The sequence below is a fragment of the Bubalus kerabau genome, chromosome X (assembly GCF_029407905.1).
Source record: "Bubalus kerabau isolate K-KA32 ecotype Philippines breed swamp buffalo chromosome X, PCC_UOA_SB_1v2, whole genome shotgun sequence".
Classification (NCBI taxonomy): domain Eukaryota; kingdom Metazoa; phylum Chordata; class Mammalia; order Artiodactyla; family Bovidae; genus Bubalus; species Bubalus kerabau.
Window position 1 is genome coordinate 163,874,559 of NC_073647.1, and position 72,089 is coordinate 163,946,647.

Genomic DNA, 72,089 nt, shown 5'->3' on the forward strand with positions numbered 1-72,089 from the left:
AGGCTCCTCTGTCTGTGGGATTCTCCAGGCAAGGATCCTGGAGTGGGTTGCCATGCCCTCTTCCTCCAGGGGATCTTCCCAACCCAGGGATCAAACCCAGGTCTCATATCTCCTGCTGCCTGCGTTGGCAGGCGGGTTCTTCAGCACTACCAGTGAAGTTGCTCAGTCGTGTCCGACTCTTTGCGGCCCCACGGACTGCAGCACGCCAGGCTTCCCTGTCCTTCACCCTCTCCCGGAGTGTGCTCAAATACCATCTGACCAGCTCAACCTCTGTCGTCCCCTTGTCCTTCTGCCTTCGATCTTTCCCAGCATCAGGGTCTTTTCCAAGCAGTCGACTCTATGCATCAGGTGGCCAAAGTGTTGTGGCTTCAGCTTCATCAGCAGTCCTTCCAAGGAATGTTCAGGGTAGATTTCCTTTAGAATTGACTGGTTTGATTTCCTTGCAGTCCAAGGGACTCTTGTGTATTCTGTACAGATTGCAATAAGTTGAGAAACACATCGCAGACACAGGCCAGAATAGGAAGCGGTAGAAAGTAACAGAATTTGTATATCCATCTTACCAAATTCATCTGGACATCACCTCAGAGGAAACAGTAATGAAAGATGGCATGTTTTGGGTCTTAACCTCCAGCATCAAAATCCCACCATTTATAAAATCTATACACTGCACGCCTAGGAATGAGGTGTTTTCTCCAAGAAATGACTCTCTTCATTACCATAATCCATATATACATTTGTCCTGATTCTTACAAATACTTTTGAATAGGAAAAACAACTTCTGTTTATACCTGAGGACATTTTTTTTTTAAATAATGGTTTTAGCAGATATGGATTGCCTAGAATAGCTTATTTATTCACAGTATCGGGAAAGGATTTCAGTGGAAATTGCAAAATAGGATTTTGTTCTAAACACAGTATTTGGTGCTTGTGGTATGAAAGCTTCTGTCACTGAAGGTATTTTATGAAAGTTTCAGGGGTAAATTGAACAGCAATCCATTTTGCTATCCTTTTAACTGAGAGTCCCTTGGACTGCAAGGAGATCCAACCAATCAATCCTAAAGGAGATCAGTCCTGGGTGTTCATTGGAAGGACTGATGCTGAAGCTGAAACTCCAAGACTTTGGCCACCTGATGCAAAGAGCTAACTCATTGGAAAAGACCCTGATGCTGGGAAAGATTGAAGACGGGAGGAAAAGGGGAGGACAGAGGATGAGATGGTTGGATGGCATCACCAATTTGATGGACATGAGTTTGAGCAAGCTCCAGGAGATGGTGATGGACAGGGAGGCCTGGCGTGCTGCAGTCCACGGGGTCACAGAGAGTCGGACATGACTGAGCAACTGAACTGAACTGAACAGCTCTTCATTTTACTGTTTAATGTTTTTACAGTCACTCTGTGAGGCAAATAAGCCAATGACAGGCATGCAAAATGTGAAACTTGCTTGAGACTAATGTAAGTCATCTACCTACAAAGGAATTTCATTCCAAGAGCAGTTCCTAAGTCCACGTTGTTCGTAAGTGCAACAGAGTTGCCTGGGTACCCAAAGTAATAGGAGACGGAGGGCAATCTGTGATGTCACTCATTCCTGACTTTGAGGAAGTGCACCTTTGAATCTTTGAAAGTTCGCAACTTGAAGGTTCATCTGTAGGGGACTTACTGTATTTCAGAATTGAGTCTTGGGCTTGGCATTAGAACATAGCTGTCCATCTTCTTCTGGAGAAGACTCTTGAGAGTGCCTTGGACTGCGAGGAGATCCAACCTGTCCGTCCTAAACAAAATCAGTCCTGAATGTTCATAGGAAGGACTGATGCTGAAGCTGAAGCTCCAATACTTTGGCCACCTGATGCGAAGAACTGACTCATTGGAAAAGACCCTGATGCTGGGAAAGATTGAAGGCAGGAGGAGAAGGGGGCAACTGAGGATGAGATGGTTGGATGGCATCACCGACTCAATGGACATGACTTTGAACAAACTCAGGGAGACAGTGAAGGACAGGGAAGCCTGGCGTGGTGCAGTCCACAGGGTCACGAAGAGTCAGATACGACTTGGCCACTGAACAATAGGAACAACACCTCCCGGATCAGATCACAAGCTCTGTGTGTATTTGAAGGTGATGTAGGAGAAATAACATCTGTGAAAGCTTTGAATTGAAGGCAGTAAACAGCAACTTATTTTCCCACAGTAAAAAGAAAAAAAATACTTTGCAAAAGATGAAAGTTAAAAACTATATGGCAAATCTCTCTTTTTTTTTTTTTTAGCTGACACTGATTATCATTGTAGCTTTATATTAAAACCAAAGGAAGCTCTGTTTCCATTCACATGCCCTGAAGGCCAAGTCCCTACGTGTCCCTGACAAGCGGAGCTTAACGCGGGATATTTCTGTAGCTTTTCCGTCATTGGCACAGAGGCCTGCTGACAGGATACGATGCAGGACTAATTGGTGCCCTATATAGCAGGGCAAAGCTCGTTTCCTGTCCACACGGGACGTGTGAAAACTGGAACCTCTGAGACTCCGTGTCAGTGAGCGATTTGAGCAGAACACCCGTGGTTCCGTCTTCTCACCTGCTGCAAAGCAGGCTTTAACGTTCCGTGAAACACAGAATCGGGTCCTGTGCAGAGACCTGGATGGACCTAGCGTCTGTCACACAGAGTGAAGTCAGCCAGATGGAGAAAAACAAGTACCGTATATTAATGCATGTATGTGCAAGCCGAAAAAAACCAGGTACCGACGATCTTCTTTGCAAAGCAGAAATAGAGACACGGAGAAGAAAGGTATGAGGGGGCGGGATGAATTGGGAGATTGAGACCAACATATCTACACTACTGATACTCTGTATAAAATAGAAAACTAACCAAAACCTACTGCACAGCCCAGGGAACTCTATACTCACTGCTCTGTGGTGACCTAAATGGGAAGGAAATCCAGAAAAGAGGGGATATGTACACGTAGCAGATTCGCTCTGCTGTACAGCGGAAACTGACAGAATGCTCCAAAGCAACCATGCGTGCATGTGTGCTAAGTCGCTAAGTCATGACCCACTCTTGGCGACGCACTCTGTAGCCCGCCAGGCTCCTCTGTCCATGGGGATGCTCCAGGCAAGAATACTGGAGTGGGTTGCCATGCCCTCCTCCAGGGGATCTTCCCCCGACCCAGGGATCGAACCCACCAGACCCGTTAGACGTGTCTCTTACATCTCCTGCCTTGGCAGATGGGTTCTTTACCACTACCATCACCTGCAAAGCCCAAGCAGTTATACTCCAATGAAAATTAAAAAAAAAAATTAATTTCCATGGACAAAACGGCTCCTTTTTCTAACCTGACAGCACCTGGCTTCAACAGTTCCGCGTCACATCCACCCGCAGAGAACACCAAAACATAGCATTGCAGAAACCCATCTAAACTGTGTATGTAAAAAAAAAAAATTATCTCAGTTTTAAGGTAGCAATCTGACCAGGGCCTTTTAAAGAGTATGTAGCGAAAATAATATTCCTATTTTGTGAAATGTCATCAAACCATTACGAGCGTTTATTACGTTCTGAAAGCTCCATTATACGCTTGGCCATGGGCTTCCCTGGTGGCTCAGTGGTAAAGAATCCACCTGCCAATGCAGGAGACGCGGGTTTGGTCCCTGGGTGAGGAAGATCCCTTGGAGGAGGCCAGGGCAACCGGCTCCAGTATTCTTGCCAGGAGAATTCCATGGACAGGGGAGCCTGGCAGGCTACAGTCCATGGGGTTGCAAAGGTTTGGTCACAACTGAGCCTGCACACACCCACACACATTGATAGCTACTCCAGGAAGAACTTTTGTTATTATCCCCATTGGAGGAAGATTTGGCCTTGTCATGGCAATTTGAATCAACAGCTGTACCATCCATCGGTCCATCATGTGGAGTCCACCATGGATTCCATCTGATGGGTTTGCTTGTTTAGAACAAGAAAGACCAAGGTCCATACTTGAATGTGGATGAGTGAACGCCCAGCTCCCGTGAGTCTCACGGGGTTCATTGTCTCAGTGCCGTGGGTGATAGCTCTCTGGACACACGTGTCAGATTTGGGGAATGACCCAGGAATTGGTTTCTACCAGGCTGATTCTGGGCTTCCCTTGTGGGCTCAGTTGGTAAAGAATCCTCCTGCAATGCGGGAGACCTGGGTTCCATCCCTGGGTTGGGAAGATCCCCCTGGAGACGGGAATGGCTACTCACTCCAGTATCCTGGCCTGGAGAATCTCGTGGACTGTACAGTCCATGGCTCATCTCTGCCAACACAAACACACTTTCTGGTCTAGCTGAGACTCAGCTACTTCATACTAATAAGAAAAATTTAGCGAGATGAAGCATTTAATAGCACTTCATTAAGATTATACCATCTGAAGCCACTTGGCTTCCGAACACTTAGCTGTTGTCATGACCTCGGGTCTATTTACTGATGAAGAAGAATTAAACCAGGCTGCTTTTTTTTTTTCTTCCCCCTCTTCCTGGATTAAAAAGACTGTAAAAGAAACTTTTTATCTAAGAGTTAGACTTGTCAAAAGGCATGTGCATTCGTTTACCACAAACGGAATCCAAACTCTGAATTTTCATCTTCCCCATCCTAACTGTTTTTTTTCTTTCTAGCTCTTGGCTTGGTCACCTGTTTTTCTTTTTGGTTCCGAAGGCATGTCCAAAAACCACTCCCAGAAAATAATTTAACGAGTTTTCTCTTCCTAAAGTGTTTTCATAATCTATCATGTCAGTGTCCCTTCTTCTTAATTTTATATATTTCCACAAAGGAAAAAATATATATATATGATTTTACTGGCGCACGAAGTGACACTGAGAGTCATGATCGTAATAAAGTACACCTACCCCAAATGCCAGAGGAATGAAGAAAACAGATTCTTGTGTCTCCGGTAACCTTAGAAATGAGTTCAGTTATTTTTTATGGCTTCTCTGGGCCAGCCGAGCACGCAAATGGTATTCAGGTTGGGTCGTTAGGATGCTAATGTTTTGTGAAGTTTGTAAAAACTCATGCCTGCTACCCCTCAGTCGTCTTGGATGTGTGTGCGTGACAAGTGGTTTCAGTCGTGTCTTAACTCTTTGCGACCCTACGGGCGGTAGCTCGCCAGGCTCTTCTGTCCATAGGATTCTCCGGGCAAGAATACTGGAGTGGGTTGTCATGCCTGCCACCCCTGTGTAGTCTTTGATTTCATGAACCCCAAATCATCTTTCCCTTGACGTCCCTCAGCTCTTCCTTTTCTGGGGTCACACCTAGGATGCTTTTGAACTGTGGTGTTGGAGAAGACTCTTGAGAGTCCCTTGGACTGCAAGGAGATCCAACCGGTCCATCCTAAAGGAAATCAGTCCTGAGTGTTCATTGGAAGGACAGATGCTGAAGCTGAAGCTCCAATCCTTTGGTCACCTGATGCAAAGAACTGACTCATTGGAAAAGACCTCTATGCTGGGAAAGATTGAAGGCAGGAGAAGAAGGGGACGACAGAGGATGAGATGGTTGGATGGCATCACTGACTCGATGGGCATGAGTTTGAGCAAGCTCCAGGAGCTGCTGATGGACAAAGCCTGGCGTGCTGCAGTTCTTTGGGTCGCAAGGAGTCAGACATGACTCAGTAACCAAAGAACAACAACAAATGGCAAATCAGAAGAGTCTTGGCCAAAGTGCCCTGGTAGAGTCACTGATCCTAAATTAAAGCCTAAACTAAATCTCAAGGGACTGTTTAAAGTTGGCAAGCCACTTAAGCACTCTATCTTTATCATCATATTGAAAATGGAATTAGTTAGCAATGGTATGCACTTGCTGAGCTTCCCTGATAGCTCAGCTGGTAAAGAATCTGCCTGCAATGCAGGAGACCCTGGTTTGATTCCTGGGTCGGGAAGATCCCCTGCAGGAGGGATAGGCTACCCACTCCAGTATTCTTGGGCTTCCCTGGTGGCTCAGCTGGTAAAGAATCTGCCTGCAATGCGGGAGACCTGGGTTGGATCCCTGGGTTGGGAAGATCCCCTGGAGAAGGGAAAGGCTACCCATTCCAGTATTCTGGCCTGGAGGTTGCAAAGAGTCGGGCACAACTGAGCGACTTCAGTTTCATGCACTCAAAACATAGTTACACTTTCTTTTAAGACTGGACTCTTGAATTAGTGGCAATATTTGGGTTAAATTAAGGTTTAAAAAATAAAAGAATTGTCTTCCAAAATGTGGATTGGGTGAGAGGCAAATACACGTGGTTCTGTGTATACTTCCCTCCCAATAATTAGTTCAAAGGCCAGAGAATTCATTTTTTCCAGATTTCTTAATCCTGTTAGACAGGAACTCCAAGAAACAGAGCAAGTCCATATGCACTTTCATTCTTAGGGGATATTATCCTTTTGAAAACCATTACCCGAATGTGGAGGAAGCAGAATTAATCTCTCCCGGAAAAAACAGGGGTATCTGCCATGAGGCGTTTCTCATCAGTCGCCTGTCTTTTACGGCTGTTCTTCATTTTCTTAGAATTTACTGAGCACTGAAGTGACTTTTGCTTCAAGATCATAAAATGCAAGACAAAATCGAGACGTGTCTTCACCAGTTTACAGGTGTTTGCACATAAGCTCGTGAAGAAAGTGTTTTTTGGTGAGTGTTAAGAGTTGAACACGACTTAGCGACTGAACAACAGTGAGTTCGTTGACCACCTCAAATTGAGATATTCTGCAGGGCTGAATGGCCCTGAAGGCTAAATCCAGGAGTAACTCTAAAGATAAAAATAAAATTGCTAACTAGAGACGTTCTATTTATCCCGGCGGATATTTCTACCGATGTGTTTGTGTGTGTGTGTGTATCTGGTATCTGAGTTTGGGAAATTAATGGGGCGACTTTGGGGTGGTCAAATAGTTAAGAATCCATGCTTCTAGGTAGGGGACACAGGTTTGATCCATGGTTGGAGAACTAAAAGCCCCATGCATGTGTGTGTGTGTGTGTGTGCGCACGCGCTCAGTCATGTCTGAATATTTTGTGACCCCATGGACTATAGCCCATCAGGCGCCTCTGTCCATGGGATTCTCCAGGCAGAAATACTGAAGTGGGTTGCCATGCCCTTCTCCAGCGGACCTTCCCGACCCTGGGAGTCAAAGCTGCATCTCCTGCATTGGCAGACGGATTCTTTTTTTTACCACTGAGCCACCAGGGAAGTCAAGATCCCCTTGGTGCAGCCAAAAAACATTTTTTTTAAATAAATGCATCAAGGACCATAATGTTTATAGAGAAGAAGGTTTCTGTGGGCTGAATTCTGTCCCCTGCAAAATCCTTACATTGAAGCTCTGACCCTCGGGACCTGAGAACGAAACTGTATTAGGAGATGAGAGTCTTCGAAGCGGGGATGAAGGTAAAATGAGGTCACCGGGGTGGGCCCTGATCCCATAGGACTGGGGTCCTTATAAGAAGAGTACCTAGAGTCTCTGCTCCATAGCAAGACAAACCACAGCAAGGATAAGCCTGCCCACCCCAACTAGAGCATAGCCCCTGCGCACCGGGACTAGAGAAAAGCCCGCAGCAACGAAGAGTCAACACAAGGAGAAAAAAAAAAAAATCTTGCATGGGAAGAGACTGGAAATTATCTGTTTAAGGAACAAAAATTTCCCCAGAAAAATAATTGCAATTTGTTGCCAAGGTAAATACAGTTCTTAAAACCTCGAGACGGATAACATCGGCAGGCACTCCTTTTTGCCCTGAATGCATTCATTCATTGATTTGCATTGATTGAACTCTCATATTAATTAATGTATGGGCACCACCTGCCAAATTTGTTCTTTACTCCCAAAGAGACTGTCGAGAAAAATTCACGATCACAACAAATGACTGGGAAACGAACAAAGCTTGTCCCACCTTGAAAGGATGCCCTGTGTTAGCAGATGATTGATTTTAATGATTGGTTGTGCCAGTTAAAAAGAAAATCCCTCTGTGACAAAGATGAAACCACCGGGCTCTCTCCCATCTTGCAGAGGATTAGAATAGATATTTTGCAGGAGTAGGCTTGCAAGGTTCATGTTACTGTTGCACCAAAAACAGAAATGAATGCACAGGGCTTTTTGTACACACCAGCCAAACACGCCTGCAAGCATTAAACAAGTTTAGTTATTTTATTTTATTTTTTTTTTAGCTATTCCCAGGTGTCTCAGTGGTAAAGAATCCTCCTGCCAATGCAGGAGACCCAGGTTTGATTCCCAGGGTCGGGAAGGTCCGCTGGAGAAGGGCATGGCAACCCACTCCAGTATTCTTGCCTGGAGAATCCCATGGACAGAGGAGCCTGGCGGGCTACAGTCCACGGGGTCACAACGAGTCAGACGTGACTGAGGGACTGAGCAGGCGCACACACACACACACACACGTGCAATATTTCACTGTATATATGTACCACAACTTCTTTATCCATTCATCTGTTAGATCCAAACCAAACACAAAAACACACATTTAATGTTGATGGAATTCCATATGCAAACAGGCGTATACATTCCACCGCCTTTTTTCATCTGCTACGTCTTCCCAGAGTCACCAACATACCCCCATGGAAGCAATTGAGGCAATGGAACAATAGGAACCCATCATTTCAGGATGTAACCAAGAAAGCTATGGTGGATCAAAGTTGTTTTCCTTTTCAAAGAATCTGAAAAGGAATAAAGGACCATACAAATGAACTTATTTATGAAATAGAAACGGATGCACAGACATGGAGAACCAATTTCTGGTTACCAAAGGCAAAGGATCAGAAAAGGTCTTAGTCGCTCGGTCATATCTGACTTTTTTGCCACCCCCTGGACTGTAGCCCACCAGGCTCCTCTGTCCTTGGGATTCTCCAGGCAGGAATACTGGAGTGGGTTGCCATGCCCTCCTCCAGGGGATCTTCCCAACCCAGGGATCAAACCCAGAATTTGCATTGTGGGTAAGTTCTGTACCATCTGAGCCACCAGGGAAACCCAAAAAGGAAGGGAGAGAGGGATAAATTAGAAGTTTAATTAGAAGATACACATTACTGTATATAAGATAGATAAAAACATGATCCTACTATATAGCACAGGGAACTATATTCGGTATCTTATAATAACCAGTATGAAAAAGAACATGTGTATATGTGTGTGTGTGTGTGTTACTTGCTCAGTCATGTCCAACTGTTTGCAACTCCCGTGTACTGTAGCCCGCCAGGCTCCTCTCTCCATGAGATTCATCAGGTCTCCAGGCAAGAACACTGGACTGGGTAACCATTCCGTTCTCCAGGGGATCTTCCCAGACTCAGGGATCGAACCCATGTCTCCCGCATTGCAGACAGATGCATACATCCTTAACTGAATCCCTTTGCTGTATGCCCGAAACTCACACAATACTTTAAATCAACTATTCTTCAATTTAAAAATCTAAAGAAAAGAATTATTCCGTTCGAGCTGAGAAAGAATGTTCACCGTTCATTAACTACCTCACCCCAAGTCAGGCATCTTGAACCTGACTCCTGGCAGTTCAAGAAGACGGATCCCAACACGCTCGTCAGCCCCCAGGCATAAACAGAATCAGGCAGTTATTAGCATTCATAGCGCTTGAGACAAGCACAGCATTGATCCTTTACGCTCCGGATGCCAGTGTTCAGATGCGAAACAAGAAGGCATTAAAGACAGTGTGTTTCCGTGGGGGGAATAAGGAAGCCCTTCAGATGCAGTCACAAACTGTGGAGTTGGACCTTCCCAAGTACATTCTCTGCTCTTGAGAATCATCGCCAGGGGCCACAAGAGAAGCTCCCGAGGGACGCAGTTTCCTGTTTAACTTTCTCATCCAAGACAGGCAGTTCCTGGTAGCGAACTCTTTCAACAGCTCCGAGGCGCAGTCCTTGTATCCATGAGATTCTTGTTTTTGTTATGTGCCTGCTGGATGCCAGATCCAAAGCATCGTGGTTGGGCGGGTTACCAAGTGAGCCCGACCAGATTCATTAGAACATCAGATGAGTCAACTGTGGTAGGTGCTGTGAGGCAAATAAACAGGTTGCTGGGGGACAGAGAGAGAGTGGGTTGGTCCGGCCGGTTGGAGATGGATGTCCCACAGAAGACGCAGTACGTGCAAAGATCTCCAGCAGATGGAGGTGAAAGGGGAAGGAGAGACACAGTGACTGGCATGGGAAAAGGGGAGACAGGTTAAAAAGTGAGACCGGGGATGGAGAGAAGGACCACAATTTAGGATCTTATGCATCAAGCCAGCGCTATCGTCCATTGTAAGAGCCGCGGCAAGCTCTGAAAAATCTGGGGAGAGAGAGCTTCCTCATGTAGAAGAGAATTTTGGCCAAGTGACTACCTCCAAAAATCAAGTGCAGACAGTGACTGCAAGCCATGAAATTAAAAAAAAAAAAATGCTTGCTGCTTGGCAGGAAAGCTATGATCAACCTAGACAGCATATTAAAAATCAGACACATCACTTTGTCGAGAAAGGTCCATCTAGTCAAAGCAATGGTTTCTCCAGTGGTCATGTATGGATGTGAGAGTTGGACCATAAAGAAAACTGAGCAAAGAAGAACAGATGCTTTCAAACTGTGGGGTTGGAGAAGACCCTTGAGAGTTGTTTGGACAGCAAGGAGATCTTCAGGGTTGATTTCCTTGAGGGTGGACTGGTTTGATCTCCTTGCAATCCAAGGGAGTCTCAAGAGTCTTTTCTCCAACGTCACAGTTTAAAAGCAGCAGTTGCAATCCAAGGGACTCTCAAGAGTCTTCTCCAACAGCACAGCTCAGAAGCATCAATTTGTTGGCACTTGGCCTTCTTTATGGGGAAGGTCCTTGCTGCCCCCCAGAATCTGTTCATGGAAAGCAGTTGTTACCCAGAGGAACCTGCCGATGTCAGCAACTCTCGGCTCAGCACCTGAGTTGCAAACGTGGTTTCCACCCCGAGCCTGCTGACCACGCTCTGGAGAACCTCTCGGCCAGATGCTCAGGCCGTCCATCTGCTCCTGTGGCCGGCGTGTGGACAGCAGCCAGCCCTCCTGGGGAGGAAAAGAGGCAGACGACCTGGTCCAGGGAGGGGAGGACAAGGAGTCAGCATCCACCCCCACCCCCCCACCCCCCACCACCAGGGAAATCCCAGGAAGGAGCCGAGAGAGATTCGTCTTTCCTAAAAGAACTCAACAAGGATTCGAGCTGTGCATCGTGGTCTCCTGGAGGCCACAGGAAATGTTGCGGCCGAGAATCTGGTGACTGCCAGCGGGACTGACTTTGCTGGAGCGGAAACTCGCCTCCCACGCGGTGGACAAAAGCATGCAAGGGAAGAGATCAGAAGCCCCAGGGACGGTGGGCTGAGGACACGCGAGAATTCCGGTAGCAGGAGCAGGAACGCTGTGGTCAGTGTCTCCTGGGGTCCTCCCTGCCTTCCTGGGGCGACCCCCTCGAATCTCTTCTGCTGTGTAGCATCCTCACTCCTCATCTGCCCGTTCACTACCTCCTGTCTCCCTCCTCAGTCTCTCCTCCCATCCTTTTTTTTTTTTTTTGCTCATCCTCCTCCAGTCTCCAATCTCAGAAAAGAACTCTGCGTCCAGCCAACCGACAGCTTCCTGTGTTTCATCACTTTGTCTCTTTGGGGCTCATTTGCTTTAAATATAAGACTGTAAGGACTTCCTGGTGGCTCAGCGGTAAAGAATCTACATTCAGGAGATGTCATAACAGAGTACAAGATCAACTGAGGTCAAGCCGTCAGTGGGTTTCCTTTTTTTGTCAGATACACCCCCCACCAATAGAGCGTGAAGAATACGATAGAAACAGCCCATAAAGAAGGCTGAACACCGAAGAATTGAAGTTTTACAATTTGTGCTGCTGGAGAAGACTCTTGAGCGTCCCTTGGGCTGCATGGAGATCCAGCCTAAAGGAAATCAACCCTGAATATTCATTGGAGGGACTGATGTTGAAGCTGAAACTCCAATACTCTGGCCACCTGATGCGAAGAGCTGACTTGTTAGGACACAATGTGATGCTGGAAAAGATTGCAGGCGGGAGGAGAAGGGGACGACAGAGGATGGGATGGTTGGATGGCATCACTGACTCGATGGGAATGAGTTTGAGCAAGCTCTGGGAAATAGTGAAAGACAGAGAAGCCTGGCGTGCTGCGTTCCACGGGGTCACAGAGAGTCAGACACACCTGAGTGACTGAACGAGAGCACAGAGAGCAGGCAGAGAGGACCAACCCCACCCGAAAGAAATTCCCTCCAAGATCAAGCAGACAAATGAAACTCCCCTGCCAGGGAAGTATGTTCCTGGCTTTCAAAGAAGCCGTCCTAAGCTGTTGTCCTGCGTCTTCTGGAGGTGAGCTAGGGCAGGCGGGTTCTTGAGCCTGACGTTTGCAGCTGGACTCCCTACAAAGATCCCGTGCTGGGTTCTAATCAGAGCGCTATCTCCACGTCTAGACTGTGTGTTTGGCCGCGCTCACCCAGATAGCGTGGGCTGGCCCCGTCAACCCTGGGTCTTTGACCACAAAGCCAGCGACAGACAGCTCTGTGGTACAAGAGAGATGACATCCCTTCCATCACGTCCCCTTACTTTCTTTGTTTACATGGAAGTATAATTGCTTTACAATGTCGTGTGGTTCTCTGCTGCACAATCAAGTGAATCAGCTGCGTGTAGACATGGATCTCTTCCCTCTTTACGCCTCCCTCCCATCCAGATTCACCTCTTGCTCCACAACCCCACCCCCACCACCCCCACCGGCCTCAAACACACACACTGGCTACATTTCACTGAGAAACCTCCCACACATGATTTACCTAAAGCGCCGCTTGCTTGAGGTCATTTTTGGCAAAAGCCCTGGATACTAATAAATCATTATTTTCTGCTTTTCCTATTGCTGGTCCTTTTTTTTTTTTTCCTGGCATGTGTTATTCTGTTAATTCTCCAGGGATGTTTCCACATCTCCACGGCGGCCCCTCCTGTGTGTTCACACGTATCTTAAGTCATCCCAACGTCTCCTCGGTAGGCAGCATGTCTGGAATGCTAAGGGCTCGGACGATGATCCAAGTGGGACCTGAAGCCTGAACTCAGGGTTTGGCTTCCGCCACTTGTCTACACAAAAAAGCCTTTCAGAGCTCAGCAGCATCATTATAAGTGGGCTCCTTTTTCTTCTGTTTTCACATCAGGATCTTGGAGTTCTTTCAACCCATTAATAAATGTGGATTTTTGTGTGTGTGTGTGAAACAAACTTTTTGCTAGAAATCTTTTTTTTTTTTTTGCTTTGCTTTTTTTCTATTTCAGCTCCTTCCAGGGAGAAGACTGTAACTCAAGGTGGGTGGGGGCCAAAATGATGATCCAAGTAAGAATAGTTTATGATGGGGCGGGGGAGATACAGATAATTATTGCATTTTTGTTCCACCATAAAACTGGTGGCTCAGATGGTTAAGAGTCTGCCTGCAAAGCGGGAGACCTGGGTTCCATCCCTGGGTGGGGAAGATCCCCTGGATGAGGGCATGGCCACCCACGCCAGTATTCTTGCCTGGAGAATCCCCATGGACAGAGGAGCCTGGCGGGCTGCAGTCCATGGGGTCAAAAAGGGTCGGACACCACCGAGCAACCAACACAGCAGGAGTGGGACCATAGCAGAAACCCCTTCCTAATCACGCCCTCCAGTTTGAAACTGGAAGTGTCCTTTGCTGGTGCTTTCTCCAAAGGGCCAAAGGATATTTCTCCCCTTTTAAACAGATTTGTAAAGTCCCTTTTATTTTTGTAGAAGGACGTGTGGGATGTCAGTTCCCTGACCGGGGATCAAACCGGTGACCCTGCATTGGAAGTGCAAGAGTCTGAACTACCGGACCGCCAGGAAACTTAACAAAGGACGTTTCTCCATGTGTAGTGTCTCAACAAGAGAACCTGTGCAAACCTGTTTCTTCACATTCTGCTGCAGCGCTCGTGGCCGTGAAAAGGAAGTCACTTCTTTCTAGAAGGACAGAGTTTTCGGACGGCCCCTGCCTTTTTCAGCCCTGCGCCGTTTAGCTGCAGAGAGAGAAGGTGGCTTCGGTTCTGTATGGCCTGCTCTTCCGGCCTTGCTCTTCTCCGGTTGCAGTGTGTGGACTTCTCGTTGCGGTGGCTTCTCTTGCTGTGGAGGCCTGTGGGCTCTTAGGGCGTGAGGGGTTTAGTAGCTGCAGCTTCCAGGCTTTGTTGCCACATGGCCCGGGGGAATCTTCCGGGACCAGGCATTGAACCCATGTCTCCTGCATTGGCAGGCAGATTCTTTACTACTGAGCCACAAAGGAAGTTGCAATCTCAGTTTTACAACCCTGACTACATGGTCACGTGGCCTGGGGAGCCGAAGAACAATTCCACGGCTAGGTTCTCAATCCAGGGGATTTCGTTTCAGTGGATCTGCGGCTCAAAAACTGCGGTCCATGGATCCAGAGCATCATTATCACCTGGGAGGCGCTGGAAATGCACAATTTGGGGCCAACCACTTCAGATATGTGAAGTAAGAATCTCTGTTGTGTCTGACGCTCTGCGACCCCATGGACTGTAGCCCGCCAGGCTCCTCTGTCCACGGGATTCTCCAGGCTAGAATACTGGAGTGGGTTGCCATTTCCTTCTCCAGGGGATCTTCCCGACCCAGGGATCGAACCTGTGTCTCCTGCATTGGTGGGCGGATTCTTTAGCACCAGAGCCATCTTTGTTCGGTCGCTAAGTCGTGTCCGACTCTTTGCGACCCCATGGACTGCAGCACGCCAGGCTTCCCTGTCCATCACCAACTTCCGGAGTTTGCTCAAACCCATGTCCATTGAGTCATTGATGCCATCCAACCATCTCATCCTCTGTCGGCCCCTTCTCCTCCCACCTTCAGTCTTTCCCAGCATCAGGGTCTTTTCCAATGAGTCTGTTCTTCGCATCAGGTAGCCAGAGTATTGGAGCTTCAGCTTCAGCATCAGTCCTTCCAATGAATATTCCCAAATAAGAATCTGTACTGTACCAAAGCCCCCGGGTGACTCAAAAGAACGTTGAGACTTTAGAAACACTGACCTAGTAAGATTTCTCCAATCCATATGTTGTGGGGTCTTCTTGCAAAGCATGACACGTAATACCGTATCTCCTGAAATTAGAAAGACTGTTTTTATTTTAAGAAGCTCTTACCAGGCGGTCCGTCCATGAGAACATTCTCCCCGCCCCCAGCACCTTCTTCACTAGACTTGAGAGACACAGCATCTGCATTTTTATTTTTAGATCTCTTTAATAGACGCTTGCCCCCAACCCTTTAATTTAACACAGCATCCATGATGAGCCAGAAACGAACCTGAAGCCTCTTTTCAAAGTAAACAGTGTTGAGAAAGAATCTTTTGACGCTTCATCATTTTTTTCCCCCCTAAACCGAAGCTAACCACCCCCTCAAACCATCCACTCCCATTCCAGGGCAACATGGAACTCTTAAAAACAAATTCTACATAAAAAATTCGCCACCACAGATTCCCAGATGATCGGTAACGGGGCAAGTAGGCACAGCTCACAAAGAAGAAAGAAAAAAAAAAGTGGGGGAAAAAAAAAAAAGGAACCATTCTTTCCGCGATGGCTTTATTTTTTTAATTTGGAAATTGGCATCCTTTTTGAATTCGTCTTCCAAGATGTACAGTGGCTTAAGCGGTGGCCCCTTGCCATCTGCTTTACTCAATTTAAAACTCTTCTCATCATATTATTTTTTTGACCACCACTTTCTCTGCTCTTTTCATCTACCTGCTCCATGACAGTGAAATTGCGCATTTGTTCTGAACAGCTGCAGTTTTCAAGGTCTTTGCCAGAATCATCAAAGCGGAGGCATTTGCTTCTCTTTATTAAGTTTAAATCTTTTTTTTTTTTTTCCTTTACACACTGACACGCTGTAGATTGTGGATGATTCCATTCATGTCTGGTACTTGTAATGAATCTTCACCATTTGCATTTTCAGTAAAGATGTGTTATGTTTTGCATTGATCGCGTAGTCTTATATGCGGCTGCTGCTAAGTCGCTTCAGTCGTGTCCGACTCTATGAGGGTGACTCAAATGGTAAAGAATCCGCCTGCAATGCAGGAGACCTGGGTTCGATCCCTGGGTGGGGAAGATCCCCTGGAGGAGAGCATGGCAACCCACTCCAGTATTCTTGCCTGGAGACTCCCTTGGACAGAGGAGCCTGGCGGGCTACAGTCCATAGGGTTTCAAAAGAGAATATAAGTTAGTGCCTAACACTCACTAACACTTTTCATACAGTAAAATTATGGCAGATTTGTGTGTGTGTGTGTGTTGTGGTCCCTCTATAAAAACAATTCAAATGAAAATGTCTCACATCGTCCGTTTCCTCCCCCTCTTTTGCATGTAGTCAAATTAAAGATTCAAAGTATGTCTGGAACATCAAAAGTGACCTCTGACTCCAGAGCTAAAACAAAGACGTTTCCAGCCTTTTGAAAGGATGTCGCTCCTGTTTTCCAAATGTTAGTCCTCTGATAGTTTGCAAATGCAAAAGGCATCCTTTAAAAACACCCAGAAGGCAGGGGCCTGAAAGTCATCAAAGGACATAGGATGCATAGGGTAGCGTCACATATGGGCAGGAATGTTTTAAAATACTTTTGGTCCGCATTTCTGCTTTCAAAGAAGAGCCTCTGTTTCCTGTGGGTTTAATGCTTTGTCTGTTAGCCTCCTGACCGGGAGATGGGAGAAGAAAGGAGAAACAAGGGCCAGCGAGCAGGTTTCATTTGAGCGGACGACTCCTAACGCGGTGGGATTTGACCCAGACGGAGAAAGTCTTCCACCAAAAGACAGCAATATAATAATAATAATGCTGTGTATCATTGCAATGTCTATATAAATGATATAATATACTAGTATATATTATTACCATATGTAATATATAATTACTATATAGTATTACCATATACTATATGTATACATATAATATATAACAATACTATGTATTACCATATGTAATAATATGTAATATAATACTATTATATATTATTGCAATGTATATATACAATATAGTAATAATACATTATAATATATATACACTAATACTGTATGTTATTTCAATGTATATATGATAATCTAATACTATATATTATTACAATGTACATATTATATATAACTTATTACAATGTATATATGATAATATATAACAATACTATATATTACAATATATATTATATAATGTAGTACTCTTATAATGCATATATAATAATTACAATGTATATATAGCAATATATACTATGTATTATTACAATGTGTATGCAACATATATAACAATAATATGTATATTATTACAATGTATATAAGATAATATGTAGCATAATACTATATGTTATTACTATCTATATATAATATACTAACATATATAATACAATAATGATGCTATGTATTATTACAATGTGTATACAATATATAATATAATAATATATATTATTACAAGTGTATATAGTACAGTATATATTACAATAATACCTATTACTATATATTATTGCAATATAATAACTACTCAAAATTATTATATAGAAAGTATTATATTGATTAATTATAATATATAATGTAATATATTATCAACAATAATTTTTTGTTTTACATTGTTGTCTTTCCTGGAAGAATTTCTCCATTTGCCTCAAATAACAGTTAGTTAAGTCGCTCAGTCGTGTCCGACTCTTTTCGACCCCGTGGACTGTAGCCCACCAGGCTGCTCTCTCCGTGGGATTCTCCAGGCAAGAATACTGGAGTGGATTGCCATTTCCTTCTCCAGGGGATTTTCCTGACCCAGGGATCGAACCCAGGTCTCCCACATTGCAGGCACACGCTTTAACCTCTGAGCCACCAGGGAGGCCAAATAACTGTTCTAGAGTAATTATTCTACAAAGAGAATAACCACTATTACTATTCTATTGATGTAATAATTATTATTATTCTGTTGACACCAAAGAGTCTGATATTCGGTCTCCTGTCCACCCATGCGTGCATGCTAAGTTGCTTCAGTCCTGTCTGACTCTGTGTGACCCCGTGCACTGTAGCCCGCCAGGCTCCTCCGTCCATGGGATTCTCCAGGCAAGAGTCCTGGAGTGGGGTGCCATGCCCTCCTCCGGGGGATCTTCCTGACCCAGGGATGGAACCTGGGTCTCCTGCATTGCAGGTAACTGAGCTACAAGGGAAGCCTCCTCGCTGGTTACCATAAACTTATTTTCTATGCCTGTGAGTCCGATTCTGTTTTATAAATAAGTTTGTTTGTGGCATATTTTAGATACCACATGTAAGTGGTATCACATGTATGATATTTGTTCTTTTCTGACTTCCTTCACTTACTATGACAGTCTCTAGGTCCACCCATGGCATTATTTCATTCTTTTTATGACCGAGTAATATTCCAGTGTATACAAATAGCACGTCTTCTTCATCCATTCATCTGTTGATGGACATTTGTGTTGTTCCCATGTCTTGGCTGTTGTAAATATTGCTGCTATGAGCATTGGGATGCGTGTAATTATGGTTTTCTCTGGATATATGCCCAGGAGTGAGATGGCTGTATCACATGGTATCTCCATTTTTAGCTTTTTAAGGAACACCCACACTGTTCTCCACAGTGCCTGTAGCAATATACATTCCCACTCCGGTTTTAATTATTCTTGCATTTTATCTTCAACTAGTCAGATCGTCTAAGGGTATTTTCTTCCTACATGTGTTCTCCAGTCTTAACACTAGGAAAGGGTATTGAGGACTTTTATAGAAGTGGTTTAAAGAGGGCACAATCAGCTCATGGACATTGTTCTGATTGATTAAGTGTTAGGCGCTCAGGCGTGTCTGACCCTCTGCAACCCTGTGGACTGTAGCCCGCCAGGCTCCTCTGTCCGTGGGATTCTCCAGGCAAGGATACTGGAGTGGGTCGCCATGCCCTCCTCCAGGGGATATTCCCCACCCAGGGAAGGAACCTGGGTCTCTTGTGTCTCCTGCATTGGCAGGCAGACTCTTGCCCTCCTAAGCCATCAGGGAAGCCTTGTTTTGAAAGAATGTAGAAAAGCAACGGCTGGTACAAGGGTTTTAACCAGGACACGCACAGACGTGTATTTATTCCTACAGTAAATAAAACATAGGTACCACAGGGATTTTTTTTTTTTTTTTTAACATTTAAAAGACACCCAGGGAGAGGAACACTCATTGAAAAAGAGTGATGCTGGGAAAGATTGAAGGCAAGAGGAGAAGGGGACAACAGAGGATGAGATGGTTGGATGGCATCACCGACTCAATGGACATGAGTCTGAGCAAGCTCCGGGAGTTGGTGATGGACAGGGAGGCCTGGCGAGCTGCAGGCCATGGGGTCGCAAAGAGGCAGACACGACTGAGCAACTGAATGCCAACAGGGAGGTGAAGTACTCCTGCACGTCTTACATGTCCCCTGGGGGCGGACATACCTATGACCCACGAAGGTTACAGAGACATGGATTTATAGGGCTGAATGTAATGAATTTTGGCCTACCTCGCAAAGATTCAACCTTGTATCATGGAAGGTGGGCAAGTTACGTAGTCTGGCTGGGAGCTTGGCAGGAATGGTATGGAATTAATTTAGCCCTTGCTGAGGTGATAAAATCAGATGGGAACTATATAAGCAGGTAGGAACCTGCCCACTGTTGAATTTTATTTCCTTTTGAAGCACGGTTAACCTGTTCTTCCAAAGGTTCCTGCACACCAGCCGTCCTGAGTTCAGCCCGTGGGCTATCTATTCATGCTGGGAAAGATCGAAGGCAGGAGGAGAAGGGGACGACAGAGGATGAGATGGTTGGATGGCATCACCGACTCGATGGACTTGAGCTTGAGCAAGTTCTGGGGGTTGGTGATGGACAGGCAGGCCTGGTGTGCTGCAGTCCATGGGGTCGCAAAGAGTTGGATGTAAGGGACCAAGTGAAGAACAACCTTTTAGGTCTCCTAACCACTAAAATTACAGAAGGATCCAGGTCATCTGACTTCCTCTGGGTCTGTACCATCCCCCAACCCCATCAAGGTTGAACTTGCTATTGCAACACTATTATTTTTCCAATTAGCCCAGGCCACACACACACACACCTCCCCCCCAAGTATACACACAGGGTATTGTTTCTGGGGGCTTCCCAGGTGGTGCTAGTGGTAAAGAATCCGCCTGCCAATGCAAGACACTCGGGTTCAATTGCTGGCTGGGTGGGGAAGATCCCCTGCAGAAGGGAATGGCAACCCACTCCAGTAGTCTTGCCTGGAGAATCCCATGGACAGAGGAGCCTGGTGGGCTGCAATCCATGGGGTCACAAAGAGTCGGACACCACGGAAGTGACTGAGCAGGCATGGACTGTTTGCAGATGCAGAAAGTGTACATTGTATCTGTATTCCTTCACAAAATACACTGTATAGCGATATATATATATATAATTCTGCAGGTGTCTCATAGGTGTGTTGGCCCCAGGGTTGAAATTTACATACGATCATGTCCCACTTTTTTTTTTTTTTTTTACTTCCTTCACCGTCAGGAAATGTTTAGTCTCTCTCGGAAAGACGGTTACATAAGATCGCAGCCTGAGGTGTGTCACTTGAGGATACAGGATGTTGAGCTGAGTAAACGGAGTCAGCTCGCCTGAGATGCTCTTGAAGGATGCGTAAGGGAGAAGGTGGGTGGTTTGTTTAAAATACGAATCTCAGGACTTTGCCTGGCAGTCCACTGTCTTCTCTGTTTTCTGAGTGACTTGAACGACTCTTTGTAAACTCATGCATAAGTGAGCCTGCTCATCCCAGTTCACCAGCTTCCCCCGATGGCTCAACGGCTGATAAATCCGCCTGTGGTGATGGAGACAGAGGAGATGCAACTTCAATCCCTGGGTTGGGGGGATCCCCCGGAGGAGGGCATGGCCACCCACTCCAGTCTTCTTGCCTGGAGAATCCCCAAGGACAGAGGAGCCTGGCGGGCTACAGTCCATGGGGTGGCAAAGAGTCGGACACGGACTGAGCACTTACTTATGGCAAAATCGTTTCCATTTTGTCCAGAAATCCCATTTTGCATAACCCCCGCGATGATGGGTCACTCTTGAGTTCATGTCCTTGCGTGGCCACCCTCCGGGTTGACCAGGAATTTCTCCAGCCTGTTTGGCAGAAATAATTCAGCTGAGCTGGGGAGACCTGGGAGCCTCCCTCTGATGGGTCCTTCTTCTTTCTATTTTGAAATACGCAGTTGAGAAAAATCTGGAAACATTTGAGTGAACGCCATGGAATGGGAGACTTCCACTGACTGTGCTATGAAGGAAGAAACACAAAAATAACCCCTCATTCTCAGAGCCAGTAGCTTGGATTCTCATTTAAGGCTTCCCCCTTAGAAGACAGACAGGGGGGCAAGTTTCACATGCAACATTCCTCCAAGTCTCTGCTCAAATAAAGATGCTGCTTCCCCATCAGATACAAGTCCACCCCTGGGATTCCCCGGCTTGGGCAAGTACATTCCCCGGCTTGGGCAGACTTCTTTTTTTCTTCACCCCCTTTTGTCTCCACTCACCCTAGAATATTGAGGGTCAGTTGTCCTTCTGTTGATGGAGGGTAAGTAGTGGTCATGGAGGCAGGATTCACTCTTACAACCCCTGTTAAGCAATGGGACTGAAAATCGCTCAGTCCTGTCCGAGTCTTTGCAACTCAATGATCTTTACCGTTGATTCCATGTCTTGTCTATGGTTACCAGGGCTGCAATGAACATTGGGGTCCATATCTTTTTGAATTATGTTTCTTTTTTTTCCCCCCTGGGTGGATGCCCAGGAGTGGGATTGTTAAGTCGTATGTTCATCAACAGAGGGATGGATAAAGAGGTGGTGATGTGTGCTAAGTCGCTTCAGTCCTGTCTGACTCTTGGTGACCCCCTAGACTGTAGCCCACCAGGCTCCTCTGTCCATCGGGATTCTTCAGGCAAGAATACTGGAGTGGGTTACCATGCCCTTCTCTGGGGGAATCTTCCTGCTGCAGGGATTGAACCCAGGACTAAGTCTCCTTGCTGCTAAGTCACTTCAGTCGTGTCCGACTCTGTGCGATCCCATAGACATCAGCCCACCAGGCTCCCCCATCCCTGGGATTCTCCAGGCAAGAACACTGGAGTGGGTTGCCATTTCCTTCTCCAATGCATGAGAGTGAAAAGTGAAAGTGAAGTCGCTCAGTCGTGTCCGACCCTCAGCGACCCCATGGAATGCAGCCTACCAGGCTCCTCCGTCCATGGGATTTTCCAGGCAGGAGTACTGGAGTGGGGTGCCATTGCCTTCTCCAAAGTCTCCTTAAGAATCCAAAAAGAACCTGGAGTCTTTAAAGAAGCTGATAGACAGGTTCTTTAGAACTATTGCCACCCGGGAAGCCCAAAAGCCAGTAATGTGTGTGTGTTAGTTCAGTCGTGTCCAACTCTTTGCGACTCTTTGGGACCCCATGGACTGCCAGCACGCCAGGCCTCCCTGTCCATCACCAACTCCCGGAGTTTACTCAAACTCATGTCCATTGAGCCGGTGATGCCATCCAACCATCTCATCCTCTGTCGTCCCCTTCTCCTCCTGCCTTCAATCTTTCCCAGCATCAGGGTCTTTTCTAGTACATCGGCTCTTTGCATCAGGCAGCCAAAGGATTGGAGTTTCAGCATCGGTCCTTCCGATGAATATTCAGGGCTGATCTCCTTTAGGATGGACTGGCTGGATCTCCTTGCCGTCCCAGGGACTCTCGAGAGCCTTCTCCAACTCCACAGTTGGAAGGCATCAGTTCTTTGGGTGCTCAGCCTGTTTTTCTCTCTTCCCAGTGACTGCCCTTAGCCTGCCTTAACTCTGCCCAGGTGGTCTCACTGCTAACAGCCCTCACCTGGAAACCAACATAGGTCCTTCTCTGCCCTCTTCCCCTTCTGCGTTACAGACAGCACGGTCCTCTCCAGCCTCGATTTCCCCAGCCCTCCCCTCCAGCCCTCCATCTCACTTGCCCCAGCCAGTACTTCGGGGCTCCCCAAAACGCTCATCCGGGCCCAGCCCCTTCAGGCTCTCCAAACCGGGACAAGAAAAAAAAGAAAGCATTCCACCTTTTTTTTTTTTTTGGCAGGAGGATTCAGGCTGGAGGAGGGATGGTGGCTGCCAGGAGCCACAGGAGAAGCGGGAGGGCGTGGCCGGGGGCTCTGGTTGCAGTCTCGCCTACGGCTCCTCCGGAGATGCCGGCGGGCGCCCCCGGCTGCCTGCAGCCTGCACTCGGGGTCCGGAGGCGCCGCCAGAGAAAACTCCAGCCCGCCTGGGGGAGCGCAAGCCGTATTCCTTCTCTCTTCCCCCCCTGAAAAGAAAGACACAGTCCTCCTCCAAGTCTTGCTGGGAAGGGCGCTCCGGGCGCAGACCTCGGGGCTGTGCGCTCCCGGGTATCTCTCCGCCCCTCGGGTACCCCCCGGAGTTCCTCTCGGGGGTGAGGGGGCCCGGATACTTCCCCACCCCCCGACCCCCGCACCAGCCCCTCCAGCTTCCTCCAGCCGGCCGTGTGTGCGCGGGGCCCCAGCGGTTCGCCCCACCGGCGTGGACGAGCCGTGCCCACCCGGGCCGCGGCGCCATGCGGAGCCGAGAGGAGGGCTGAGCGCGCGGCGGCGGCGCGGCCAGGGTCCTCCGCGCCCCGTCTCCCCGGGGTGGGGCAGGGTGGGGCTGGGCCGAGGCGTGCTCTCGGGGAAGGCTCTCGGCGACGGGAATAAAAGGGCGCCGCGCTGGGAAGCCGAGCCGCCTCGCCTCGCCCCCCGGGCAGCAGGACATGGCCCCGGCCGACCCCCGGCGGTGACTCGCGCGCCCCGGCCCGGTGAATGCTCTGGGCGCACCGCTCCAGTGGGTGGCGGCTTCCGACGAACAGGTGAGGACTGAGGGCTGCCTGGGCGCCCCCGGCGGTTGCTGGGGAGGTGGGGGCGGGGGGGGGGCCGGCTCTGTCTGCAAGAGATGGAGAGAGTTGGAAAGGGGACCGGTTTTGCATTGGGGGGAGCAGGGGGCGAGGGCAAAGAAGACTTCTGGAAATGTTTCCTGGCGCTCTTTTAAGGGTACAGCTACCATCCAGAAAGGGCTTTCCTGGTGGCTCAGCTGGTAAAAGAATCTGCCCGCCATGCGGGAGATCTGGGTTCGATCCCTGGGTGGGGAAGATCCCCCTGGAGAAGGAAATGGCAACCCACTCCAGTATCCTGGCCTGGAGAATTCCATGGAATTCCGTGGGGTCGCCAAGAGTCGGACACGAATGAGCGACTAAGCACAGCACAGCACCATCCAGCACAGAAGCTGACGGAAATCATCCCGGAAGATGCACAGACTAGGTCTAAGGTCCCCTTTCCAAAGTGGCCTCTCTCTCTCCTCCATCCCTGGTTTCCTGGGGACCCCCCGACAAGACCCTCAAGTGTAACCGGCTGCGCTCCTGCGTTGGTGGTCAGGGGCAAGTCACAGTTGCGGGGCCGTGTCCCCAGTTTCTCCAGATACCTAAGACTCTGCACCCCTAACCCCCGCCCACCTCCTCCTTTTGCCCTGCAAAGTGGGGAGACGCAAAGCAACTCCCTTCCTCTGCCGGGGGACGGGGGTTTGGGTGGGTGGGGGTGGTCTCTGATCCGCGCGCAAGCTGAGGAAGTCATAGTTTGGGGGAGAGACGCCCTTTGGTGTCCGAGTCTCCGGCGTCGGAGACCCTCGGGGTAACCCGAGCCGCGCTCCGGGAAAGCTCGTTCGTGAAGTCACGGCGCAGCCTGCCCGGGCGCGCCCGGAGCGCGCGCTGGAAGCCGGCCAGGAGCGCAAGGCCGCGCGTCCGGCCCCTCCAGACTCTACCCCGCCGGGTGGACGACCGCCGACTGCCTCGCGCCCCGAGTCCAGCTTCCCGGGGTTCGCCGGGCGTGCCCGGAGATCGTGCAGACTCAGGGAGGCTTCCCCGCGAGGCCTCGGGATTGGGGTTCAAAGGGGAGCGGGGGCGCATCCCTGCGGTCTTCTGGCGGGGGTGGTGGGGGGGCCCCTGGGTAGAAAGCCGAGCGCCGGGGACCAGCTCCGCCTGCGGGCACAGGGCCTGGGCATGAGCCCGTGTGGAGGGTCAAGCGCGCGGGTGAGGGGCCTGGAGAACCGAAAAACGCTCTGCAGAAGCCGGTCGGTTCCAAGGCGGAGAGGAGGCGCTTGGGCTCGGTGTTTGCAAAGCTGCTTGCACCGTCAGCTCTTTAGGAACAGCTGAAAAACGAAACGCGTAACGGCTTCAGAAAACGTCTGTTCCCAGGTCCCCTCAAGGGCGGGAAACGCTATGCATGCATCTGGGGTGTCCCTGCAGCGCGAGAGCAAATGGAGTGTTTATGATCAGAACTCAGGGTTGGCAACCGTGGGGAACCGGCGCGTTTCTCTATCCGTGTTTCTCCACTTTCCCTGTGTTGTTACTTACTGATCCATAAACTTCATGCAAGAGTTGGCGAAAGTGTGATTTGATGAAGGCATGACTGATGCATGAAGAAATAGTCACTGACTTTCTAAAGGAGGTAGCGGCTGATGCAAGCTAATATTTTATCTGATCTTTTCCTTCCTTTTCTCTCTTTTTTCCTCTTTCCCTATTTTCCTTTCTGACCTCCCTTCTTTCCTATCGTTTGTGCTTCCTTCCCCTCTCTCTCTTTCTTTTTTTTTTTTTTTTTGGTCTTTCTGACATTTTTTTGTTTGCCTCAAGATTCTTCATCAGGCTATTCCTTGCCTCTTTCTCTCATGGCAGATTTTTCAGACGTTTCTCCAAATTTGCTCCCTGGTAAAGAATTATGTTTTTCCCTCTCAACATTTCGGTTCTTCCAAGGGAGGAAAAAAAAATTAAGGAGAGGAGACAAACCCACATACAATGGAATACATTCTGCTTTAGTGAACATCTCTATAAGTCCTTGAAGATGGTATGAGTAAAACTTTAAGGAATGCCATTAAAAGAAGGAAATACTTCTGGTCGTAATGGATTTCCTGAGGAGCTTGTTATTCAGTTATATACAGTATGTTACGGCTCGAGATAAACATCGGGGGTGGATAGATAACAGTTACTTTTATGACTTGAAACATGAATGTTTCAAGTAATGTGGGTGTTAGTCCCTCAGTCCTGTCTGACTCTCTGCAACACCATGGTCTATAGCCCACCAGGCTCATCTGTCCATGGAATTTCTCATCGCTATATATAAGCACAAATATATATATACACATTTATACAAGTATATACTTGTGTGTATATATACATTGTTGTTGAGTTGGTAAGTCATGTCCAGCTCTTTTGTGACCCCATGGACTGTAGCCCGCCAAGGCTCCTCTGTCCATGGAATTCTCCAGGCAAGAATACTGGAGTGGGTTGCCATTTTCTCCTCCAGGGGATCTTCTTGACCCAGGGATTGAACCCTGTGTCTCCTGACTTTCCTTCATTGGCAGGCAGATTCTTTACCACTGAGTCACCTGGCAAGCCCTTATAAATACATTTATACAAATACATATTTACGTATACGTATATTTGTATATTTGTGTATATATATATACATTTTTACAAATGCATACTTATGCATATAGGACTTCCCTGGTGGCTCAAACAGTAAAGAATCTGCCTGCAGTGCAGGAGATCTGGGTTTGATCCCTGAGTCAGGAAGATTCCCTGGAGAAGGAAATGGGAACCCATCCCAGTAGTCTTGGCTGGAGAATCCCATGGACAGAGGAGCCTGGCGGGCTACAGTCCATGGGGTTGCAAAGAAACGGACACGACTGACTAACCCTTTCCTTTCAGCTTTCATACTTTTATACAAATATATGTTTGTATATATACACCCATTTGTGTATTTGTCTGTATGTACAGGGCTTCCCTGGTAGCTCAGCTAATAAAGAATCCGCTGCAATGCAGGAGACCCTGGTTGGCTTCCTGGATCAAGAAAATCCCCTGGAGAAGGGATAGCCTACCCACTCCAGTCTTCTTGGGCTTCCCTGGTGGCTCAGCTGGTAAAGAACCTGCCTGCAATGCGGGAGACCTGGGTTTGATCCCTGAGTTGGGAAGATCCCCCTGGAGAAGGGAACGGCTACCCACTCCACTGGGCCTGTCAAATTCATACCCTCCCTTAAAACACAGCGACATTTCCAAGTTGTAATATCGATGTCAAGAGTGAAGGCTGTATTCTACAGTTGCATTAAACTGAGTGGCAAATGACAATTTAAAAAAAATCTTAAAGTTTGTGTTGCTCCACGCGCATGCTTTGTGTCACTCAGACGTCCCATGCTGACGCCTTGGGAAGCTTAGCGTCGTGAGGCACAGTGCAGGTAAAACCAGCTGGCAGTACGGAAGGGCTGTCTGACACCTGGCTTTGTGTGGTTCCCCGACAGGTGTGCCGGGATGGCCCACCCGGACGAGATGCCGATGACATGGGCGCGATGGCGGGCCCTCTCCATGGTGCTGATTCTGCTCTGGGGATGCCCCCACGTGGCACTGGCCTGCCCCCACCCCTGCGCCTGCTACGTCCCCAGCGAAGTCCACTGCACGTTCCGCTCCTTGGCTTCTGTGCCCGCTGGGATCTCTCCACATGTGGAAAGAATCAATCTGGGGTTTGTACCACATTCCTTCTGAGCCATCTCAGCCTCCTTGCGAGCGGGCGGGCGGGTGGGTTTCATCTTTCGTGTACGGGTGTGTGAGCACGTACGTGACGGCGAGTGTGTATTCGTGTGTGGGTCACCGTGTCTCGCATGATGTGGGCCTAATCAACAGGACATTTATAAGTCTACTAAATGTGGTCCTTTGGGGCTAGTATCTGACTTAATTCATCAGCACGAGTCCCTGTCACAAAGCTTGATTATGAGCCATCAGAGACAGCTTCGGCTCCTTGATACATTTCCATTGTTAACAATTCTTTAATACACTGCAGATGCAAAATATATGACGCATGCATAAATATACTAATAGCGTTTAAATAGATTTCAGCAGTTATTACAAAACGATAAATAGAATGAGTGAGACATCTTCGACCCTGTAAATTATCAGTATGACGCAATCGTGACTTTGACGAAATAAGAGTTCTTTCAGGTTTTGCCTATTTAAAATGTTGATGTCTTTTAAACAGTTTTTTTTTTAATGTATTTATTTATGTGGCCGCATCAGGCCTCAGTTTCAACATACAGAATCTTTAGTTGTGTGACGCCAACTCTTAGTTGAGGCAAATGGGATCTAGTTCCAGACCAGGGATTGAACCTGGGCCCCCTGCATTGGGAGGAGCATGAAGTATTAACCACTGGACCATCAGAGAGTGAAAGTGTTAGTCGCTCAGTTGTGTCCAACTCCCTGCGACCCTAAGGACTGTAGCCCACCAAGCTCCTCTGCCCCTGGGGATTCTCCAGGCAAGAATGCTGGAGTGGGTTGCCATGCCCTCCTCCAGAGGACCTTCCCAAGCTAGGGATCAAACCCCCGTCTCTTACATCTCTTGCATTGGCAGGTAGGTTCTTTTCCACCAGCACCACCTGGGACCACCAGGGAAGTCCTCTAAGCAGATATTTTAGTGCAGCATTTTGGGTAGAACTTTTATGTTTCAGTTCTCTTCTATACCCGTATATACTTTCTATACCTAAGTGTCCATTTCTGTGAATTATAGGTACTCATAAAATTTTCATACTAAGCCATCATTTGCACAATTCTAATAATATGCTAGCTACTTCCTCCCACCTATAAAACAACAAAACTATTTAGGGTTTGATGAACAGACATTTTAGTAAGACAAAGTGACCAGTAAGACAAAGTCCCCTTCGAGTATAGAGCCTCGAAAATTCTTGCCTTTACCGATTAGAAGGTCCAGTAAAAGAGTGAAGGAATGGACAGTAGGAGACTGAGATAAACACTTCGAAAATCTATAGCAACGGACCATGAAATAGCTCTCTCAAAAAAAAAAAAAAAAGCTTGGCAAATTTGACGTCTGAAAAAAAAAAAAAAAATCTAACCACAATGATGATCACTCCACAGGGAAAAGACGTTGGCTTTGCCAGAAGAGAGAATAGTAACCGTTTCCTTTTTATAATCTTTAAATCGTTTGACAATTTTAAAACCAGTTTCCTTCTCACAGTCTTCCGATTTACGCAGAAGAGGAACTAAAGCTGCTTTGAATCGGGTAGAACGGGCGCTGCGAGTTTGTAGAAAGGAAAACAGAATTGATCTGTGATCACTCTTGTTTCTTGGGCTTCCCCGGTGGCTCAGCGGTAAAGAATCTGCCTGCAGTGCAGGAAACGCAGGAGACGCAGGTTCATTCCCTGGGCCGGGAAGATCCCCTGGAGGAGGGCAGGACAACCCACTCCAGTATTCTTGCCTGAAGAGTCCCACGAGCTGAGGAGCCTGGTGGGCTATTGTCCTTAGAGTTGCAAAGAGTGGGAAAACAACTTAGTGTCTGAGCACGCAAAGACTTTGCCATTGGAAGCAAAGACAGATATCAAAATGACTCTTTTTCCTACTTCCACCAACAGTATCTTGAGATGGTCTCATGTAATATTCAGTTCAGTCGTGTCCGACTCTTTACAACCCCATGAACCGCAGCACGCCAGGCCTCCCTGTCCATCACTAACTCATGTCCATTGAGTCGGTGATGCCATCCAACCATCTCATCCTCTGTCGTCCCCTTCTCCTCCCGCCTTCAATCTTTCCCATCATCAGGGTCTTTTCCAGTGAGTCAGCTCTTTGCATCAGGTGGCCAAAGGATTGGAGTTTCAGCTTGAGCATCAGTCCTTCCAAGGAAGAAAAATAAACAAGGACTAGTTTCATGGCACCAACACATAATACTTCCATCTGGCTTAATGTGTAACTTGATTCAGCGTCCCATGTTTGTATTGTCTGATTCATGTTGATGTATGGCAGTAACCAATACAATGTAGTAAAGCAATTATCCTCCAATTGAAAATTAAAAAGAAAAATTACGTACACGTAGTAGAAGAATATCACTCATAATGTCAAAGCACTGTTTTGGATGGTGTTAGTCGCTCAGTCATGTCCAACTCTTGTGACCCCGTGGACTGTAGCCCTCCAGGCTCCTCTGTCCATGGGATTCTCCAGGCAACAATACCAGACTGTGTTGTCATTCCCTTCTCTAGGGAATCTTCCCCACCTGGGGATCAAACCTGGGTCTCCTGCGCTGACTGTGGCTTCTTTACCATCTGAGCCACCAGGGAAGTCCAGCCTCAAAGGAGATAACGAGGCTGGCATGGTGCGTAATTTTGTTGGGAAAAAAGCAAAAGAGAAAACAGCAGTGTCTACTGCAGATAGAACTCAGGGTCTGCGTTGCCTGTCAGCAGTCTGCAAAGGGTTGAAAACCCTCGGGGAATGACCGATTGTTGGCAGAGCACTCCTGATTTTCATTCCCACGCAGATGTTTTTTTAGGGTTCTCATTCAGCATTGAAAGAAAAAGAGTGGCTCTTTCCTGTTTTGAAAGAAAGAGTTGTTCTTTCCTGTTGGGACAGCCCCAACGATTTTTTTCTTTTCAGAAATGACTTTCCATTTTTTTCTTTTCTAGGTTTAATAGCATACAGGCTTTGTCGGAAACGTCGTTCGCTGGACTGACGAAGCTGGAGCTCCTCATGATCCATGGAAATGACATCCCCAGCATCCCCGACGGGGCTCTGAGAGACCTCATTTCGCTCCAGGTAAACCAGGCATGGCGGTTTCCCAGGTGGCTCAGTGGTAAAGAGTGCATGAGACACTATTTCGATCCCTGGGTCGGGAACATCCCCTGGGGGAAGAAATGGCAACCCACTCCAGTGTTCTTGCCTGGAGAATCCCATGGACAGGGGAACCTGGCAGGCTGCAGTCCATGGGGTCGCAGAGAGTAAGACAAGACTGAGTGACTAAGCGCACACACACCTTTCTGGGAGACTCTCTGGGTGGGGAACCCTAACCCTAACCCTGGGGGAGGAAATGGCAACCCACTCCAGTGTTCGTGTCTGGAGAATCCCATGGGCAGAGGAGCCTGGTGGGCTACAGTCCATGGGGTCATAGAGTCGGTCACAACTTAGCTACTAAAACCAAACAAACTGGGCATATATGACCAGCACTAACTGCAACCTCTACCGCCAGCCGTGGAGAGGGAAAACTTTAAAATGCTCCTTCACAATGAATGAAACGGCCACTTTTTCTTTTTTTTTTTTTTGCTGTATATAGGTATTGACTATTATTATAAACATGAAAAACGAGCTTCATGTCTTTCCTTCCCAGACCTTTGTTCTGCTTTCTGTTCCTGTCTGTGGTGTTTTCTTTTATTTAAATTATAAACAGGGCTTCCTTGGTTGCTCAGCTGGTAAAGAATCCACCTGCAATGCAGAAGAGCCCGGTTCAATCCCTGGGTTGGGAATGTTCCCTGGAGAAGGGATAGGCGACCCCATTCCAGTGTTCTTGGGCTTCCCTGGTGGCTCAGCTGGTAAAGAATCTGCCTGCAATGTGGGAGACGTGGGTTCGATCCCTGGGTTGGGAATGTTCCCTGGAGAAGGGAAAGGCTATCCCACGACTGAGCAACACTTTCCACTTCCGGTGCAACATTTTCCACCCCACGACAGAGCAACGTTTCCACTTCCGGTGCAACATTTTCCACTTCCGGTGCAACATTTTTCCACTTCCGGTCTTTGTAGGTTTTCAAGTTCAGCTACAATAAGCTTCGCGTCATCACGGGCGAGACCCTGCAGGGGCTGTGGAACCTGGTGAGGCTGCACATGGACCACAACCAGATCGAGTTCATCCACCCGGAAGCGTTCAGGGGCTTAACCTCCCTGAGGCTCCTCCACTTAGAGGGGAACCTGCTTCGCCAGCTGCACCCCGCCACCTTCTCCACCTTCGCCTTCCTGGACTACTTCAGGCTCTCCACCGTGAGACACCTCTACCTGGCCGAGAACGCCATCAGCACTCTCCCCGCCGGCATGCTGCAGAACATGCCGCTTCTAGAGAACCTCTACCTGCACGGCAATCCGTGGGCATGTGGCTGTGACATGACCTGGTTTCTGCAGTGGGACGCCAAATCCAAAGGTAGGAACCGAGCAGGCGGCTCAGACGGTCAGCAACCCACCTGCAGGGCGGGAGACCTGCATTCGATCCCTGGGTCAGGAAAATTCCCCTGGAGGAGGAAAGGGCAGCCCACTCCAGTCTTCTTGCCTGGAGAATCCCCATGGACAGAGGAGCCTGGTCCATGGGGTCGCAAAGAGTCGGACATGACTAAAGCGACTTGGCCTGGACAAATACAGAAAAGCCGTGAGACGTTTAGCAGGGAGAAAAATATAGTTTGATTCTCTAGACATGAGTTTGAGGAGCATTTGTACCATTTGATGGGCTTGTCAAGTAGGGCGTCGGTGTGCCTCTCATAGGATGGGTTTGGAATGGAGAAGCATAGACAGAACTCATCGGTGGCCAGCAGACGGTAATTGAAACCACCCGCGTGGGCGAGACCCTCAATGACAGGGCAGGGCAAGAAGGGAGGGGTCTTAGACCGAGTCCAGGAATAGTTCATCCATAATGAGTTGGGCAGAGAAACACTGAAAGTGTCAGCGTTGGCCAGAGAAGGACAAAATTCTGGAAGATTGAGTGTCCAGGAAGCCAAGAGTAAGAATGTGAATCCAAAAAAGAAAATACTGCCTGAAGTGAAAAATTGTTTCAAGAGAAAATGTAGTTATGAAAGGTCGATGTGACACGAGGCGTGCCAACAGTTGGTTCTGAAGTGTTAGTCACTCAGTCGTGTCTGACTCTTTGCAACCCTGTGGACTGTAGCCCGCCAGGCTCCTCTGTCCATGGGATTCTCCAGGCAAGAAGACTGGAGTGGGTTGCCATTTCCTCCTCCAGGGGATCTTCCTGACTCAGAGATCAGACCCCAGTCTCCTGCGTTGCAGGCGGATTCTTTACCATGTGAGCCACCAGGAAAGCCCCACAGTTGGTTCTAGGACCTGGAAATACATTCATGGGTTGCAGAGACTTACATGGGTTCTCCTGGACCTTCATAAAAGGAAAATTGCATCATATGTACGAAGAGAGATTCTTTGTCAACTTAAAAATGTCTTTTCCTTGCAGCATGTGGCATCTAGTTCCCTGAGCAGGGATGGAACCCAGGCCCCCTGCGTTGGGAGCACAGAGTCTTAGCCACTGGACCACCAGGGAAGTCCCTAACAATATCTTTTTAAAAAGTACTCCCTGTCAAGAACTTCCCAGACCCTGGTTAGTTATCACACATGGGGTTAAATGGATTTAAGCTCCTAGGTGACATCACGGATACCAGGTAGGTAAAGTCTTGAATCTTGGCTGAGATGCACCCAGGTGATAAAGATGCAAACACAGGCTTCATCCTCTGTCCATTCTTCGGGTCGTTGACTTAGCACATGTTTGTCTGCTGCTGTGTTTCAGGGGTCCTGAAGTGTAAGAAGGACAAAGCGTACGAAGGAGGTCAGCTCTGTTCCACGTGCTTCAGTCCCAAGAAGTGGCATGGACAGGAGCTTCAGAAGCTGCGGGACGTCCGCTGTCAGAAGCCTTTGATCGAGTCCCCGCTGAGACAGAACCGGAGCCGGAGCAGTGAGGACGATCAGGACGAAGACGAGGGTGCTGACCACCCCTTCTCCCCGGACGAGTTCCAGTTCCCCGCGTGGAACGTGTCCGTGAACATGAGCGACGAGCACGGAAACACGGTCCACCTGGTCTGCGACATCAAGAAGCCCACCGACGTGTACAGGCTGCACTTGAACCAGACAGACCCCCAGGAGATAGAGATCAACGCCACGGTCGCCTTGGACTTTGAGTGTCCCATGACGCGACAGAACTACGAGAAGCTCTGGAAGCTGATCGCCTACTACAGTGAGGTCCCCGTGAAGCTCCACCGGGAACCGGCGCTCGGCAAAGACCCCAGGCTCGGCTACCAGTACAGGCAAGATGCGGACGACGACACCACGCTGTACTACACAGGCGTCAGGGCCCACGTCCTCGCCGAGCCAGAGTGGGTCATGCAGCCGTCCATAGAGCTGCAGCTCAACCGGCGTCTGAGCTCGGCCAAACTGGTGGTGCTGTCGTATTCGTCTCGGCATGCCCTGGTTCTGTCCACCAAGGACGCGAGGCTGTCTCCGAGCAGAAGCTGGGTGATGATCGAGCCCGGCAGAGCCGTGCAGAGAGCCCAGACCGTCCTGGAGGGGAGCGCCTGCCAACTGAGCTGCAACGTGAGGGCCTCCGAGAGCCCCTCCATCTCCTGGGTGCTCCCGGACGGGTCTGTCGTGAAAGCGCCGATGGAAGACCGTGACGGCAGGTTCTCCGTCCTCACCAGCGGCTGGCTGAAGATCAGGTCGACGCAGCCGTCGGATGCTGGTCTGTACCAGTGCATCGCTCGGGTGAGGGATGAGACAGTCCGGATGCTCTACAGGGTCCTGGTACAGCCGCCGGTCATTCAGCCTCCCGACGCATATACGGTAACCGTTCAGAAGAACCCAGGGGAGCCTGTGACGCTGCCTTGCCAGGCACTGGCTGTACCAGAAGCCCAGATCAGCTGGATCCTTCCAAACAAAAGGATGCTGAATGCAATGGCCAATTCCTCACACGCCTACGTGCTGGCCGACGGCACCCTTTCCATCCCCAAGGTTCAAGGAACCGACAGCGGTTACTACAGGTGCGTGGCGGTCAACCAGCAAGGGTCGGATCATTTTACGGTGGGGGTCCAGGTAAGCAAGAAGGGGTCCCGCGGGTCTCCGAAAAGACGCGGACGCCCAGGAGGCAGGACTCTTCCTGGAGGGCGAGGCGGGATCGTGGAGGATGAAGGCGGATCCGGCACGGGCGATGAAGAGAACGCATCAAGGACGGTCCTCCACCCGCAGGACCAAGAGGTGTTAATCAGAGCGACGGACGACGCCGGCGGCGGGGGTATGAAGACCAGGAAAGGGCGCAGAAAGCTGAAACCCTGGAAGCACCCCGCCAAGGAACCGGAGACCAACGTCGCCGAAGGCCGCAGAGTCTTCGAGTCCAGGCGGAGGGTAAACGTGGCCAACAAGCAGATTAATCCAGAACGCTGGGCAGATATCTTAGCCAGAGTCCGTGGGAGAAGTCTCCCTAAGGGAACGGAAGGACCGCAGGTCATCACAGTCCCCGCACCTTCACTGATGAGGCAGGAAGTGACTTCACCTCTGCCTGCCGTCGCTCCCGGCTCATTATCGCCCGTGCAGACCACAAGCAGTTCAGAAGAATCCTCGGGAGATATGTTTGTATTTGGCGAGGAAGAGCAGGTTTCCAGCGCTGTCTCCTCCCCTAGGACCGTTCCGCTCCAACCTGCCCATGACGGAGTCGTTCGTAGCGAACCCAGAGTGACAGGCACTCGCTCGGAAGAATTTATTGACGAGGGCTCTTCTGAGAAGACCGTGGGTGCAACTCCCACTGAAGTTGACTCCAACCAGACCCCAGCCACGACACCGGCATCTGTACTTTATGAATCTTCTACTCTGCAGACCCTGGAAATGGAACACAAAGAGCCCACCGAGCAAAACGTAGCCACAGACGGCTGGTCCACCCTCCATGTTGGATCCGTGCTGGAGGCCACATCCCCTGAGGATGAATCTCCGATGGATGCCGTACCCTTGGCTGAGTCTGAGACTGTGACCTACTTTTACCCCGATCTGGGGACAAATTCACAACCAGCTGAGAAGACCGTGAAAGAACAGGCCTCCACACACTTCACGCCAACTCCCGCCTCGTGGGTTGCCGAGGCTAGGATGTCTGAGCCGCTTGAAGACCCTACCTTAGGGGACCCCAGCATCCCAGTTGAAATGCGCCTCCAGGAACAGACAGACAGCCCGCAGCTTGTGGAAACTGATTTAAGCACTCCAGGCCACCCACTGACTCCCGAGGGCATGAAGGAGACTTCTCAGACACTTCGGGAAGAGGGTACGCTAGAGATGCACCCCACAGACTCCAGAAGTGTCAAGGGAAATGGGCAAGCCACAGACCCAACCACTCCGCTTGACTCGATGCCGGAAGTGGTGAACAGCGTCACTGACTTGCAGCATCCCGGGGAGTCCACGCCTGGCGTTGTGTTTGGCAAGGACATGACCACGGCGCCAGTGACCACGCCAGCCCAAAAGGACACTTCACCGTCGGCACTGACCACTCATCCTTCTCGAAAGAGGCCCCATGGGAGGAGGCGATTCCGACCCCACAAAATCCGACACCGCCATAAACAGAGCCCGCATACGACGTTTGCCCCGACCCAAGTCCCCGAAGTGAAGACTCCTAGTCTTCAAGTGGCGAGTTCTCTGGTTCCTACGACCTGGGTTAACAGTGCCGTAGGTACCGCCGGACACTTGGACACGGAGGAGCATGCCGGATCCGTATCCAGGGGCAGCCCACACAGGAAACAGGGCAAGAAACGCAACAGACACCGATACATCACTTCCACCCTGAGCTCTGCCGCTTCTGTGTCCAAGCCCAGCTTTTCTCCAGAAGATAAGCATAGACTCTCTTTTCCCCTCAGTTCCCAAGCTGCGCTTTCCCCTACGACCGTCTCTTTCACCACTGGAGACCCACGGCAGATAACCAGCCTGGGAGCTTATAGCACAGACAGCATCAGCAAAACATATTCATCTTCTGACACATTCCAAGAGACTGTTCCAGTCACACGTGAGCCTGCGTCAGATGGACAGGAAACGAAGAACCATGGTGTCACAGACCTCAGGGACCATCAAACCGACGGTCTGGTCCCTGGAGACTCAGTCACTCATCCGGCATCACCTTCTGTGGCCGAGGTCTCCCCTGTGAGAGGATTTAAGGAGGTGTCTCTGACATCTCCCTTTCCAAAAACGACAAGCTGGGATCCCCCAGGGGCAACCCAGCTCGCAGTGGAACACACAAACCCACCTGTTACCAGTCCTTCGGAAGCTCTTACAGAATCACCCTCTGTGAGAGAGTCAGCAGATCTAGGTTTGCCCTCTGAGTTTTCGCCTTCAGCGGCGGTCTCTACGCTGTTTCAACCCCAACGGGCGGCTCCTTCGACGACTCTCCCCGTCCTAAAAGCAGAGTCATCCTCGAGTCGGGCGGAAACCACCGTCCGTGATCAGGGAGGCCGTGAAACCGCTCACGCTACTATCCGTTCTGAAATCGGACCCCAGAGTCACGTGTCCACTCCCGCCCCGGTGGAGGAGCCAGAATCGCCATTCCCACCCACAACTCTGTTGTCTTCCACAGAGACCACTGCAGAGCCCACACCGCCTCTTCCTTCAGGGACATCCCCAGTCTGGAAAGCTTCCAAACACCATGTCACCTTCCATTACGTGGGGACCCCAGAAACCAAAGCGCCTTCTGTGAATAACGAAGTAACTCAACATTTATCGAAGGCACACCACTTATCCACGCCCTCTTCCAAGCAGGACAGATTTACCTTGACTCCAGAGGAGGCATTAAGAAAGGAAGTGTTTGATGGTACAATGAAAAACGTACTTCCCCATGTTCCAGACGGTCGAGACGAGGCTGGGAGGGCCCCGGTTTTCCACCAACCAGCCAGAGTTCCCGCCACACCAATCCCGCCGAGAGGAACCATGAGACCCCCGCACACGGTCACACAAAGCCCCTTCAGATACTCGGTCACCTTCCAGCCCCCTCATCACCTGACCCGCAAACCGGGAGTCACTGCGTACCCGTCGAGGGTTTGGCCAGAGGGCAGGCACGCCACGACTCCGAGATCACCCAGTTATCCAACGACTCCCGTGGTGGTTTTGTGGCCTGGTTCCAAACCTAGCATTCCTGGTACGGCGACCGGCCAAGGAGCTGACCGATTCCAGGGCAACTCCAGATCGTTTGCAAATAACCACCTGCCCGATCTAAGAAGAGACCCCGTGGGCAAGCTTCCGAATTCAAGAGCGCCTCCTCTTCCCGGTGGAAGATTCCCTTTCTTTATCAACAGGACCCTATCTTTCCCCCAGTTGGGAGGTACTCCAAAACCTCAGGGACCCAGCTCTCCAGCCCCAGCGTTGAGAGACAGAAAGGTCAACGTAGGTCCCTACACTCGGATCCACTCTCAGAGCATCTTCCACATGGACCTGGGGCCCCCAGCGCCTCCCATCTTGCACCCCCCCAGGACCACAGCATCCCCGTCCATGAACGTACGGAACATCCCCCTGGGCTCCTCCACCCGGAGCTCCGTCCCCTTCGTGACGTCTTCCACCCCGCCCTCCAGAAGCTTCCATCACGGCAGCACAAAGCTCTTCTCTGCCGGAGGGCCGCCTGCGTCCAAATTCTGGACGCTCGGGGAAAAGCCGCAGATCATCACCAAATCCCCGCAGTCCGTGACCGTCACCGCGGAGACAGACGTCACGTTCCCCTGTGAGGCCACGGGGAAGCCCAAGCCCTTCGTGACTTGGACCAAGCTGTCCACAGGTAGGGCGTTTACACATCAGGCGTTCCAAGTGGGGCTGGTAGGTGGAGAAGGGGGAGTTCCTTGAGTGTAAGAAGTCCATGTAGAAGTAGATACTGTCAGAAGAGGACAACGGGTAGGTGTGATGGGAAACGACTCCAGATAATCTATCCATAGGTGTATCCCTTTACAGAGACGGGGGAGTGAGAAATGAACAAGGGCGTGAGGTTTGTTTTTTTTTTAAAGCAGCAGTGGAAACACGTAGCATTCCTAACCAGGACTTAGGGCTTCCCAGGGGTGCTCGGAAGTAAAGAATCTGCCTGCCAGTGCGGGAGACGCGGGTTCCATCCGTAAGTCGGGAAGATCCCCTGGAGAAGGGCATGGCAACCCACTCCAGTATTCTTGCCTGGAGAAGCCCACAGACAGAGGAGGCTGGCGGGCTACAGTCCACAAGATCGCAAAGCATCAGATGTGACTTACCGACTAAATGACAACAAATTGATGCTTAGAAATGTTCCACAAGGGAACCTCTTGCCTTATCCCCCTGAGGTTCGGTACAGAAGTCATCCGCAAACCACGCGGGGGTTGCAGCAAGGGAGGGGAGTGAGGGGAAGTCCCCTGCATCCTCCCACTGGCTTGGAAGGTTGCTGGAGTTTGGTCTCAGCTCGGCGGGCGTTGGTTTTCTTTGAACCTAGAGCTGTGACTTCAATGAGTCAGCTCCATCTGCCATCACTGAGCACCCTACATGGGGTGGCTGGAGCAGCCAACTTATTTTCTGACCGTTTGGGAGGTTGGGAGTCCAAGATCCTGGTTACAGCAGAGCTAATTCCTCCTGAATCGTCTTGGGCGTATCAGCAGCTGTCTTCTCACGTGATCATCCGTCTGTGTGTCTAATGTTCCCATCTCCTCTTTTTATCAGAACCCTGGCCCTATGGGATTAGGACACACCCTCATAGACCTCATTTTCTACCTTCATCCCCTCTTTAAAGACCATCTCCAAGCACAGCCACATTCTGAGCTTCTAGGGGTGGGGGTGGGGGTCCCAACTCCAACATAGGAATTGATGGTGGAAGGACAAAATTCAGCCCAAATAACAAGGGTCCATACGACGGTCTCTACTTGGCAGGCCGGGGTGCTGCAAAGACCGCTTTGCTTCCTCCAAAACGACCATCTTCTTGGATGTCCAAACAGATTCTAGGTGACACGAGGAACTAAATGTGATGATCGCCCCTCTAGGTCATTGCAGAGCACCAAGCTGAGCTCCTTGTGTTGTTTAGAAGCTTCCCAGTTGCTGTATGTATTTTACACGTGGAGGGTATATATGTCAGTGTTCCTCTCTCGGTTCATCCCACTCCACAAATCTGCGTCTCTATTTCGGCCCTGCAGTCTCCGTGAACATACCTCCCTTTTTCTCTTTGTCTTTCCGTCTCTCTCAAGCACAGCTGTGTCCTTCAGGCTTGGATTCTGTTCAGAAGGTTGGGGTTGTTGTTTTTTTTTCCTCCATCTGCCATGTGGATAACCCAGGAAGTGACCGATGCTGTTACACTCGAGACAGCTGTACATTCTCTGCTGATCTCACGCACGTTGCATGTTTTCCAGTCGTGAGAAGAGGCGCTGGACGCAGGCAGATTACTGACATCTTTGAAGGCTCCACGCCGGACGCCAAACGCTTCCCTAATGATTTAATGAGGAATTTGCTGGAGGAAGCCAGCGGGGGACACCGCGGGGTTTTTCATTCTGAAAGGACTCTGCCTCGGATGGAAGGCGTGTCCCTCCACTGAAGAGACCCCATTTGCATTTATTCTTAGCGTCCTCTGTACCTTGTTCCATTGTAGAGTATCCTTGGACCACACCCCCTCCCGAGACCATCATGTATCTTCCTCTACCTGACTGGGATTCTGCTTCTTAGCACCAGCTTTTCCTTTGGAGAAGGGCACAGCAACCCACTCCAGTATTCTTGCCTGGAGAATCCCCATGGACAGAGGAGCCTGGTGGGATACAGTCCAGGGGGGACACAAAGAGTTGGACACGACTGAGCGACTAACACTTTTCCTAGTTAGCTCCAGTTTTTTTTTTTTTAATTGGAATATAATTGCTTTACATAATGCTGTGTTGGTTTCTGCTGTACAACAACATGAATCAGCTAAAGGTATCCATATATCCGCTCCCTCTTGAGCCTCCCTCCCAGGCCCCATCCCCCTGTCTAGGTCATCAGAGAGCCCGGAGCTGAGCTCCCTGGGCTATACCCCAGCTTCCCTCTGTCTGTTTCACACACGGTCGTGTGTCTATCCCAGTGCTGCTTTCCCGACTCACGCTACCTTCTCCTTCCCCCACTGTGTCCACCTGTCCCTCCTCTACGTCTGCACCTGTATTCCTGCCCTGCAGACAGGTTCATCAGGACCGTCTTTCCAGATTCCATATGTAGGCGTGAATAGTACAATATCTGATTTTCTCCTTCTGACCTCCTTCACTGTGTACGACAGACTCTAGGTTCCTCCGCATCACTATGACAGACTCAGCTTTGTTCCTTTTCATGGCTGAGTAATATTCCATTGTGTGTGTACCACATCTTATTGCTCCATTCCTCTGTGGATGGACACTTAGGTTGCTGCTGTGTCATGGCTCTTGTGAACACCGGAGTGCATGTGTAAGGGCTTCCCTGGTGGCTCGGTTGTGCAATGCAGGAGACCCCAGTTCGATTCCTGGGTCGGGAAGATCCCCTGGAGAAGGGATAGGCTACCCACTCCAGTATTGTTGGGCTTCCCTGGTGGCTCAGCTGGTAAAGAATCCACCTGCAGTGTGGGAGACCTGGGTTCAATCCCTGGGGTTGGGAAGATCCCCTGGAGAGGGGAAAGGCTACCCACTCCAGTGTTCTGGCCTGGACAATTCTTTGGACTTTATAGTCCACGGGGTCCCAAAGAGTCAGACACCACTGAGTGACTTTCACTTTCCCTGGGTGGGGAAGATCCCCTGGTGAAGGGCCTGGCAACCTAACTCCAGTATTCTTGCCTGCAGAATCCCACGGACAGAGGAGCCTGGCGGGCTACAGTCCACGGGGTCACAGAGAGTCGGACACGACTGAAGCGACTTAGCACACACACACACACGAGAAGATTAGAGCAAGTCCTGGGGATTTGTGGCCTTTTGCTTTTTTTGCTGTTTGGACATAAAGAGGAGAATCAGATTAAAGGGTTTCCCTGATGGCTCAGTGGGAATGAACACACCTGCCACTGCAGGAGACTCAGGTTCAATCCCTACATCTGGAAAATCCCCCAGAGGAAGGAAATGGCAACCTTCTCCAGTGTTCCTGCCTGGAAGAATCCCACGCACCAAGGAACCTGGCGGGCTACAGTCCAGTGGGGGGGGGGGGGTCGCAAAGGGTTGGAAACGACTTAGCGCCTGAGCAGCTGCAACACACAGATCCATTAACTAATAATCTTTATTCCATCCTTGTGGAAAGGGCTTGGTGTGCATCGCACCTGATGGCAGGTGTCTTTTGAATTCCAGGTGCTCTGATGACCCCCAACACCAGACTGCAGCGATTTGAGGTCCTGAAGAACGGCACGTTCGTCATCCGGAGCGTCCAGGTGCAGGACCGTGGGCAGTACATGTGTACGGCCAAAAACCTGCACGGGGCCGACCGCATGGTGGTCCTCCTGGCGGTCACGGCGCAGCAGCCCCAGATCCTGGCCTCCCACTACAAGGATGTCACCGTCTACCTGGGCGACACCATCTCCATGGAGTGTCTGGCCAAGGGGACCCCGGCACCGCAGATCTCCTGGGTCTTCCCCGACGGGCGCGTGTGGCAGACCGTGTCCCTCGTGGAGGGCAGGGTCACGCTGCACGAGAACCGGACGCTGAGCATCAAGGAGGCGTCGTTCCAAGACAGGGGCGTCTACAAGTGCGTGGCGAGCAACGCGGCGGGCGCCGACAGCCTGGCCATCCGCCTGCACGTGGCGGCCCTGCCCCCGGTCATCCACCAGGAGAAGGCGGAGAACATCTCGCTGCCGCCCGGCCTCAGCATCCACATCCACTGCACGGCCCGCGCCGCGCCCCTGCCCAGCGTGCGCTGGGTGCTCCGCGACGGCACCCAGATCCGCCCCTCGCAGTTCGTCCACGGCAACCTCTTCGTCTTCCCCAACGGGACCCTGTACATCCGCAACTTAGCGCCCCAGGACAGCGGGCGCTACGAGTGCGTGGCCGCCAACCTGGTGGGCTCGGCGCGCCGGACCGTGCAGCTCACGGTGCAGCGTGCGGCGGCCAATGCGCGCATCACCGGCACCTCCCCGCAGAGGACCGACGTCCGCTACGGGGGCACCCTCCGCCTGGACTGCAGCGCCTCCGGGGACCCCTGGCCGCGCATCGTCTGGAGGCTGCCATCCAAGCGGATGATCGACGCGCTTTTCAGGTACGTATGTATGGGGGCGCTCCAGACTCGCCGTCATTCCCCCGGCACCTCCACGAGCTCCCGGGGACACCTCCGCGTGCCTCTGCGGGCACTTACCTGCACCCCCCTTGGAGTTTTCTTCTTGGGGCACCTCCCTCCGTCTCCCGTTGAAATTTTGTTGTTCAGTTGCTCAGTCGTGTCCGACTCTTTGCAACCCCATGGACCACAGCACTCCAGGCCTCCCTGTCCATCACCAACTCCCGGAGTTTACTCAAACTCATGTCCATCGAGTCGGTGATGCCATCCAACCATCTCATCCTCTGTCGTCCCCTTCTCCTCCCGCCTTCAGTCTTTCCCAGCATCAGGGTCTTTTCCAATGATTGGGATCTAGGGAGACACCTTTTTGTGGGGTTGGTACAGACAAGGGAATGAATGGGCTTCCCTGGTAGCTCAATTGGTGAAAAATCCACCTGCAATACAGGAGAGACCCTGATTCAATTCCCGGGTGGGGAAGATCCACTGGAGAAGGGATAGGCTACCCACTCCAGTATTCTTGTACTTCTCTGGTGGCTCAGATGGTAAAGAATCCATCTGCAATGCAGGGGACCTGGGTTCGATCCCCTAGGTCGGGCAGATCCCCTAGAAGGGCTTGACAACCCAGTTCAGCGTTCTTGCCTGGAGAATCCCACAGACAGAAGAGCCTGGCGGGTTTCAGTCCATGGGGTTGCAGAGTCGGACACAATTGAGCGACTAAACAGCAACAACAAAGGAATAGATAAAAACCGTTTGCCTTCTTTTTCTATAATCAAATTTCAACAAAGTGCATGGAAGCTCCAGATGTTATGTTAAAATGTATCTGCAGCAGAAGGAAAGGAGGGGAAAAGGAAAATTGAAAGGCCTGGTGACAGCACAAAGGTCACACGTTTGGAATTCTTAAAGTTCATTTCAGCTACAAGGAAATGCACCTTGCCTTGTTGCCCTGTCTTCGAGCCCCAGATGTATGAATCTCGAGCAACAGGTCTCAACCAAGGGGGATTTTGTCCCCAGGGGACTCTGGGCAATTTTGGGAGACATTTTTGGTTGATGTGACTTAAGGAGTGGGGGAGCGGGGCCCCCGGCACGTGGTGGGTGGAGACCAGGGCTGCTGCTCCACACCCCGTGGTACCCAGGATGCCCCACATCAGAGCCGCCCAGGCCAGGCGGCAGCAGCGCTGCGGCTGAGAGACCCTCAGCCGGCACCAGAGACTTTCTAATTGTCTGTCTATCCATCCACCCATGCGTACATACATCTATCCATCCATCCATCCATCCATCCATCCATCCATCCATCTGCCCATCCATCCATCTACCCATCCATCCATACATACACACATCTATCCATCTATCCATACATACATAAATCCATCTATCCATCCAGCCATCCATCCATGCATACATACATCTATCCATCTATCCATCCATCCATCCATCCATCTATTCACCCATCCATCCATCTACCCATCCATCCATCCATACATACATCTATCCATACATATGTACATCTGTCCATCCAACCATACATACATCTATCCATCCATCTACCCATCCATCCATACATACATCTATCCATCTATCCATACATACATAAATCCATCTATCCATCCATCCACCCATCCATCCATACATACATACATCTATCTATCCATACATACATACATACATACATATATCCATCTGTCTATCCATACATATGTACATCTATCCATCCATACATACATACATCTATCCATACATATATCCATACGTACATACATCTATCTCTCCATCCATCCATCCATCCATCTCTCCATCCATCTATCTATCCACCCATCCATCCATCCACACATACATCTATCTATCCATCCATTCATCCATCCATCCATCATCCATGCATCCATCCACCCATCCATCATCCATACATACATACATACATCTATCAATCTATGCATACATACATACATCTATCAATCTATGCATACATACATACACACATCTATCCATCCATCCATCATCCATCCCTCCATCCATCCATCTCTCCACCCATCCATCCATCCATCTACCCATCCATCCATCCATACATACATCGATCTATCCATCCATCCATACATACATATATCCATCTGTCTAGCCATCCATCCATACATCTATCCATACATATGTACATCTATCCATCCATCCATACATACATACATACATCTATACATCCATCCATCATCCATCCCTCCATCCATCCATCTCTCCACCCACCCATCCATCCCATCTACCCATTCATCCATACATACATACATCTGTCTATCCATCCATCTTCTGTTTATCCATCCATCCATCCATCCATCCATCTACCCATCCATCCATCCATACATACGTCTATGTATTCATACATTCATGTATCTATCCATCTACCCATACATACATATATCCATCCATCCATCCATATGTGTGTCTGTCCATCCATCCATCCATATGTCTGTCTACCCATCCATCTATCCATCCATCCATCTCTCTATCTATAGCTGTGGTTCTCAACCAGGAATGACAAGGCCCTCAGGGGACATCTGACAATATCCAGAGACATTTCTGGTTGTCACAACTTGGCGGGGGGTGCTCCTGGACCCATTGACTGGAGACCAGGGCTGCTCCTCCACACCCCACAGTGCAGAGGATGCCCCACATCAGAGAGTGGGGAGAAACCCAGGCTGAGAAACCCTGACCTAGCTTAAGTGGCTGTCTAATTATCTATTCATCCATCCCTCTATCCATCCAACCATGCATACATCTATCTATTTGTCCATCAATGCATACATACATACATATATGTATCCATCCATCCATGCATCTATCTATCCATACATACATGCATACCTGCATACATCTATCCATCCGTCTATCCATCCATCCATCCATCCATCCATCATCCATCCCTCCATCTACCCATCCATCCATTCATCCATCCGTCTATTTATCCATCCATCCATCTATCCATCTGTCAATCTACCCATCCATCAATCTATCTACCCATCCATCCATCTATCCATTCATCCATCCATCATCCATCCCTCCATCCATCCATCTATTCATCCATGCATCCTTGCATACATGCTACTGTTTAATTAGTATAGATCAGGAGAGCTGCCCCAAACCCCACCGTGGACAGTCATCCAGCCCCTGATGGTAGTGCTGAAGCTGCAAAATCCTGGGCTGCTGCTGCTGCTGCTAAGTCCCTTCAGTTGTGTCCAACTCTGTGTGACCCCATAGACGGCAGCCCACCAGGCTCCCCAGTCCCTGGGATTCTGTAGGCAAGAACACTGGAGTGGGTTGCCATTTCCTTCTCCAATGCAGGAAAGTGAAAAGTGAAAGTGAAGTCGCTCAGTCGTGTCCGACCTTAGCTACCCTATAGACTGCAGCCTTCCAAGCTCCTCCGTCCATGGGATTTTCCAGGCAAGAGTACTGGAGTGGGGTGCCATGGCCTTCTCGAAATCCTGGGCTGGTTCCTCCCAAAGCCACCGTCTCTTTATTCAGTGTTTCAAGCTGCAGAGGAGAGAGACTGGTTGGCAGCAGGGAGGCAAAGCCACACCCATGACACCATGTTGAAACCCCCCACTTCCCCAGCTCTTCAGCCTCCAGAGCCAGGCAGCTCGGTGTGGGTTCCTCTCTGGGGACACGACCAAAAAAAACAGCGTCCAGGGTTCTGCACAGCCACCCAGTCTCCTTCCAGTGCAGGAAAAGATTGCTGTCGCATCCTCCCAGCCTGTGTATTTTAACTTCAGGTGGTTGGGTGGTACCTCGTGAACTTTTGCACAGTCGATCCGGAATACCGCGTACCCAGTTTTCCCCAGAATATCTTCCAGCTGGGCCGGTGTCCTGCCACGCAGAGGCCTGTTTTCCATTGACGTTGGCAAGGCTGAGGCAAGTGTTGAACGGACGCTGAGATGAAGGATGGTCATTCCAGCGTCGACGGGGGCCGTCCTACAGCTTCTGGCTGTAAACCATAAACGGCGGTCTCTGTAGCTTCGTTATTCCTAGCTTCTGGCTAATTACATTGTCAGAAAAAAAGTGTCATTAAACAGCCCATGGGAGTTTTATAAAAGAGCGGGCTCTCTGCCCTGCCTACATGCTGGGATTGTATAAAAAACAGAGCTGTTGGACTTTGGCGTCTTGAAGCCAAGTCTCCTGTGCGGTGGAGCCAGGCGCCTTTTTCAGGCTTGCCCTGGTGAGTCTGATTGTGACCAAGGCTAGGATTTGCTGCCATAGGTACTTCTAAATGTTTTTCAGACGTGTGCTACTGTATACGTTTCCGGAGTCTGACCCCAAGACACATTAAAACATCTTTGTCTTCTCCCCTGCCATCCAGTGACCGACGAATTCACGTAGACTTGACTCTCTTTCTCATGGCCAGCAAAACAGTGTTTTTGGTCCTTGTCAATAGGTGCTTATAGCTCAGTTGGTAACGAATCTCTCTGCAGTGCAGGAAGACCTGGCTTCGATTCCTGAGTCGGGAAGATCCCCTGGAGAAGGGGCATGGCAACCCGCTCCAGTCTTGCCTGAGGAATCCCAAGGACAGAGGAGCCTGGCGGGGCTACAGTCCATGGGGTGGCAAAGAGTCAGACACGACTTAGGGACTAAACCAGCACAATAGGTACTTTGATGAACAATAATCAGGTGACTCAGTGGTTAAGAATCTGCCTGCCAATGCAGGAGATGAGGGTTCGATCCCTGGGTCAGGAGGATCCCCTGGAGAGGGAAATGGCAACCCGCTCCAGTATTCTTGCCTGGAGAATCCCATGGAGAGAGGGGCCTGGCGGGCTACCGTCCATGGTGTCTCTAAGGAGTCAGCCATGACTTAACAGCAGCAGCAATGATGTTATCAGGTTGAATTCCATCACAGGCATTTTTTTTTTAATTAACCATTCCATACATGCTATGAGATGATGCAGTGTACAGGAAATATTTAGGGATGAATGTTCAAGTTCCCCCTACAGAAGCCAGAATGGTCATTTATAAGTAATTGAGATGTTGGACACTTTTAAAGTCCAGCAGCATGAGAACTGTCAAGGGTAGAAATCGTCCATAAAGTGCTTTCTTTAGGAAAAATTTCACCTCTTCCTAAGGTTAATGCACATTCATTCTGTCTGTTACTGTAGCATTTGATCTGATTTTATCATTACCCTAAGCACCGCACTGGCCAGCATGCAAATATTTGATCCACACATACACCCCCACACTAACAGGCTTGATGTCATAGGCTGCATTTCACATCTTTGAATCCGTGGCCAGGCCAGCCAGAGGGCAGGCTCCACCGGGAAGTTCTTATTCATGGTAAATTAATTGCTTCTGTGTTTGGGTACTGTCCCCTCTCGGCTGCAAAAACCATCTGACGTTTTGAGTGGCAGCCTTGTGTACCGGTGGAGTTTCCCTGGTGACTCAGCAGTAGAGAATCCGCCTTCCAGTGCATGAGATGCGAGTTGGATCCCTGGGTGGGGAAGATCCCCTGGAGAAAGGGCATGGCAACCCATTCGAGTGTTCTTGCCTGGAGAATCCCACGGAGTAGGCGACTCAGTGGTAAAGAATCCGCCTGTGATGCAGAAGAGGCGGGTTTGATTCCCGGGTGGGGAAGATCCCCTGGAGAAGGGGCATGGCAACCCCCTCCGGTCTTCTTGCCTGGAGAATCCCATGGACAGAGGAGCCTGGCAGGCAACAGTCCACAGGGTCGCAAAGAGTTGAACACGACTTAGTGACTATAAACAACCAACCTGAGCACCGGTAGTTCTCAGAACCCCAAGTTTCTGTCTGGCTCTGGTGCTCTCAAGCCAGGTGAGAGAGAGCCTTTGGGAGACTGACTTTCTTCCTCCTTTTCTTCTTCCCCCGTCAGCTTCGACACCAGGATCAAGGCGTTCGCCAACGGGACGCTGGTGGTCAAGTCGGTCACGGACAAAGACGCAGGGGATTACCTGTGCGTCGCCCGGAACAAGGTGGGCGACGACTTCGTGGCGCTCAAGGTGAACGTGGTCATGAAAGCCGCCAAGATCCAGCACAAGGAAGCCAACGACCACCACGTCCTGTACGGGGGCGATCTCAAGGTGGACTGCCTGGCCACGGGGCTCCCCAACCCCGAGATCTCCTGGAGCCTCCCAGATGGGAGCCTGGTCAACTCCTTCATGCAGGCGGACGACAGCGGAGGGCGGGCCAAGCGTTATGTGGTGTTCCACAACGGGACGCTCTACTTCAACGAGGTGGGCCCGCGGGAGGAAGGGGACTACACGTGCTTCGCGGAAAACCAGGTCGGCAAGGACGAGATGCGAGTGCGAGTCAAGGTGGTGAGCGAGCCGGCCGCCATCCGCAACAAGACATACTCGGTGATCCACGTGCCCTACGGGGACGTGGTCACCGTGGCCTGCGAGGCTCAAGGGGAGCCCACGCCCAGGGTCACCTGGCTGTCTCCCACCCACCGGCTCATCCCCGCCTTGTCCGACAAATACCAGGTCTACCAGGACGGCACGCTCCTCATCCAGAAGGCCCAGCGCTCGGACACCGGCAACTACACATGCGTGGTCAGGAACAGCGCCGGGGAGGACCGGAAGACCGTCTGGATCCACGTCCACGTGCAGCCGCCCACCATCAACGGCTACCCGGAGGCCATCACCACGGTGCGGGAGGTGGCCCCCGGCGGGAGCCGCAAGCTCATTGACTGCCGGGCGGAAGGCGTGCCCGCGCCACGGGTGCTCTGGGCCTTCCCCGAGGGCGTGGTCCTGCCCGCCCCCTACTACGGAAACCGCATCACCATCCATCGCAACGGAACCCTGGACATCAAGAGCCTGCGGATGAGCGACTCGGTGCAGCTGGCGTGCATCGGGCGCAACGAGGGCGGGGAGGCCCGCCTGGTGGTCCAGCTCACTGTCCTGGAGCCCCTGGAGAAGCCCATCTTCCACGACCCGGTCAGCGAGAAGATCACAGCCATGGCCGGCCACACCATCAGCCTCAACTGCTCGGCCGCGGGCACCCCGACGCCCACGCTGCTGTGGCTCCTGCCCAACGGGACGGAGCTGCGGAGCGGCCAGCGGCTGCACAGGTTCTTCCACAAGGGGGACGGCCGGCTGCACATCAGCGGCCTCTCGTCCGAGGACGCTGGCGCCTACCGCTGCGTGGCCAGCAACTCGGCGGGCCACACGGAGAGGCTGGTGTCCCTGAAGGTGGGGCTGAAGCCCGAGACGAACAAGCGCTACAACAACCTGGTCAGCATCGTCAACGGGGAGACCCTGCAGCTGCCCTGTGTCCCCCCGGGTGCCCGGGGGACGCGCCCGTCCTGGACGCTGCCCAGCGGTGTGGTCCTGGACGGACCCCAGGTGCGGGGACGCTTCGCCCTCTGGGAGAACGGCACCCTCACCGTGCAGGATGCCTCGGTCTTTGACCGGGGCACCTACGTGTGCAACGCGGACGGTGAACACGGCCCTTCCGTCGTGAGCATCCCGGTGATTGTCATCGCCTATCCTCCACGGATCACCAGCGAGCCCACGCCAGTCATCTACGCCCGCCCCGGCAGCATCGTGAAGATGAACTGCATGGCCATGGGCATCCCCAAAGCCGAGATAAGCTGGGAGCTGCCCGACAAGTCACATCTCACGGCGGGGACTCAGCCGCGTCTCTATGGCAACAGATTCCTGCACCCACAGGGATCCCTAACCGTCCAGCAGGCCACCCAGAGAGACGCGGGCTTCTACAAATGCACTGCAAAAAACCTCCTGGGCAGCGACTCGAAGACCACCTACGTCCACATCTACTGAGACGCCAAACCGGGCGGCGAGGACTCCACCTATGTCACTCGAAAGGGAAAGTCATTCAGTTGTGTGGGACTCTCTGCGGCCCACACCCCTGGACTGTAGCCTGCCAGGCTCCTCTGTCCATGGGATTCTCCAGGCGAGAATACTGGAGTGCGTTGCGATTGCTTAGGAAGTTAAAATGAAGCCTGGTTTGGGGGTCACAGCTGGGGCCAGAAGGTCAGAGCTCGAAAAGGGTTCATCTCGGGCCACGGTGGCATGCCAGGAAAGACTGAAGGCTGAAGGAGAAGAGGGTGACAGAGGATGAGATGGTTGGATGGCATCACAGACTCAATGGACATGAGTTTGAGCAAACTCCGGGGAGATGGTGAAGGACAGGGGAGGCCTGGCGTGCTGCAGTCCATGGGGTCACAAAGAGTCGGACACAACTGAGCGGCTGAACAGCAAACAGTGGCTGCCCCTCTCCAGGTTGGTGGGTTTCAGGCTCACGCTGACCTTGACCCATGCTTGACAATGAGAGGAAACAACCATAAACGCTGTAAGGAGGTATCTGCCGCTATGGGGGGACTTTGTGACATGTTTACAGAATGCCAATAGCTCTGGTCTTGCTTTTCACGGCACTTGGGTGCAGATCTCAACTTCTGAGTCGCTGGTACCACCCTGCCGCTTGAACGAGCATCTGTAGGATCCCTAAGGAGCACTCACTGCAAATAAATCATAGAGATTCACTGTGCCTTGCTACTCGCCTGCAAAATGCATTCCCTAGTTAACCTGCAGTTTCAACACGATAGAACCTTCTAGAATGAGTATCCATCTTTCCGTTATTTCAACATTCCGCTTTGCCCAACAAGGGCTGAGAACCACAATGATTGAATTTTTTTTTCCCCCACATACAAGTGTCATGCAATACATCTCGTTTTATAAGAATGCTTTCTTCCTGGAACTCACTTTTTATATAGTTTTATATATATATATATATATATTTCTTTCTAATCAGACGATGAGAGTAGAGAGCAAAAGACGTACTTTCTGTCTCATTAAAAATAATAAATTATTGGTCTTTACAAGACTTGGATACATTAGAGCAGGCATGGAAATTCAACTGAAGCAAGTTTCCTCCTCAACTTCCTTCAAATTCATGAACCAAGAAAATATTACTGTTCCCAGGGATCCTATGGTGGGGGGAGGGGAGTGACATATTGCATTTCCTTGTTTATAATAAAGTTTATCCCATGAAAGTTGCAGGGAGATGAGAGGAGACGGAGCAGAAAGCAAAGTTGTGACCCCAGAGAATAAACCCACTGCCTTCTGGACAAGCCCGGAAATCACTTTCTTCCTGTCCATTTGTGTCCACTGAAAGTTGATCTGTGATTTCCATGACTGCTTTACTGTATTTTTAAGGTCCATATAATGTACATTGGATAATAAAATAATATTTTCCAAAGAGTCAAGCAGTCATGACAGTGGTATTTTTCAAGGGCAAAAGCACATGAAGTGCATTTGAGTTTTACATTAGACTGGTTAATTTAACTTCCCTGGTGATCCAGTGGTTAAGACTTTGAAGATCCCACATGCCTCGGGGCCAAAAAACCCAAACCTAAAATGGAAGTAGAATTGTAAGAAATTCAATAAAGACTTTAAAAATGGTGGGCCACTTAAAAAAAAAAAACTTAATCAGATTGGTTAAAAATTGCTTTTATCCACCACACTGAAATTACTCCATTCTCTGCAACTCTTTTTATTACAAAGAAACAGAATCCAAGGGGGTTTGGTTCTGGCGGCCCCTTTGACAGGAAGAAAGGGTGGAAACAGTTCCTATCTGAAACAAGATAATTTGAGGCTGAAATAATGGCGTCACGGCAATCGTTCAGCTAATTTTCTTTAGGAAAGAGACATCTTGGGTGCATGTCCCATGCCTGTTTTGGCTTTCTGCGCCGAGAAGCGGGTAAAAAGCAAGATAAATATTTGGGAAGAAGGTGAGTTTTCAACATGCCGCCAGTCTGGAAAGAAATAGCAGTCAATGAAGCAAAAAAGAGCTTGGCTTCCCACCATTCTGGGAAGCGTGGATGCTGTCTCAGGCATGAATCCATTTATGGGCTTAAGGAGAACTCCGCAGCCCTTAGGATGTGCCTGGTACCAGGATGCGGTACCAGGGGGTACCCAGATGAGTTGGAAACATGTCCTGCTTGAAGTGTTCATGCTCCATAGACAAAACGCTTTTATCTCAGACAGGGTTTGTCAACGTTCGCAGCACAAGCTTTGGGTGCTGGGTCATTTTCTGGAGTGGGGGCTGTGGTGTGCATCATGGGGTTTTTAGCAGCATCTGTAGGCTATACTCATGGAGCACTGGTAGCGTCTTGCACTCCAAGTGCGTGGCAGTGAACTAATGGCTCTAAATATTTTCAATGCCCCCCCATCACCCTTAGTTGAGAACCACCATGAGAGATCTTAAGTAGATACGATTTGATAGATAATGCATAGCTAGCTAGCTACATGATACATACATGATGGATGGATGGATGGATATATCTATATGCGAATATCAGTTCAGTTGCTCAGTCGTATCCGCCTCTTTGTGACCCCATAGACTTGGGGTCGCTAGGAGTCAGACACGACTGAGCAACTTCACTTTCACTTTTCACTTTCCTGCATTGGAGAAGGAAATGGCAACCCACTCCAGTGTTCTTGCCTGGAGAATCCCAGGGATGGGGGAGCCTGGTGGGCTGCCGTCTCTGGGGTCACACAGAGTCAGACACGACTGAAGCGACTTAGGAGCAGCAGCAGCACACCAGGCTTCCCTGTCCATCACCAACTCCCGGAGCTTGCTCAAACCCATGTCCATCGAGTCAGTATATAGTATACGTATACGGTAGATGACAGAAAATAGCTAGATAATGAAAGGTTGTTGCTGAACCATGAAAGACCCCAGGATTCTTGGCCTCTGGAGGAGAAGAATTCAATCCGGGGCCAAAGACGAGGCTTGATCGCTCAGAGCTATTGTGTAATAAAGTTTCATTAAAGTATAAAGGACATAGAGAAAGCTTCTGACATAGACATCAGAAGGGGGCAGAAAGAGTGCCCCCTCTCTAGTGTTAGCAATGGAGTTAAATACTTTTTAATTACTTATTACCATGAATCAAAAGAATGTCTAGAGGTTGGAAAGACCTTACTAGACCCACTCCCATAATTTACATTTTAAGATAACAGGATTAGCCAGAAGGTTTTTTTCCAGAAACTGTCCTCAAGCAGGATACATTATTGTTATATAATGCTAAGGAATGCAGAAGGAAAAAAAAGTTTGTCCTTTCCTCCTCCTTGAGAATTCCAGACCCCTCTCTCCTTGGGGACCCCCAGACTTCTTATCAACCTGCCTAGGAGTTGACTGTCTCAGTGATATGATAGATGAGATAGATAAACAGGTATGTGGATAGACGAATGGATAGATGATTGATAGATACATAAATGATACATTGATAGATACATAGATGTATAGATAGGTATGTATAGATTGGTAGATTGATTGATAGGTAGACTGTATGTAGATACCTAGATGGATGAGACATAGAGACATAGATGATGTATAAAATAGATAGATGTGTGGATGGATGGATGGATGGGTGGACAAATGATTGCTGGATACATAAAGGTGTGCCTGCGTGCTAAGTCACTTCATTTGTGTCCAACTCTTTGTGACCCTAAGGTCTGTAGCCTACCAGGCTCCTCTGTCCATGACAATTCTCCAAGCAACAATACTGGAGTGGGTTGCCTTGCCCTCCTCCAGGGGATCTTCCCCCACCCAGGGATCGAACTCACAGTTCCTGCGGCTCCTGCATTGCAGACGGGTTCTTCACCAGCTGAGCCACCGGGGAAGCTCGGATACATAAATATATAGTAGGTAATAGCTAGCTAGCTAGATGATGATAAAGGAGATGACGGAAAATAGGTAGAGAGGATAGATAAGATAGCTAAATGATAGATGAGATAAATAGGTATGTGGACAGATGAATGTATAGAAAGGTGATACATAAATATATAGTAGATGATACATATGATTCATAGACAATATCTGATACATAGATACAGATGTGTGGATGGATGTATGGATGAATTATGGAAATAGCTATGTAGACAGATGATTGATAACATACCTATACAGTAGATAGATACCAGCTAGCTAGCTACATGACAATGAAAATAGATATACGGGTATCTGCTATCAAGGATGGATGAATTCCTTGTTTTAAGCCATCGAGTTTGGTGTCATTGGTTATAGCATTCCTGAACAACTCAGCTCTTAAAAATTTTCTGGTAAAGACAGTCACAGTGAGACGTACTTAGATACTTCGAAACTGGATCAGCAGATAAAGAATTCGCCTGCAGTGCAGGAGATAGAGGAGATGTGAGTTTGAGCCCTGGGTCAGGATAGATCCCCCGGAGAAGGGCATGGCACCCCACTCCAGTATTCTCAGCCGGAGTATCCCACAGACAGAGGAGCCTGGTGGGGGCTACAGTCCACGGGGTCGCCAAGAGTCAGACATGACTGAATCGACTAACACACATGCACACGCATGCAAGTAGGCATTGCTATTTCCAGAATTCTTGCTGTTGTTGCCCTCCGGTTTAAAATGGCTATGGTTTGCAAAGCACTTTCAGGCACTATATACCACTGAGACTTCCATAGTGCCCTTGGAAAGGCTGACGCTCCACGCTCCCCAAGCAGGGGCCCCCGGGTTCGATCCGTGGTCAGGAAACTGGGTTCCGCATGCTGCCACCAAGAGTTTGAGTGCTGCAAGTCAAGATCCCATGTGCCACAGCTAAGACCCCGTGCAGCCAGATACACAAATATTTTTAAAAGAATAGAACGAATAAACTGTATTTTGATTTTTACAGTCATAAAAAGATTGGGAGCAGAGATGCACTCTTAGGGAGAAACCTCATTCAACTTTCCATTATTTAAAAAATAAACGCACACACACGGCTTTTGGAAGAAAAAAAAACAAGGCTATTTTCTCCATTTGGAGAAGGAAATGGCAACCCACTCCAGTATTCTTGCCTGGAGCATCCCATGGACAGAGGAGCCTGGCGAGCTACGGTCCATGGGGTCGCAAAGAGTCAGACAGGACTGAGCAACTGACACATTTTCTCCATTAAGATCTGGCAACGTGATTTTAAAAATAATGATAAAGGAAAACAAATCCAAGAGACTTCCTGTGTACCCTGAAGCTTCCTGCAGTCTCTCTCTCTCTTTTTTTATTGCTTTATGGTATATAAGCATCTGCAAAATACGTCAGGATAATTCAATGATACTTTTTCTGGGTCTGGATGAAGGCTGGGAGTTTATGGGCTTCCTCAAGATCTTTCTCTCGATGATTATAAAAATAGATTCTGTGTAAAAGCTTTTTTTTTATTATCTTTTTCTTCCTGGACAATGGCAGGAGCCAGAGGTCTATTTTAAATTACTAGTTAAAAGAGGAGCTTAAAAGTACAATTTTCAGGGGACAGGATTACTATCCACCACTATTTCATTTTCTTTTTGTTGATTCTGGAAAGTGAGACTCTTTGTCAAAGCCGGGATTTAAAACTAATAATTAAAAAAAGAAAAAATAACCGCCGAGATTTTTCCTACAGAAAATACTGCACTGAGTCCATTTCAGAATGGGGGGAAAAGTGATCTTTCTTGACATCTTTCAGCAGAAACCAGGAAAGTGCTCACAAGGCCACCCACCATGAGGCCAGGTTGCTGGAGAGACTAAAAGAATTAGCCAGAAATGACAAATCCCACAGACGGAGGAGCCTGGTGGGCTGCAGTCCACGGGGTCGCAGAGACTCGGAAAGGACTTAGCAACTAGGCAAGAATAACAACGAAACACAGATCTGATCGGGGGTGAGGGGCCTCTTGGGAGGAGAAGACCAAGTCTCTAATGTTTTCACACAGCAAGCTCGTACTCTCCTGAGTTTTTGAAAATCCTTATTCTGTAGTATACGTTGTATAAATAACTATAATAACAAATACAGGGGAAAATGGAAAGCATAAAACACAAAAACTCCCAATCGCACTGGGCTGTGGTTAGTCGCTCAGTCGTGTGAGACTCTGCAACCCCGTGGATTGCGGCCCGCCAGGCTCCTCTGTCCATGGGATTCTCCAGGCAAGGATAGTGGAGTGGGTTGCCATGCCCTCCTCCAGGGCATCTTCTCAACCCAGGGGTCGAACCGGGGTCTCCTGCATTGCAGACAGAGTCTTTACCATGTGAGCTACCAGGGACCGAGGGGAAAAAATAGTCTGAACAGGCTCGATTTTGGTAAATGTATGCAAAAATTATACACACACAAACACACACACATTGGAAAAGACCCTCATGCTGGGAAAGATTGAAGGCAGAAGGAGAAAAAGGTTATGGAGGATGAGATGCTGGATGCCATCACTGTGGACATGAGTTTGGGTCAACTCCAGGAGTTGGGGATAGACAGGGAGGCCGGGCACGCTCCGGTTCATGGGGTCGCAAAGAGTCAGACACGACTGAGCAACAGCAACAATTATTTCATGTATTCACACACAGACACACATATACACACATATGTTCTGTTTATAAACCAAACTATATGGTGTTAGGGCTTCTCGGGTGGCAGTAGGGGTAAAGAACCCACCTGCCAATGCAAGAGACATAAGAGACCTGGGTTCGATCCCTAGAGCAGGAAGATCCCCTGGAGGGGGGCATGGCAACCCACTCCAGTATTCTTGCCTGGAGAATCCCATGGACAGAGGAGCCTGGTGGGCTGCAGTCCACGGGGTCACAGAGAGTCGGACACGCCTGAAGCGATTCAGCATGCACGCGTAGTGATCGGTGCATTTCTTTCCCACATTAACAATATGAATGCGTTTGCCATGTCGTCAGTCAGACTAAGACCCCATTCAATGCACATGCTGTTAAGAGTTGAATCCTCTCTTGGTGGCCGTTCATGGTATTTTCCACATTTGGCCATCTCTGCAAAGGCTCTCCCATAAATCTCTGAATCCCGAGATAGATCACTGCAACCCTGAAGGGTGTGAACATTTTTAAAGTTCTTGCCAAGCATTCTGGACGTGCCTTACAAAAGCCTACACAGCTTTCCAATCTCTGTTGCCACTGTCCTGGCATAGAAAGATACTGTGTTTCTACACGTTCTGCCCAAGAACTGCTCCCATTTTAAGAACCCCTAATGTCATACTCAAAGATACCTGTGTCTTTTCTGTCTTTCATGCTTCTTCATTAACAAGTCAAAATACATAACCTGTCCATTTCACAACAGAATTATTTATGAGCTTTTGAGCTGTTTACACTTTGCCGTCTGAGCAATGACAGGAATTTACATAACAAGGCATCCGCATGCCCTAAATACCACAAATACACACCAAGGCATTAATACTTGTTCTAAGCATCACAAATACTTGTTTTTTTTAATTTTTTAAAAAATTTTATTTTATTTTTTAACTTTGCAATATTGTATTGGTTTTGCCATATATCAAAATGAATCTGCCACAAATATACATGTGTTCCCCATCCTGAACCCTCCACCCTCCTCCCTCCCCATTCCATCCCTCTGGGTCGTCCCAGTGCACCAGCCCCAAGCATCCAGTATCGTGCATCGAACCTGGACAGGTGACTTGTTTCATATATGATATTCTACATGTTTTAATGCCATTCTCCCAAATCATCCCACCCTCTCCCTCTCCCACAGAGTCCAAAAGACTGTTCTATACATCAGTGTCTCTTTTGCTGTCTCGTATACAGGGTTATTGTTACCATCTTTCTAAATTCCATATATATGCATTAGTATACTCTATTGGTGTTTTTCTTTCTGGCTTACTTCACTCTGTATAATAGGCTCCAGTTTCATCCACCTCATTAGAACTGATTCAAATGTATTCTTTTTAATGGCTGAGTAATACTCCATTGTGTATATGTACCACAGCTTTCTTATCCATTCATCTGCTGATGGGCATCTAGGTTGCTTCCATGTCCTGGCTATTATAAACAGTGCTGCGATGAACATTGGGGTACTCGTGTCTCTTTCCCTTCTGGTTTCCTCAGTGTGTATGCCCAGCAGTGGGATTGCTGGATCATAAGGCAGTTCTATTTCCAGTTTTTAAGGAATCTCCACACTGTTCTCCATAGTGGCTGTACTAGTTTGCATTCCCACCAACAGTGGAAGAGGGTTCCCTTTTCTCCACACCCTCTCCAGCATTTATTGCTTGTAGACTTTTGGATCACAGCCATTCTGACTGGCGTGAAATGGTACCTCGTAGTGGGTTTGATTTGCATTTCTCTGATAATGAGTGATGTTGAGCATCTTTTCATGTGTTTGTTAGGCATCTGTATGTCTTCTTTGGAGAAATGTCTATTTAGTTCTTGGGCCCATTTTTTGATTGGGTCATTTATTTTTCTGGAATTCAGCTATAGGAGTTGCTTGTATATTTTTGAGATTAGTTGTTTGTCAGTTGCTTCATTTGCTATTATTTTCTCCCATTTCGAAGGCTGTCTTTTCACCTTGCTTATAATTTCCTTTGTTGCAGAATCTTTTAAGTTTAATTAGGTCCCATTTGTTTATTTTTGCTTTTATTTCCAATATTCTGGGAGGTGGGTCATAGAGGATCCTGCTGTGATGTATGTCAGAGAGTGTTTTGCCTATGTTCTCCTCTAGGAGTTTTATAGTTTCTGGTCTTACGTTCAGATCTTTAATCCATTATGAGTTTATTTTTATGTATGGTGTTAGAAAGTGTTCTAGTTTCATTCTTTTACAAGTGGTTGACCAGTTTTCCCAGCACCACTTGTTAAACAGATTGTCTTTAATCCATTGTATATTCTTGCCTCCTTTGTCAAAGATAAGGTGTCCATAGGTGCATGGACTTATCTCTGGGCTTTCTATTTTGTTCCATTGATCTATATTTCTGTCTTTGTGCCAGTACCGTACTGTCTTGATGACTGTGGCTTTGTAGTAGAGCCTGAAGTCAGGTAGGTTGATTCCTCCAGTTCCATTCTTCTTTCTCAAGATTGCTTTGGCTATTCGAGGTTTTTTGTATTTCCATACAAATTGTGAAATTACTTGTTCTAGCTCTGTGAAGAATACCGTTGGTAGCTTGATAGGGATTGCATTGAATCTATAAATTGCTTTGGGTAGTATACTCATTTTCACTATATTGATTCTTCCAATCCATGAACATGGTATATTTCTCCATCTATTAGTGTCCTCTTTGATTTCTTTCACCAGTGTTTTATAGTTTTCTATATATAGGTCTTTAGTTTCTTTAGGTAGATATATTCCTAAGTATTTTATTCTTTTTGTTGCAATGGTAAATGGAATTGTTTCCTTAATTTCTCTTTCTATGTTCTCATTATTAGTGTATAGGAATGCAAGGGATTTCTGTGTGTTGATTTTCTATCCTGCAACTTTACTATATTCATGGATTAGTTCTAGTAATTTTCTGGTGGAGTCTTTAGGGTTTTCTATGTAGAGGATCATGTCATCTGCAAACAGTGAGAGCTTTACTTCTTCTTTTTCAATTTGGATTCCTTTTATTTCTTTTTCTGCTCTGATTGCTGTGGCCAAAACTTCCAAAACTATGTTGAATAGTAATGGTGAAAGTGGGCACCCTTGTCTTGTTCCTGACTTTAGAGGAAATGCTTTCAATTTTTCACCATTGAGGATAATGTTTGCTGTGGGTTTATCATATATAGCTTTTATTATGTTGAGGTATGTTCCTTCTATTCCTGCTTTCTGGAGAGTTTTTTTTTTTATCATAAATGGATGTTAAATTTTGTCAAAGGCTTGCAGAGAAAGCATCTATTGAGATAATCATATGGTTTTTATTTTTCAATTTGTTAATGTGGTGTATTACATTGATTGATTTGCAGATATTGAAGAATCCTTGCATCCCTGGGATAAAGCCCACTTGGTCATGGTGTATGATCTTTTTAATGTGTTGTTGGATTCTGATTGCTAGAATTTTGTTAAGGATTTTTGCATCTATGTTCATCAGTGATATTGGCCTGTAGTTTTCTTTTTTTGTGGCATCTTTGTCAGGTTTTGGTATTAGGGTGATGGTGGTCTCATAGAATGAGTTTGGAAGTTTACCTTCCTCTGCAATTTTCTGGAAGAGTTTGAGTAGGATAGGTGTTAGCTCTTCTCTAAATTTTTGGTAGAATTCAGCTGTGAAGCCGTCTGGACCTGGGCTTTTGTTTGCTGGAAGATTTCTGATTACAGTTTCAATTTCCGTGCTTGTGATGGGTCTGTTAAGATTTTCTATTTCTTCCTGGTCCAGTTTTGGAAAGTTGTACTTTTCTAAGAATTTATCCATTTCTTCCACGTTGTCCATTTTATTGGCATATAATTGCTGATAGTAGTCTCTTATGATCCTTTGTATTTCTGTGTTGTCTGTTGTGATCTCTCCATTTTCATTTCTAATTTTATTGATTTGATTTTTCTCCCTTTGTTTCTTGATGAGTCTGGCTAATGGTTTGTCAATTTTATTTATCCTTTCAAAGAACCAGCTTTTGGCTTTGTTGATTTTTGCTATGGTCTCTTTTGTTTCTTTTGCATTTATTTCTGCCCTAATTTTTAAGATTTCTTTCCTTCTACTAACCCTGGGGTTCTTCATTTCTTCCTTTTCTAGTTGCTTTAGGTGTAGAGTTAGGTTATTTATTTGACTTTTTTCTTGTTTCTTGAGGTATGCCTCAAGAATTTTTGCTATGAACTTTCCCCTTAAGACTGCTTTTACAGTGTCCCACAGGTTTTGGGTTGTTGTGTTTTCATTTTCATTCGTTTCTATTACTTGTTGTTTTTTTTTTAATTCACCATGTTTTCCAGTTTTGTTTGTAGAACGGCAGTTTTTGAAACGACAGCATTTTTAAATTGTAGGTTGAGAAATAAGAAAATATCTGTCATTTTTTCCCTCTTGCATTCATTTTTTTTCATTTTTTAAAAAATTCTTTTGCTACGTTTAGAAAGTGCTTCGTTCTGAGATTAAATATTCTCCTCCGAGCTTTTAAGATATTTTTCACTTTCAAATATCAAAACTGAGAACATTTGTAACTCACTTAGCGCTAAGGTATGAGATGAAAAATCTATTTTTTTTGACCAATTTAACCATTTTTTCTAACACCAGGTATTGATGTGTTATTTCCCCAGCGATCAGAAGTTCTTCTCACATTAAATACACCCGCAGGTGTCTGTTCTGTGGCTTATCGTAGAATGTTTTATACCATATTTTAATGATAGTGCAAACCTCATATGTTAATATGGCAGTACAAGTCTCTCAATATTTTCCATACTGCCATCTGCATTGTTGTCCAATTTTGCTTGGAGATATATTTCAAGGACAAAGATCTCACAACAAAAAGTCATCAGCATTTCAATTGGAATTTTTTCAAAATACAGATTAGTTTTGCAATATTTATATATATATATATATTTTGAGGTTGAATCTTTCCACAGAAGGACATGAGTTGCACCTCCCATATTTTTAAAAGCATTTAAAAAATTTTTTCAAACTTTAAGTTTCTTTCTTTATTAAAGAATTAAAAATTATTTATGAGACAATCACTGAGGGACTTCCCTGGTGGTACAGTGGCTAAGGATCCACTTTGCAGTGCCGGGGATGCCAGTTTGATTGGGGAACTAAGCTCTCACATACTGTGGAGCAGCTAAGACCGTGTTCCAAAACTAAACAGCATACTGCAAGGAGAGATACCTTATGCCCCAACTAAAGCCAGATGCAGTCTAATAAACAAAGAAACAAAAATCACTGAGCTAATTCAACAAGTGAGCAGCTAAAAATTTAAGTAGAGTGATGTGTTGATGTTCCATGTCTTCAATGTGTTGGTATCCATAGAAGCAGATAATAAGCATCTTCATATCTACCAGATGACACCCCACTCCAGTACTCCTGCCTGGAAAATCCCATGGTTGGAGGAGCCTGGTAGGCTGCAGTCCATGGGGTCGCTAAGAGTCGGACACGGCTGAGTGACTTCACTTTTACTTTTTACTTTCATGCATGGGAGAAGGAAATGGCAACCCACTCCAGTGTTCTTGCCTGGAGAATCCCAGGGACGGGGGAGCCTGGTGGGCTGCCGTCTATGGGGTCGCACAGAGTCGGACACGACTGAGGCGACTTAGCAGCAGCAGTAGGATATGTACCAGAATCGCTGTGACCTTTTGTTCACAAAAGTCTTGAACACTTCTGCAAAGTTTTCTCGTTGAGGTTACATACATCATTTTCAGTGTAGCTACTTCATCGAGCAGATGGTCTGTGACAAAATATAGCTTATTCTCTTCCTCAGTTGTTCGATTTCTTATGTGTGTTTCATGTTCCACTCCACTGGTTGTCCCAGATGGGCGCTAGTGGTAAAGAACCCGCCTGCCAATGCAGGAGACATAAGAGACTCGGGTTCGAGCCCTGGGTCGGGAAGATCCCCTGGAGCAGGGCATGCAACCCACTCCAGTATTCTTGCCTGGAGAATCCCATGGACAGAGGAGCCTGGCGGGCTACAGTCCACGGGGTCACAGAGAGACGGACATGCCTGAAACAATTTACCACACAGGGGCTACTGGCTATTCATCCCAAAGTCGTGGCTGACAACAAAAATTCTGAGGGTTAGTAGTAGGATAACCTGTCTGGAGGAGCATTGCCTACGTGGAGCTCAGGATTCTGCTTCTGCTTCTCAATCTGTCTGATGCTCTACAAAAAGAAACAAGGACTTTTCTACTCAAGAAAATTTGCTTCTGGCCCCACAAAGCAAATATTAAGAAGAATCTTTCTGGACATATAAATGGCCGACAAGCACAGGAAAAGATACTCAACTTTGCTAATTATTAGAGAAAGGCAAATCAGAACTACAATGAGAGAAAGAAAACAGTGAAGTATCACCTCACACCAGTCAGAATGGCCATCATTTTTTTTAAAAAGGCTACATATAACAAATACTGGAGAGGGTGTGGAGAGAAGGGACCCCCCTTATACTGCTGGTGAGAATGTTAATTGGTGCAGCTGCTACAGAAAACAGTATGAAAAATGAAAGTGAAGTCGCTCAGTCATGTCCGACTCTTTGCGACCCCGTGGACTGTAGCCCACCAGGCTCCTCTGTCCATGGCATTCTCCAGGCGAGAATAGTGGAGTGGGTTGCCATTTCCTTCTCCAGGGGATCTTCCCAACCTGGGGATTGAACCCAGGTCTCCCACATTATAGGCAGACGCTTTACTGTCTTGAGCCACCAGGGAAGCCCAATGTGAAGGTTCTGCAAAAAAAAAAAAAGTAAAAAGAGAACCACCATATGATTCAGCAATCCTATTCCTGGGCATATATCCAGATAAAACTCTTAATGCAAAAAGATCCATGCACCCCAATATTCATAGCAGCACTATTCGTAATAGCCAAGACGTGGAACCAACCCAAGTGTCCAGCAACAGAAGACTGGATAACAAAGCTGTGGTACATATATGCAATGGACTATTACTCAGCCATGAAAAAGAATAAAAGAATGTTATCTGCAGCAACACGGATGGACCTAGAGATGGTCATACTCAGAGAAGTAATTCAACAGAAAAATACAAATACTTATGATATGATATCACTTCTATGGGGAATCTAGAATATGAAACAAATAAACTTTATCTATGAAACAGATGATTCACAGAACAGACGTGTGTTTGCCGAGGGGGTGGGAGCTGGAGCGTGGAGGGGTTGGGAGTTTGGAATTAGATGGGATCAGAGTCTCTAAGGGAGCCGTCTCTAAAGACCTGATTTTCCAAGATTTCCCCGAGGACGTGAAACCTCAGCCGTGACCGAGTCACCCACCCAGAACTCTCCATGGACCCTGTGAAAATATAAACAACTTCTGCCTAACTGGAATTCCCTACATCGAATGCAGAGAGACCACTTTTTCTTTAAACCGCTAGCATGCCACAATAAACAGAAGCCGCTTCAGGAAGAACAGCCAAGCCTCAGAATTGAGTAATAAAGATTCACTCGTACGAGAGAAGCCTGAGATGAAAGCGCAGGATATATGATTTATAGTGGAATCTACAGTCAAGCCTCTGAACCCACCAATCTCATAAGAAACATTCTCTGGGTCGAAGCTTCCCAGGTTCTGTTTTTTTCCTCCCATTCCGGGCCTTTTGGTTTCCAGATTATATTATTGTTTCTGTGTAGCAGAGAACGCCAATGGAAAAGAACTCTTAACGAGTTCCACATGGGTTTGAAGAGAAAGTAATAAAAGCAAAACTTGGAATAATTCAGAGCCTCTCACTTCCCACCCAAACCCTGCATATGTGCGTGTGTTTAGGAACTTGGAAACTTTTCTTTTCCTCTCTGACTCTTAATGGCTTGGGTTTATAAGGCACAAGGTAGCAATAGGTTTTGCTCTTATCAAGCGTTGTTTATGTTAGCTCCGTGCGACCGAATTTTATTGTGTTTGCTGTTAAAATAGCTGAGGAGATGGCATGCCCGCATGTTTATGAACTGAGTTACAAATTCTTAGCTGCAGAGTTCCACCAGTAGTCCGCTTTGCATGGAGGTCTTAGATAGGAGACTTTCGTGTCCTTACATATACATCAAATTCCTTCATTTGCACCTTCTCATGCTTCGTGAAGATTTACTATTGGTGATCAATTCACAATGTGGGGGCAAGAATGAGTGAGATATACCAGTGACCCCTGGGATGAAACAGACCACCAGCTGAGCGTTCATTAAAAGGAGTAGTTGCGTTTTCTTTTCCTTAAGACTTTGTATTTTATACTGGAGTATAGCCAGTTAATAATGTTTTGATAGTTTCAAGTGGACAGCAAAGAGACTCAGGCATACATGTACACAGATCCTTTCTCCCCCAGACTCTCCTGAAAGAATTTATAATCTTTATTTTACTGAAGTACAGTTGATCTAGACTCGTGTGCATTTCTGCCCTGCAGCAAAGTGAGTCACTTATGCAATATAAACATCCTCTTTCATATTCTTATCCATGATGGTTTATCAGAATGTCGGAAGGAGTCCCTTGTGCTGTACAGGAGAACCTTGCTATTTATCCATGCTGCGTATGTTCAGTTCAGTCGCTCATTTGTGTCCAACTGTGTGAATCCATGGACTGCAGCATGCCAGGCCTCTCGTCCATCACCAACTCCTGGAGTTTGCTCAAACTCACATCCATCGAGTCGGTGATGCCATCCAACCATCTCATCCTCTGTCGTCCCCTTCTCCTCCCGCCTTCAATCTTTCCCAGCATCAGGGTCTTTTCCAGTGAGTCAGTTCTTTGCATCACGTGGCCAAAGGATTGGAGTTTCAGCTTCAACAAGTTTCCGTCTCCTAGTCCCAGACTAAAAGTGGGAATCAAATTGGGTGAGAAAAGATTCTTAGAAGAAGGGTCAGTCCCAGAGGGTTGTGATTTGGTCAAGCAGAGATGGGGCTTCCCAGGTGGCTCAGTGGTAAAGAATCCACCAACACAGGAGATGCAAGAGACGCAGGTTCAATCCCCTGTGGGGTAGGAAGATTCCCCGGGAGTGGGAAATGGCAACCCACTCCAGTGTCCTTGCCTGGAGAATCCCATGGACAGAGGACCTTAGCAGTCTATAGTCCATGGGGTTGCAAAGAGTTGGAGACCCCTGAGCAACTAAACACAAGAAGTATAGACGGCGGGCAAACATCCCTGCCAGAACACTATCTTGAGGAAGAGACATGATGTGGATCCTGGGTCTTTGAGAAACAGTGAGTGTTTCAGTTTAGCTTAGACCTGAGTCTCACGGAGTGTGGGGTGGAAGAGAACTCTGACGGAGCCCACGTGCTGTGTTTCGGCAAATTGCCCCGATAGGAAGAAGTGCATAGTCGGTATGGAACAGCTGTAGGCTTTTCCGTTTGCTTTCGACTTCAGGTCATCAATTATTTGCCAACTAAGAGCCTTCAAGGAAATTAATTGGGTGGGGAGGGACTTCCCTGGTGGTCCAGTGGTTAAGACTTTGCTTTCCAATGCAGGGGGTGTGGGTTCAATGCCTGGTCAGGGGGCTAAGATCCCACTTGCCTCGTGGCCAAAAAAACAAAACAGGAAACAGAAACGGTATTGTAACAAATTCAATAAAGGCCATTGTAACAAAATTTAATAAACAATTTAAAACAGCCCACATCAAAAAAAAAATCTTTAAAAAAAAAGAAAGAAGATTAATGTGAACTTGATAAATTGGATTGATTCCCATTTGGGAAAAATTAATGGGGTTCACGGGTTTGATCCCTGGGTGGGGAAGATCCCCTGGAGGAAGGCATGACAATCCACTCCAGTATTCTTGCCAGGAGAATCCCATGGACAGAGGAGCCTGGTGGGCTACAGTCCATGGAGTCAGAAAGAGACACCACTGAATCGACTTAGCCTGTACGCACAGGCACGTCCTTTAGTAAGAAGGGGGAAGTTGAAAGATGAAGTTGTTATTTCTTTTCCAGATGTTGAACTGAAACCATCAGGCTGATTTCATTAGAAATGAACTGGATTCTATTCACCATCACCAGATTCAGAAATGCATTTTTTAAAAATGTATCTCTTTTGTTATTTCAAAGTTTAACTTTTTTGACTATTAGATACTTATAGATATGATCTGAAAGATCCGCTGGAGAAGGTACCCACTCCAGTATTCTTGGGCTTCCTTGGTGACTCAGCTGGTAAAGAATCCACCTGCAATGTGGGAGACCTGGGTTCGATCCCTGGGTTGGGAAGATCCCCTGGAGAAGAGAAAGGCTACCCTCTCCGGGATTCTGGCCTGGAGAACTCCACGGACGGCATAGTCCATGGGGTCGCAAAGAGTCGGACACGACTGGGCGACTTTCACTTGAGCTAAAGACACCAAAAGAATAATGGATACACAAGCCCCTGTTACAGAGCATAGGGAACTATATTTAATACCCTATGATAAAACATCCTCGAGAAGAATACATATATATGAACTGAATCACTTTGCCATACAGTAGAAATGAACAGTGTTACATTTCTAGTGTAAAATAAGCCTGGCGTGCTGCAGTCCATGGGGTTGCAAAGAGTCGGACACGACTGGGCGGCTGAACTGAACTGAACCGAACTGGAATCAACTATACTTCACCTTAAAAACATGCCAGTCACATTCATAGACAGAAAGTCAAACAGAGGTCGCCAGGGGCTGAGGGTAGAGAGGAATGGGGATGGATTGTTTAGTGGGGACCAAGTTTCAGCTCGAGAATGTTACTGAACTGTGTGCTTTAAAAAAAATGCTTAGAATGGTAAATTGTATGCTGCGTTTTGCCACAATAAAAATGTTTTCAAGGCCTTCCCTGGCGGTCCAGTGGTTAAGACTCTGCACTTCAAATGCAGGGGGTCGGGCTGAGGGTCTGAGCCCTGCTTGGGGAACAGGATCCTATATGCTTTGCAGTGCAGCCAAAAAAAAAAAAGTTTCAGTTATAAAATGGATACATGTGTGCATGCTCTGTCCCTCAGTCGTGTCGGACTCTTTGCAACCCCGTGGACTGTAGCCCTCCGGGCTCCTCCGTCCGTAGGATTCTCCAGGCAAGGATACTGGAGTGGGTTGCCACCAGGGATCAAACCCACATCTCCTGCCTTGGCAAGTGGATTCTTTTACCACTGAGCTATCAGGGAAGCAGTGGGTTGCCATGCCCTCCTCCAGGCTGGCTGATACATACAAAGGCATAAACCGGAGATTCTTATTTTGATTTCAAGATGCTTTGTGGCAACCCCAAACATGTGTTGCTTGCAGACTGGGGAAAGGCTTATTAGCCTCCTATAAAATCTTTCTCACTTGGCCCGAGTGGAGGCCATAAAGACCCCCACCCAGAAAAACTGTCCGTTGCTTCAAAAGCCAGGAACGTTCAGAAGCAAAGTCCTGGCTGGCCTGCAAAGCTATGCGTCTGGACGTGGGGGGACCCAGAGGGATTGCTGACAGAGGTGGCTGCCCAGGAGGACCTCGGCTCTCCACCAAGGACAGCCAGAGCCAGAGTCCGCCGCACCCCACCCGGGAGTCAGCAAGAAAGAATCACAGACGCAGAAAACAACAATTCTAGAGCACAGAGAACAGGGCAGTGATTCAGACGATGCTTCTGTTGCTCCTGACCGTAGAAGCCAGCAAGGAGAAACAGGCAGGAGATGGGGAAAGAAAAAAAGGCACAAGTTTCCTTTGCAAAACCAGGCAAAAGACAAAAGACCCCGTTGCGGTTGTTCAGTCACTCCATCACGTGCAACTCTTTGCGACCCCATGGACCGCAGCACGCCAGGCCTCCCTGTCCGTCACCAACTCTCGGAGAGTGCTCAAATTCACATCCATCAGGTTGGTGATGCCGTCCAACCATCTCATCCTCCGTCGTCCCCCTCTCCTCCCGCCCTCAATCTTTCCCAGCATCAGAGTCTTTTCAAATGCGTCAGTTCTCCTCATCAGGTGGCCAGAGTATTGGAGCTTCAGTTTCAGCATCAGTCGTTCCAATGAACACCCAGGACTGATTTCTTTGAGGATGGACTGGTTGGATCTCCTTGCAGTCTAAGGAGCTCTCAAGAATCTTCTTAAACACCACAGTTCAAAAGCATCAATTCTTCGGCACTCAGCTTTCTTTGTGGTCCAACTCCCACATCTGTACACGACTCCTGGAAAGACCCCGTGGGTACACACAGGAGACTCTCAAAGCATGAATGTTCAATACGACGAATGGAAATCTCATTAGTCTAAACGTTTCAGCAACTTCAATGCCATCTCCAAGCCAACAAAACTGTTGCCGACTGCCAGCCAATTTGCCAGGATAAATAAAGCCGGCTGGACCCCTCCTGGCTTGGAGAACCACTTTTTTGCTAAGGGTGGTGCCTAGGAAAGCTTGGGCTTTGACCAAGAGCTCACTGAAGCCACATGCCTATAGAATGAATCACGCTGAGGCCAGAATCTCGATAAACGCACCGGCAGAGAGAGGAACGGCGTGAATTATGTGCGTGGGCAGCAGCAGTGAAGACTGTTGGGTTTGTCTTTTCTTTTTCACGGACGGTAACCATGGGAGCCCAAAAGGAAGGGTCAGGCAGAACTGCTAAGACTGCCGTCAGTTACGGGAAACCCTCCATTATAATTCTGTTTGGTTTTGTTTTACTCTGAGACTAACATGGTGCAAAAATAGCAGAAGTCAGATACACCAGGGATGCAGAAACATTCAAACCAAAGTCCTGGGGCACAGCGTGGGGAGATTAAGTGCAGCATAAAAGGAATTCTGTCATTAAAGGGCTACCCAGGGCAGGGGGGTGGGGCTTGGCTGGGGCTCCCGTGGTTAAGACTCTGCCTTCCAATGTGAGGGATGTAGGTTTGATCCCTGGTAAGGAAGCTAAGATCTCATATACCTCCAAGGCAAAAAAAAAAAAAAAACACAAAAAAACAAGGCATAAAACAGGAGCAACGTGTGCGTGCAGGCTCAGGCGTGTCTGACTCCCTGTGACCCTGTGGACTGTAGCCCCGCCGGGCTCCTCTGTGCATGGCACTCTGCAGACAAAAATATTGGAACGGGTTGCCGTTTCCTCCTCCAGGGGATCTTCCCGACCCAGGGCTCGAACCCCGGTCTCCTGCATTAGCAGGCGGATTCGTTACCACTGAGCCACCTGGGAAGCCCAAAACAGAAACAATATTGTAATAAATTCAAGAAAGAGTTCAAAAAACAATTCACATCAAAAAAAAATGGGGGGGGGGGGGGAGGAATACACTGGCATTATTCAGACAAAAACTTGCATCAAAATCAAACCTATCAAGACTTCAAATGTCTTGAGGCTTCCCTGGTGGCTCAGTCAGTAAAGAATCTTCTTACCAGTGCAGGAGAGCCAGGTTGGATCCCTGGGTTGGGGAAGATCCCCTGGAGAAGGAAATGGCAACCCACTGCGGTATTCTTGCCTGGAGAATCCCCATGGACAGAGAGAGGAGCCTGGCGGGCTACATTCCACAGGGTCGCAGAGTCGGACATGACTGAAGCGACTGAAGGTTTCACTTTATGATGTTGGGTTTCAATTAACGCAACAAGTGTGCAGGGCTGGAGGTGCATGGTGACGTGTGCAAACATATACAAGCGTAGACAACAGAACAAGGGTCTCTGCAGACACTTGGATGTGGAAGATGTAGTCCCTAGCAGACAGGTAACTGACAGAGAGAATGGGAAACAGCAGGGAATAACATGTGAGTGACGCATACACAGGAAGGAAGGAGGGGAAGTTGCATTTGGGGTGGGGGAACTTGGCAAGGTGTCAGGGGCAAAATGACTCTTGGAAGCTGGGGGCTTCTCATTGAAGTAGTCCATCACCCAGAGAAGGCAGAGAGGGGGTCAGAGGCGAGAGTGTGGTCAGAGAGAGGCAGGGGATGAGGGGGAAAAGCAGAGGGACCCGGAGGACTTGCAGACACAAGACTGGGGGAAAGCCAGCGGGAAACCCACCAAAGCAGACGCAGGTCAATGATCTTCTCATCTGTTGCTGTTGTAGTTCGGTCGCTCAGTCGTGTCCAACTCTTTGGGACCCCCATGGACCGCAGCACGCCAGGCTTCCCTGTCCATCTCCACCTCCAGGAGCTTGCTCAGACTCATGTCCATGGAGTCGGTGATACGTGATAATACCTTTTGGGTGTGTTTGTCTGACCTGGGAATCAAGTCCCCGAAGAACTGCTTTCGAGGCTGGAAAATTTCCTAATTCGTTCAAGCGTCATCTTTGGGAAAACAAGAACAACAGAAAGAAACAACAGCAGCCACTCTTCCACGGGGTCTGTGTGCGGTGAGTGAAAACAGAGAATAAGGCATGTAAGAGGCTCAGCACTGTGACTATCAGACAACTCGCTTTTCAGGAAATAATGAAACACAGCAACCCTTCAAAGGTGTAGAATCGACTAACAGCCCAAAGAATGAACCATGTGTATTTATAGAAGTTGATAGACTCGAGCTTTCTAGATATTCTCTGGTTGCTTTGTAAACACAGTGCATCTTGGGGGAGAATGAAGAGATGTCTATGTTTGCCGGAGTCCCCTTGCTGTCCACCTGGAAGTATCCTGACATTGTTTATCAGTCATATTTTTGTTGTTTAGTTTCTAAGTCCTGTCCGACTCCTCGTGACGGACAGCACACCAGGCCTCCCTGTCCATCACCAACTCCCAGAGCTTGCTCAAACTCACGTCCATCGAGTCAGTGATGCCATCCAACCATCTCATCCTCTGTCGTCCCCTTCTCCTCCTGCCTTCAATCTTTCCCAGCATCAGGGTCTTTTCCAATGAGTCAGCTCTTCCCATCAGGTGGCCAAAGCATTGGAGCTTCAGCTTCAGCATCAGTCCTTCCAGTGAACACCCAGGACTGATCCCCTTTAGGATGGACTGGTTGGATCTCCTTTCAGTCCAAGGGGCTCTCAAGAGTCTTTTCCAACACCACAGTTCAAAAGCATCAGTTCTTCAGCACTCAGCCTTCTGTATGCTCCAACTCTCACATCTGTATGTGAATACTGGAAAAACCACAGCTTTGACTAGATGGATCTTTGTTGACAAAGTGATGTCTCCACTTTTTAATAGGCCGTCTAGGTTCATGATAGCTTTCCTCCCAAGGAGCAAGCGTCTTTTAATTTCATGGCTGCAGTCACCATCCACAGTGATTTTGGAGCCCAAGAAAATAGTCTCTCACTGTTTCCACTGTTTCCCC

At 48.4% G+C, this 72,089-nt stretch overlaps 1 protein-coding gene across 1 annotated transcript; it reads left to right on the forward strand.

The window, feature by feature from the left end:
* The first annotated feature begins 23,578 nt into the window (after positions 1–23,578).
* MXRA5 (matrix remodeling associated 5) lies at positions 23,579–51,865 on the forward strand. The gene is made up of 7 exons (XM_055565038.1): positions 23,579–23,783; positions 27,257–27,475; positions 30,413–30,542; positions 31,521–31,911; positions 33,274–38,265; positions 41,750–42,650; positions 48,517–51,865. The coding sequence occupies exons 1-7, from the start codon at positions 23,737–23,739 to the stop codon at positions 50,423–50,425; spliced, it is 8,589 nt and encodes a 2,862-aa protein (XP_055421013.1). The 5' UTR covers positions 23,579–23,736; the 3' UTR covers positions 50,426–51,865.
* The last annotated feature ends 20,224 nt before the right edge of the window (positions 51,866–72,089 follow it).

Coding starts and splice junctions, on each gene's coding strand:
- MXRA5 (XM_055565038.1), top strand. CDS start 23,737: ATGCTCTGGGCGCACCGCTCCAGTGGGTGGCGGCTTCCGACGAACAG. Junction 30,543..31,520: donor GAGACCTCATTTCGCTCCAG/GTAAACCAGGCA, acceptor CGGTCTTTGTAG/GTTTTCAAGTTCAGCTACAA. Junction 31,912..33,273: donor GTGGGACGCCAAATCCAAAG/GTAGGAACCGAG, acceptor GCTGTGTTTCAG/GGGTCCTGAAGTGTAAGAAG.